Source organism: Plutella xylostella, chromosome 18 (genome assembly GCF_932276165.1).
Source record: "Plutella xylostella chromosome 18, ilPluXylo3.1, whole genome shotgun sequence".
Taxonomy (NCBI): Eukaryota; Metazoa; Arthropoda; class Insecta; order Lepidoptera; family Plutellidae; genus Plutella; species Plutella xylostella.
In genome coordinates this window covers 10,064,455-10,136,543 of record NC_063998.1, presented here as the reverse complement: position 1 = coordinate 10,136,543, position 72,089 = coordinate 10,064,455, and the positions used below count along the sequence as shown (strand labels likewise).

The following is a 72,089-nucleotide window of genomic DNA, read 5'->3' as shown; positions in this document are numbered from 1 at the left end:
ATAATAAAATCGTTTTTGTATCATTCTTAGCTACGGCTTAAGAAACTATGCACTTTACTAAGTTCCTACTAATTTAATTGAAATAGTACATAGTATATTAGATAATCAAGGGTTTAAATGCTGTTTTTTTTTGTAACTAAGTCTAAAATATCAAATATTGTTCTAAAAGTGAGATTTCTCGTTTTTAAAATTCGTGTTTAATCAATAAAAGGACCGATTTTCCATAGAAAAAAATATATCAAACGCTTTGTATTATTTAATTTTCCCTAAAAGAAGATAAACCGTATGTATTATCTCGACATATTACAAATTACCAGCAAGTATGTAAGCAAAAAAACGGGCTATACAGTCATAAATATGAAAATCGAAAATTTTGACAGGCAAGACCGTATTATCTTTGGACCGCCTCAGAAAAACACTTGTAGATATAAAATTAAATGACTTAGGCTCAATTGAACTACATGTTTTTATTGGCAAAGAGTTAATCTACCAATCACAAAAGAAATGTATTTATTTTATTTATTATTCTTTGAATTATGAGACACCAAACTTTCAAAACGCGATATCTCGAAACTACGTTTTTCAAGATATGACGGTTCGGATTGTCATGTGCGACGTGTGAATAGTGTGACAGCGGCTTTTTGCAGTTGCGTTGTGGCAGCGACAAAATGTCGATGTGGTTGTGTTGTCGCTGTCGCTGCGATGTGGTAACCACGTGGTCGTATGCAGGGATAATAGGGAGAGGAGGTGGTCGTATTACACAGGTGGTCGATAACAACAGGTAAATGTGGCACGTGTGAATTGGATTATTCATTTTCAATACACAATATACGCCCGACCACACGGCGTGGTTGTGGTGTGGTTGTGGATGTGGTGTGGTTGTGGTACGTCTGAATTGACCCTAACACCCATATTCATAGTCACTTCCTTTCCTTATAATTTCCTTGACTTAAGGTTTCTTCCTTAATTCGGTAGCTATAGTCGTAAAAAGTCTCCTTCACTTAAGCATTTTCTTACTCAAGGTTTTGGAATGAACTGTCAAAGTGAAGGTACCTCTTGAGCTACCTTATAGATACTCAAAGGATAGAAATGGCGGAGTTTGACGAATTTATTGAATACGTTTTAGGAGAACCATATAATTTCTTGGCACGCCGATACATAAGGGATGCTGAAAACCCTTTCGAATTTTGCAATGATACGGAATTTCAGGGAAGGTTTCGATTTAGCAAAGCGAGTGTTATAAATCTGCTGATGGCTCTATTATTTGTAAATAATAATAGAAATCGCCGAGGCCTTCCACTACCGCTTTGCAAATTGTGTTGGCCTTAGCTGTTCCAGTAGCTGAAGTGCAGGATGCAGCGCGAGGTAGCATAATGATGATGATGATGATGAAATCCTCTTATCCCTCATCAGGGACATAGGGCTCGAAGAAAGAAAGCATAATAAGGAGTGCATTTATAACCAGGCATTTTAATTAGGTATGATATGAAAGTTTGATTTTTGTTAAATAATTAAGACAGTTTTTAGCTAAATAAACATTTTATCGTTTTTACTTTTTTTCATATGTATGATTTTGTAATAAAAAAAACAGGTACTTTAAAATGTTTTATTTAAGTATCACAATGTTTTACATAATAATCAACGAATCAGTCTTCCTCATCCAGCTTCTACCTGACTAAAAACTTTAGAAATAACATAGGAAATGTAGAACAACAAATAATCAAATATTTATTAAATAATTAAAGATAAAAAAAAATTATGTAATTAGTCAATTCTTCCACTTCCACTCATTTTCACCTATTGATTAGATATCACAGGAAATTTCTATAGATTACGATTTTAATAGGTACGCTGTTAAAACTGCATGAGTAAAGAAATTGTTTTCATAGATGTTAATGTTGATTGTTAATTTAATATTGTTATTAATATTGTTTTTGAATATTACTAAATTTAATGTCTAATTACGTATAAAACTAGTGTTAACTTAAAGAATATAGTGTTATACAGCTGTGCAAATGAAGACAAGCCTTCAAACCCTGAAATAAAACACTTACGGGACTCGGATATTTGAAGCAGCGGCACCTGTCAAAGTTCGAATTTGCCAACGGATATCTATCAGGGGAGTATTGTTAAAATTACATATTTTTACTAGTATTACTCATTTAAAATCATAATCACTAAATTATTTAATCATAATTCATTAGTTTGCTGCATACGTGAAATGTTTTTCACACTTCCTTAACCCACTTTTAGACTTTGTCATTTTCAAACTTTGTTGTTTTCATTTCTAATTTTCAAACTTTCTATTAGCTTTTGTATCCCTTATTCCCTATTCTTACTATATCATAGTCTCCACCTACTTAATTGCTATTAGTACTTCATTGAATAATGATCAAGTGATTGTGTTTTGGCTTAAAGTTTACATAATTCTAAGTCAATAATACCACTGAGTACCTATTCATTAAAGTAACATATTATGCATATTACTCCCTCCCCACCTATAGTTTGTGTTCATGACTACATTGTTTATGATAACTAACAAATAAGTTACCTTTTGATCATTTTTACATAGACTTACAATATACTTACTTAATAATTATTATAACCTATTGGTATCTGGTTTGATCAAGTTATACCTAAAGAGGGTTATTTTGTGTCTTGGATAATCATCTTCTCGGTTCTACCTATCAAGATACTAACGGGTAACCCCGGGTGGTTTCAGATATGTCGAGGATGACAACCCGGAAGGTGCAGAGCCGTGACCTGGAGATCCAGCTGAGGACAGCTTTGGAGGATCTCAAGGCGTCTCGTGACCTCTCAAGCCAACTGATGGCAGAGCGGGAGGACAATGAAAAGGAATTTGATTCCCTTTTGAAAAAGAACACCGACTTAAAGAATGTCATCGCTGAAATGGACATCCAATACCAAGACTTACAAGGCAAATGTGATGAGCTGGAGATTGTACTGAGATCAAACACAGAGTGTCAGGATTTATATGAAGCTGCCTTGACAAAGATCTGCAGCCTGGAGCATCAACTGGCTGAAGCACACACAGAAATCCAGCAAATAAATGAAGCACATGCAAGCGAAGAAACAAATAAGACAATGGCATTGTACGATGAATTAGTCACCCTACATCACACCCCTATGCCAACAATAGACCTCACCACTCCAAGAAAATCAATCAATATCAAAGGTGCAAACAGGCTTAAAAAATATATTAAAATAAATAAATATATTAGGAAGTCTGAGCGAGCATTGAAAAAGCATAAGACGTACCTTCCATTGAAAAAGGATAGAGTGAGACTACAACTACTGGTGAATAAATATGAAGAAGAGATGTCGGACTACAACCAGAAACTCGCAGACAACAACCAAGAGTGCGAGTTCAACATGGCTATGCTACAGTCTAGGCTGGCCACATTGAAGTCTGCCCTAGACCAGAGAACTGTGGAGTATGAAAACCAGCTGCTGGTGCTGAGAAGTGTGGGCTTAGTTCGGGTTGAGATGCTGCCGGAGAAGTCTTCACCTGCTGAAGCCTCCACCGCATCTCCGGAGGCCACCACCACCACCTCGGAGGCCACAAATAGCATCCCGTTGGCCACCACTGAACTCACCACTGGTCTCTCGAGGACCACCACCGGACTCTCGGGGACCACCACCATCCTCCCGGGGGCCACCACCAGACTCCTGGCGGCCACCACCTGCATCCCGTTGGCCACCACTGGACTCACCACTGGTCTCTCGAGGACCACCACCGGACTCTCGGGGACCACCACCATCCTCCCGGGGGCCACCACCAGACTCCTGGCGGCCACCACCTGCATCCCGTTGGCCACCACTGGACTCACCACTGGTCTCTCGAGGACCACCACCGGACTCTCGGGGACAACCACCATTCTCCCGAGGGCCACCACCAGACTCCTGGCGGCCACCACCAGCCTCCCGACGGCCGCGCCATCCTCAGAGGTCATCCAGAGCGGATCGGCGGCAGCAGATGTTTTTCAGGCCTCCACTAAGAAATTTCATAGGAAACCCACCTATGCTCAGGCAGCTAGTAGAATAGTAGGTAATAAGCAGTTACCTAAGATGTCACCCACTTCCTTGACAAGGCTTACTACAAGTAGTAGCAATTCAAGCGAGGATTACAGCACAGTTATATATTCCGATAGGCTTGGCAAGGATTTCGGGCACATGTTGGGTAATCATGTAAATGGAAAAGTTGTTAATTATTGTTACCCAGAACTTACATTCGGACAAATAGTTGAATTGATTTCAGAGAGGTCACACACTGACAAAACAACTATATTTATTATGGTGGGAAATAGTTTAGGGGTGTCAAAGTCTGACATACATAGAAGTTTTGCTATATTAGAAGGCCTTCCTACAAAACATGTATTTGTTTGTGCATTTCCTTACTCATGCACACTGCCTGACAAATGCAATTATATGACATGTAGCCTAAATAAAACAATGTACAATGCATGTTGTAAATCTGATTGTATCAATTTCTTTGATACTAATTTGTACGTAGATAATTTTAAGTTGACTTGGAACAGTTTATTTTTGTCCTCAAATCAGAAACGACGTCTAGCTACAGAAGTAGCTCATCTTATTAACTCAGTTATAAGCATTATAACGAAGAAAACTTGTGTCCCTATTGACACCGTCAGTAGTAATACTGATAATAGTACAGTAGATTTAAATTAGATTCTCAGACAACGGGAGAGCATCATAGCGTTGATATAAAGATTGATTCAGTTCACTGCTCTCTCGGCTCAAAACTATTAAAGGACAAGACATTTAAGAATGAATTTAAATTGGTACATCAGAATATTCAGAGTCTTTCTTCTAAATTGTTAGAAATAGAACTATTTTCGGAAAAATTTAACATTGATTGTTTATGTATCACAGAACATTGGTTAGACGAGAATAAAATGATGTTCCAATTGAAAAATTACAAACTTATAAGCTGTTTTAACAGAAAGTGCAACGAGCATGGCGGGTCACTTATATTTCTTAAAGAAAATTGTAAATGTAAAGAACGAAAGGACATAGTTGCTCTTTCTGTTAAACACCATATAGAAATTTCATGTGCAGAGCTAAACAAGTATATAATAGTATGTACCTACAGGCCACCTACTGGTGATTTCATTACCTTTGAGACTGTCATGGAGGATGTTCTAAGGTTAGCTTCCAATAGTAAAAAGGAAGTAATAGTGTGTGGTGACTTTAATGTTGACCTATTAGGTGACTCTCCTAATAGGTCGAAATTACTGTTACTTTTTAAATCATTTAATCTTTTTAATGTCTTTCTGGAACCAACTAGAATTACATCCACGTCGGCCACTTGTCTAGATAACATATTCTGTAACTGTGAGTTTAAAGACAGTACCTAGTGTGATAAATTGTCTGAGGTCAGACTACAGTGGGCAGACCATTACCTTAGTAAACACTGACAAGACAAATAAAACTAAGGTGAGATGCAGACCGATTACTACAAAGAAAATTGACAATTACTTGAAGAAACTAGACGAAAAACTTCCGAAGGTTAAAGTAGATTGCAATTCTAATGAGATGTATACTAACTTATTTAAGATAATAGCTGATGAGTTTGAGAGTAATTTTGAAACGAAGGAAGTTTTGTTAGACAATAAAATTAAATTCTGTGACTGGGCTACAGATGGTATTCGCAAAAGCAGGGCGACATTATATGATCTGTATGAGATGAAAACATTCATACTCCGCCCTGACTTTCAATCTTATGTGAAGAAATATAGCAAAATGTACAAATGTGTCTGTCACTGTGCGAAGACAATTTTTATTAATAACAAGATTAAAGACTCGGCTAACAAATCTAAGGCCATTTGGAATATTATTAATAACGAAACGGGGAAGAATCGAAAACGCGAGACTAATTTATCTTTAAAGGTAGGCAATGACATAATAACATCAAATGACGAGGTGGCGAGAGTCTTTGAAGAGTTTTTTACGAACATTCCTTTAGAGACTACTTGCAACCTAGATTCTTCAGCTACATTAGCTGAAACCCTGATGAAGGAGAACGCACCTTCAACCGATAAGGAATTTAAATTCAGATATATTAATACATTAACTATTATAAAAACATTTAAGTCCTTAAATATGAAGAAAACTGAAGACTTGTGGGGAATGTCAGTTAAATTTGTTCTTTCTATTATTAATAAAATCGCCCCAATTTTGGCTAACATTTTTAATAAATGTATCGCTGAAGGTGTGTTCCCAGATCTTATGAAATTGAGTAAAATTATACCTCTGTTCAAGGGTGGGGATATGGAGGACCCTGCAAATTTCAGACCTGTGTCGGTTCTTCCAGTTTTGAATAAAATATTTGAGAGGGTCATACTCAATCAGATGCTTTTGCATTTCAATGAAGCTCGATTGTTTCATAGCCAGCAGTATGGTTTTACAAAAGGCAAATCAACAACCGATGCCGGTACTGCGTTAATTAAGCACATATTTGACGCCTGGGAAGACCATCACGATGCTATTGGAGTCTTCTGTGATCTGTCGAAGGCGTTTGATTGTGTAGACCATCAGACTTTAATTTCGAAACTGAGATACTATGGAATAGGAGGAAAGGCTTTAGATTTGATAGCTTCATATTTAGACAAGAGGCAACAAAGGGTCGATATTAACAATACTAAATCACAGGGGGCTCATGTAAAGATAGGCGTCCCTCAAGGATCTATTCTAGGACCATTTTTATTCCTCATTTATATTAATGACTTGCCTTTTTAACCGACTTCGAAAAAGGAGGAGGTTCTCAATTCGTCTGTATGTATGTTTTTTTTTTTTTTTTATGTATGTTCATCGATTACTCAGCCATTTATGGACCGATTTTGAAAATTCTTTTTTTGATGTATTGGGTTGAGCTCAGGGGTGGTCCCATTTTTTTTTCAGAATTTTATTCCACCCCCAAGGGTGGGTAAAGGGGTAAAAACAGGGGTATAAATTTCCATTTTGGGCACTTATCAACCGATTCTTATGAAATTTATAACGTAAATATTGTTATTATAACAAAAAGATATGATGGTGACCTTGAGCTGATCTGATGATGGAAACGGAAGGCAGTCAAGGGAACTCCTCAACGGTATATAGCAACTACCTCGTGTTTGGGCTCGAATGATTCGTATTAACGAGTAGGACATATTGGTATCATTTGCATCTTACTTTTGATTGATAATTATTGCAAATAAACTAAAAATAACAAAATAAAATAATAATTTTAAAAAAATTAAAAACCGACTTCAAAAAACCACTAAAACGTAAGAAATAATTTAAGGTTTAGACCAATCCTAGGTCACAGTATAAATATACCTAAGCAGGTACTGTTCTTTTTTGAAGTTGGTGCCATATTTCTTCAGATTAACTACTTTGTCACTGCACCAACATCAAAAAAGAACAGTACCTGCTTAGGTATATTTATACTGTGACCTAGGATTGGTCTAAACCTTAAATTATTTCTTACGTTTTAGTGGTTTTTTGAAGTCGGTTTTTAATTTTTTTTATGGTTGAAAAATTGACTAATATAGTTTTATTTGCTGACGATACTTCTTTGCTTTTTAAAGTTAAAAGAAGTGAAAATATTTTTTATGAAATTAATTCTATTCTATCTGACATACACGATTGGTTTACCGTAAATAATCTTTTATTGAATTCTAAGAAAACGAAATGTATTAAATTTACACTGCCGAATGTTAGACAATGCGATACTAACATTATTCTAGATGGGAATAAATTGGACCTAGTTAATGATACTGTCTTTCTTGGTATGACTATGGATTCAAAGTTGCAGTGGGGACCTCACATTGCCAAATTGGCTGGAAGGTTGAGCTCGGCAGCTTTTGCTGTACGGAAAATTAGACAACTGACCGACGTTGAAACCGCCAGATTAGTTTACTTTAGTTATTTCCACAGCTTATTGTCGTATGGCATTTTGCTTTGGGGTAGAGCCGCTGATATTGAAACTATATTTGTATTACAGAAAAGAGCCATCCGCTCTATATACAAACTTGGTTCCAGGGATTCATTGAGAGAACTATTTAAAGAAATTAACATCCTTACAGTTCCATGTCAGTTCATTTTTGCCAATTTAATGTATGTACGAAAGAATATTTCAACTTTTGATACAATTGGCAGTAATCATGACATTAATACTAGGAACAAGCATAAGCTGGCTTTTCCAGCGATGCGTCTGGCGAAAATTAATAAATCGTTTTTAGGGTACTGTATTAGATTTTATAATAAGCTTCCAACAGAAGTTGCTCAAATGCCAGAGAATAAGTTTAAGTGTTACATTAAAGAGAAACTCAGTAAAAAAGCTTATTATAAAATTGATGATTACTTAGAGGACGTTAATGCATGGCTGTGATAAGTAGTTAGCTCTGCTCATATTATTATAATAATAATTATTAAGCTTATAAGTATTGTATACCAACTAGTTTTAAGTATTTTTTTGAAAAGATGGCTCAGGAGTTTCTTGCCTCCGTTCTTCTCCTTAGACAGAAAGAGCCCCCCCTTATCCGAACGGAGAGTAATTTGTAAAAGTTGACGTTCATCAGAAAATTTTATATTTGTACTGATTTGTACGATGAATAAAAAATTTTGACTTTGACTTTGACTTATTCTTTTTTATACAATGACACTAAACACGTTTCGTTACTGCAATTTTTTTTGGCATTGTTTGAAGATTTGAAGTTATTTATTCCGTGTCATAGATTGTAGCATCTGCGTAGAACGAAATGTGTTGATAAATCTCAAGAAAAGGAGTCGTATTTCTACCATAGACAAAAGAAAATGAGACCGGAAATGATTTAATTAGCTATAGAACGTAAAAAAATCCTAAGCGAAATGTTTCTAGCTTCCTTTTTGAAGGAATGTCAAAATACCGACTTAGAATACCGATTTGAAGTGTTCTGTGAGAGATCCCTTATGGCATCCTTCAACAAGTGAAGTAGAATCTTAAGTGAAGGAAATGACTTAGAATATGGGTGTAAGTGAAGCGGACTAACAAGTGTTGGCTCAAAAGGACATGTTTCCAGGGCCGTTAAACCTAATATTTAAAAAAATCATTGGCACAGAGTAGCACAGAGTAGGTAATATAGGTTATTGGTTTTACTGATTTATTTACAAATTTGCTTACTTTTATACTTTTATATTACTTTTATATTTAAGTTATTAAGCAAGAAACTGTTTGTTTTACCTACAGCAAAAAAAACGTTTAAAATCTACTCAATAAAAGGGGACTCAACCAACACTTTTATAACAAAATGAAAATATTGAAATATATGTTATTCCGTACACGCACTAGGGGTCGTACTTCTAATAGATCAATTAGTTTTGGCTTAGCGCCTGTACAAGCCGTAAGTACGTATAAGATTACGATTATACCGGAGCCCCGAAACTTGTCTAAATTCGCAACGTCACAGTCACATTGTAGGTAAGCGTCCACCTACATCGGTATCGTACTATTGGAAGAAACTGATGTCATAAACATATACAGAAACGGCGTCGAAGTGGACGGACTTGTGTGAATTTCTATACAAAAAGTACTGAATGGGATGCGTAAGATGCCGAAAGTTGGACGCTTACCTTTAGCACTTCCTTCACATCGACGCTACTCAAATGCCACGCGACTGCGACCCGATCCATACATTCACGGGCGCACCAATCTGCGAATTTGTCGGCGACAAGTCCGCGGACAAATCAACGTGTGAATGGGTAGGTGGGTGCGGCGCTCGCCGACTGGGTACGCGAGCGCCCCGCCTGACAAATAGGTTATGTGCCTTGTGCAAGGCTCAATAACATTCACAATCGACTGTACTGCAACTCGGGGCTCGTGTAGTGCATGGGCGATGACGGATTTGGCGGAATGGCACGGCTCGGGGCTCGGGTGCGGTGCGTGAAGTGAATGGGCTGCTTAACGCTTCATCAGGCTTTAAGTAACTAATCTCACTTTTTAATATTTTAGATATTATCCGTTCTCACTTGTTTATTTTTTATACCGTTAATAAAGGTATATCAAATACTAGAATATACCGATGAAGATGTTGTTATATATGCTGCTATCGTTGTTAACGTGTTGCTAATTATTATGATGATTGTTATCATTGTAGCACTATATCGGGTAAGTTTTTTTTAAAGATTTCTCTGTCCGTCTGTTTGTCCGATGTCTTTGTGTCACCCACTTTGTTCTAAACTATGAAAACATAATTAATAACAATAATTATATGTTATAATATAAAAGAGGACATCACACACACGGCCATTCAATTTACTTAATTTGGGTATCAGACAGCTACCTACCTGCATATCTACACATATACATAGATATTATATATTCGTGTTAACATCCAAGACCCGAGTACAAATATCTGTTTATAAACAAATAACTGCCCCAGCCGTGAATCGAACCCGGGACATTCGAACTAATAAATTCTCATATTTTTTTCAGAAAATTGTAATATTACTTAAATTTTGTGTATATTTCTTACTATTTAGTATAATTTTATTGTTTGTGAATATTATTACTGTTATAATGACCGGTCATAACCTGAGAGTCATACTTATGGTATTTAGTATTGGTGAGTAATAATACTATTATTTATATATAGGCCAAATATTCATCATCTGACCCATCACGTCCCCACTACTGGGGCACGGGTCTCCTTCCATTGAAGGAAGGGTTTAGGCCTAGTCCACCACGCTGGCCTAGTGCGGGTTGGTGGTCGAATATAACTAGGGGTTTATTAAAAGTAAAATTTTAATAAACCCCTGACCACCATTTCTATGTTCAAATATGTTTATATTCAAAGAATATATTTTCCAAGAATATGTTTATTTTCCAAGAATATTATTATATGTTTATTTTCCGAAGTTGCTGATTGTGTTTTTTTTGCTATTTGCAACTAGGTACTTACAGTTCTCCAAATTTAATAACGCACATGTCGATCTTCGCAAACTGTCGTATTCCCGGAAACACCCGAATCATTGAATGAACGTGACGACCACGCTTGGAAAAGAAACATATTTTTATGTTCTAGGTATTATTAGTTAAATTATTATTTTTTCTTTTTAAAGTATACCCACACCATAAGTTATAAAGTTAAAGTAACACGGTACCATATTTTGAATCGAAAGGACGAATGGTAGGTACGGTTAGGTGCAAAGAAACCTGACCCCCCTCTCATACTAACAATGCTTCTGGGGGAGGTCAGGTTTACCTGCCCCTTACTGTACCTGGTTAGATCCCCTCAAGAGCTAATAATGTTGAACAGGTCACGATTACTTTACCATAAACGTACATATTTTCAATATCATCGAAACAAATCGCTACGAAATTTGGAATCAATCGCACATCCTGACTATCCTAACTTCCTAACTAATATTATAAATGCGAAAGTAACTGTATCTGTCTGTCTGTCTATTACTCTTTCACGCCAAAACTACTGAACAGATTTGAATGTAATTTTGTATACATATGGTCTAGACCCTGAGAAAGAACATAGGCTACTTTTTATCCCGGAATTTCCACGGGAAAACTTTTTAAGGCAAAACGAAGCTCGCGTGAACTGCTAGTAATTTTATAAATCAAATCCCCTCATCCACAAGAAAAGAGATAATAATTTGAATCCTATCATCTCTTTTCTAACCGATTATCATGAAACATGGCTAACAACAATCATGGTAACATTACTAACATTGCGCGCCGTTATTCAGCTAGTCTTTCCCGTTTAGCCTCCTGACACCTGGCGTGCTATGAGTAGGACATTGAAAAAAAATATAATATATACTTTAAAAATACCTATATTAAAAGTTTTATGGAGTATCCCTGTTATTCCTTTAAAGTTTTATGAAGTACCTATCCCTTAAACAATTTGTTCTTTGACAAAGTGACAAAACAGTTCAGTAGTTATTTTTTTTTTATTGAATAACAGTGTATACATTTATACCTCTCGGGGTCAGGAGGTTAGGAGTAATTTCTATTGTCACTGGAACGTTTTCATTGCTCGTGTATGTACTTAGGCCCTGTCCGCACAGCAAATATTTCGCCGCGCGAAATCAATTCGCGAGGATTATATTCCGCGATCGAAGTTCGCCTGTTCACAGTGCGAATAAAATTTCGCGCGAATTTTGTCACTTCTGTGCAGATCCAGCTGAGACAAATCCGCACTTGCGGAAAAAAATTCGCGCGAATTTTATTCGCGGATACTTCTATAGTATTCAATGTGTTACAGAATTGCGGAAAATTATTCGCGGTGCGGACACGGCCTTATAACTCACTATTTTTGTTTCAGTTACTGTCTATATCCTTGCGTGTTTGACAAGGAGCGCTTATTTGGATATAGAAGAAGCCGGACAACTAAATACAAACAGTTCACAATCTATTCAATAAAACTATACCTATATAATTAACCCTTAAATATAATCTACACATAATTATATGCACTCACGACCTTAATCCCCGAAGGGGTAGTTAGAGGTGGCTCACAAAGCGAGCCACCCACTTTTCGCAGCACATTTGTACTCACGTGATAAGTTGCGAACCATATCGCCGTTTTGGGATAAGTAGAATGCACTTAGAATACACATCTAGAATCTAGATGTGCAGGTTTCCTCACGATGTTTTCCATCACCGTAAGAGTACGTGGTATTATTGTACTTAATTGAAAACACAGTTGAAAGAATTCATTAATACGTGCCAGGATTTGAACCCACGGCCTATCGATTGATAGGTCGAGGCCTTATCCATTACGCCACCACCGCTCTCTAATATATCTATATAAGGGAAAGGTCAAAGGTCACATACATCGGTGGTAGCTCAGTCGGGTAAGCGCTCGCTTCTCTCGGGTTCGAATCCCGGTGCTGACATGTTCCAATGAGTTCTTTGAATTTAAGTACAATGTATACCATCGCTCTTACGGTGAAGGAAAACATCGTGAGGAAACCTGCATATCTAGATTTAGCACCCACCAATGTGAAAACCCAATATGTGAACCCACCAACCAGCAGTGGACCAGCGGTAGCGTGGTGGGAAATGGTCCAAGCTTAGGAAGGCAGTTTAGACCTTGGGGATATGCATAAAGGTTCCATTCGAGAGAGCCAGGTGCAGGTACTTACACCCTCACAGAGAATAGAATAGAACAGAATAGTGGTTAGTCTGTGGAGGCCAAGGATTTAGAGGAAATATGCATCTATAGTGCCACAAACTTATCTGTTCCGGTGAGAGCGAACTAAATTGGTCCATACCTCATTACTTACTGTACTAATGAATTTCATATTGACATAGATTATATGGACCAATTTAGTTCGCTCTCACCGGAACAGATAAGTTTGTGGCACTATACATGATATTATCAAATGCATTAAAAGGCGACAGAGCCCGCCGTCACAAGTTTCGTACCTACAGCAAAATAATAATAATAATAAACATTTATTTTCAGGCATTTAGGTCCATAGCGTATTAGTAACAATTTTTACACTAACAAAAGCGCGAACTAAACTACTTAAGGGCCCTACTCACACTCCTGCCGCAGGGGCAAGCTAGGGTACACGACGCTTGTGGCGATATCGGGAGTTCTCTACACACTTGCCTGCCGTGCAGTGTTCCAGAGTAAATTTTGTATGTGCACTCCGTGTGCCAGCTTCTGACAAACTGAGTGAAAAATTACCCCAATAGAAGCCCAATAGGCTACTTGACTCTTTTAAATTATAAATTATAAGCTCTATTAGACCAAAAAAATACTCTATAATTTTTTTGGACCTTGCAAATCGCAAAACTTTAAATTAAAAGTTCTACTTTTCATAAACAGGTAAAAACGGTGTCAGCCAAATTTGTTTAAAAATTATCATTTCTGTGACGTCACACGGGTAGAAAACAATCATTTGACATTTAACTAATGACAACAAATCTACGTGAATAGATAAAATATGTCAGAGTGACATTAGTTATTTTCAACCTTTCTGACATCACATCCTGTAATTTCGTGACTAAAGAGCAAGTAACACTACGTTTTATCACTTTTATCACGACCGTAATGGCGGATAGTGTTTTCAGCATTCATTTTTGTTTATGTATTTTTTTGGTTTTGTAATTCAATTTGGTTTTCCACTGTTGGGCAATGGCCTCCCCTTTTTCCTTCCACACCCTTCGATCCTGTGCACTCTCAGCCCAGTTATTATCAAACTTATACAGGTTGTCCCGCCATCTCCGTCTCGGCCTGCCTCTCCGTGGGAAATAATTCAAATAATCTAACTAAAAAAAATTAAAATTCAATTTATGAAACCATCTTAATTAGACATTAAATTTATTTAATAGGACTAGGCCTAAACCCTTCCTTCATTGGAAGGAGACCCGTGCCCCAGCAGTGGGGACGTGATGGGTCGTGATGAAATTTATTTCGTGAAATTGATATATTTCGGTTTTGTAAGGTAAATACTACAGCAAATAGTCATTTATGGCGCCAAATTTGATATAAGTCAAGTAACCTATTCCGCTACACACACGCCGACGGCAGGGACGGCTGAGGGATGAAGGATACTCTCGCGCACCTTCTTCTTCTTCTTCTTCTTCTTGTCGTGTCGATGGCAACTGTCACACTTCCGCGCCCTTGTTGCCCTGCCATGGGGCCATTCTCCCCAATATTGAATATGCATGTATTTTTTTATATTCTTGTTGGATGGTTTTACATCGCTTTATAATAGTAAAAAAATCAAAGACAAAAAACTAATTTAATGTAGATATTTGAAAGAAAATTATAATCAACACGACCACTTTGATCGCCCAAAACTTTGTATTACGTCACACTCTCGTTTCACGGCTCAGAATAATGACTCTCGCCAGTCGCGCTTGCGCTCAGTTCTATGGGCATGGATTATTCTGAGATTGACATATACTTACGTACAGTGAAACTATTAATTCATGAAATTAATGTTTCAGGAACTAAAATTTTCAGGAGCCTGGCACCATTAGAAAAGAAACATAAAAGTCATAACAATTGTTTATGGCAGTTGGCGGTTGGTTGTTTTTTCAATTTTCTTAATAAATATTAGGATAATCTGGATAAAAACAACTATTTACGCTTGTTTGCAATTAGGAAGAAGAAAAATATTCGTAGTCAAGCTAGGGAAGTTATTAATCGAGTTTATATACAATGTTTAGCGGAACATGAAGCTGGACACATTTTGTCGAATTTGGAGGATGTTTACGCTCGTACAGCGTCTATGACGGGTATGTAACATTGTACAAATTGTAATAATTCATATTTTATTAGTACCAACGCTTCATTTATCAATAAACCTAGGTTTAGAGCCCAAGTCGAACATTGTTTACATACCGCTGGTTGTAGGTTTGAGCTGGTTTACGTTGAGTCAAACCATAACATTTTGATACTTGAAGTTATATTTTTTGTTTACTTACTAAATTCTCATTCTTTAACTCTGTTTTTCTTAACTTAAGGGTAGTTTGAAACTACCTATCTAAATAACCAACCATAAAATAAATAAGCATTTTTTATTTTATTTTATAGGAGTATCGGACAGTACCGTCCGTCTGGCATATTGCAAAAGAGGGCTCTTTAATGGAATATTTTTCTAACTCCTGGAAGAATCAATCAGGCCGTCTAAAAAGAGAAATTGATGATTTTACTATGTGTGCCTTTCGTCAACAAATCCGGATATTTTATACAGTTGTAATAACGTTATCCAAATAAATATTTATTGGTTTCACTATTAGCCTTCATAATTATTAACACCTTCTAGCTTGAATAATGAGCTTTTTTGTGGATGGTAAGTTGTTTTAAAATACAGAAATAGGGTAGGTAGTCACAGGCAAAATTTCAAGTATCAAAGTCAGTTTTGTTTCGCTATATAGGGTTGCTACATGAAAGATAGCTGTGCCCTCATTTAATTTCAGGACTTTATAGTTTCACTGTATTACGTCACATCCGCCTTAAGAAAATGCGTGAAGTTTCTAAAGTTTGAATTTACCGCAGTTTTTTCTACTTTTCAACAATTAGGTATTTACTTGCTCATAAATAAATATTATAGCCAGAAATATTGATGGATGCATAATTTTGAAATAAAACAAAGTTTATTAAAAATAATATTTGACCTTTATTTGAATCACATGCATATTCCCTATTGCCCCGGCATGCCTACACACATTACAATCAAGGATGCAATTAAGGGTCATCCCCGCTCCAACACGCTAGATTGCCCTGCGGAAAGTTTGTGAGTAGGGCCCTTTATACAAAGATCTGACCCCTTAGCAGGAATTTTCTAATTACACGATGAATTTTGTAGAGAAATTTTAGTTCTGCTACCGACCGCCAGGGGCGCTGTTAATATTGTCATAAAAAATGACTCGATGAAATCTACTTCACGTTCACGATGAAAATTCATGCTGCAAGGGGTCTGATACTGAGTCCCGTGAGTGCTGCGCCGCTCTATCGGACATCGGTGGTGGCTTGGAGTTTCGTTTCTAGAATGAAGTGGCCACGGTATGGCGTGCCGCTCAGAATAATAACGGCTTCGCGCTTTTTCTATAGAATTAAATAGAATAGAATAAATCTTTATTCAAAGAAAACAACTTATGTTATTACATACATAAGTTTGTACATCCCACAAAACCAAATGTTAATATGGTTTGACTGTGGGTAAGGAGTCTGAGAGTGGTACTCTGAGTTTGAGTATGGTTTGGTGTTTTTTTCTCTGTGTGTTTATTTTTACTGCCTTGTTCCTTCTATCAAGCTTCTATCTATTGATCTATATTGATATGAGGATATGAGTGATATAGTGTTCATTGAGGTGTTGATAGAGAAAAAACATTAACGTTTTAGAGAAAATAACACTAACGTTTTAATTTACCTACTCTGTGATAGTGTTATTGTCATAGACTTATAAATACTTATAGTGCCACAATCTTATCTGTTCCGGTGGTCAAAATGTGTACTAACGAGACGTCATTGTCAAACGTCATTTCATACTCTGTGCGTTATTCGAGTTGTCAATTTCTGCGAAGAGGCTGACGCTACGTTATTTAATTTGTTTTGTGATTTTCTGGATGTAATACTGCCAAAAGCGCTGAAAAGTGATGCAAGAAAAGTAATACTAGATATATTGGCTTTTATGCAGGAAGAATAACGTATTCAGGCGCCTTTAATTCCGTTAGAAAAATTGGAAGAACGAGCTGCAGCGGCTACAGGTTAGTGTTGCCAAATATGACGAATAATTTTACCCATATACTCACATGTAATTTTATTAATATTTTCCCGAGAGACCCGTACCCCAGCAGTGGGGACGGGATGGGTCGTGATGAAAGTATATAATCTTTATTTTTCTTTGATTACAGGTGTGAGTGAAGCTGCGTACCTAATTACCTATACCTTAGTTAGGCAGTATACTAAGAAGAATTTCTCGCACCTGCAGCGATTTTAGACGAAATAATGATGATTAATGACATCTTCTTCTTCCACTACGAGTATCAAGGGTTGGCTGGAAGAAATGGATTTTTGGCAATTAGCCTTTGTACATTGTCTGAATTTCTTTTAATTTTATGCTCTTGTTTCTTGTTACTTAAGAAAATGAAAAAAATAAAGTGTTCATAAATAAATCAATAATAATCAAGTACAATAGTTTTCTATCTCGTTATTCCCACGACCCACAGATATTACCTATACTTATCATTGTAAAATCTAGATTTAATGTCTTATATCAGAAGTCAGAACATAATCAGAACTAATTTTGTTTGGGACAAATTTTTCGTGGACAATTTTTTTATACAACAATTGTCGTTTGATATATTATATCCTATTTCATTTACTATCGACCCTATATTTTGATTTATCTATACTTATGAAATCGTTTAAACCAGAAATAGGCAAAATTTAATCGATGGCATCACTGGATTCAATCACAGCGACGTCGCCACCGGAACAGATAAGATTGTGGCACTATACGCTCTTACGCTAGTATATACTAAGTCTATGGTTATTGTTTATTGTAGTGTTATTTTAATTAAACAATAATTTACATCTCCTTTTATAATTCATAGCATTTGGATTACAGCGCAAAAGACGGTCTTATTTTATTGAAGGCTAAAACGATCGACCAAGTTAATTAAAAGAGACAAAACGATACGTTATTGTGAAATTCAGGGTTAAAATGTTGAAATATATATTAATCAGTGTACCCACTTGTGGGATGCCGCATTTATTATTTTGCCTTGCACTTTCTTACTCGTCTCTCGTAAGTGTTAATGTTTGTATAATAATTATGTTAATAACCGATGACCGGTGGAACTAGCATAGACATAGTAGGTGGATGGCCCGATAGCCCGCAGTGGATGAATGAAGAAGGCCGAGGACAGTGTTGAGGATAATGTTCAGCAGTGGACAAGTGCGGGCTGATGGTGTAAAGTCAAAAACATAGTCAAATGCTTCTAAATTCATCGTATAAATATGAAATTTTTTGATGAACGTTAATTTTTTACAAACTACTCTCCGTTCGAAAAAGGGCTGTTTGACAAGAACGGAGGCAAGAGTATCTATTCTATATAATACGTCTCGAGGTCGTGGCAGGATCCTGGCCTGGCCCTGGGCAATCAGGCCCGGGACTGCCGCGCACTGCCTGATGAAAATGCACCTTAAGAGAAGAGTATAGCACTTGCTCGTCCATACAAAAAGAGAAAACGTTTTACTACCTCTAAATATTATCCAATATCCATGATTTTTTAGTATGTTATTGACACAAGGAATAACTAGGTTTATAGCTTTTTCTTTTTTCGATTTTTTTATAGATTCAAACTTATAGGCACCTCAAATAACGTAATTTTTGTGCCGCTTTCAAGCCGTTGGTTGAACAATAACAATGTATTAAAAAAAAAAGCGAAACCTATAAACCTATTATGTATTATGCTGAAGCGATTGACACCAAAATCTCAAAGATTGGTTGATATTTAGTTAGTGTAAAACGTTTTCTCCCGAAACCAGAATTTCATTAAGAAAAGTACCTATTGTCAGTCGCGTGCTGCAGTGCATCTCTGTCGCACCCGTGCCCGGGGCATGAGAGCGCAAGCGATAACAAATCTTTTCCTAAATACCTATTTAGCTAGAATCGCGACGGTATACTCTCCTCTTAAGGTAAGCGTCCACCTTTTGGCACCGAGAGCAATGGACGTATTGTATTCAGTATTCTTTGTACAGAAAGAAGGGCGTTCACCTATTCGAACCTACATTTAAGAAAATCCGTTTGGTCCGATTATGACCGAATGATACCGAAACGTGGACGCTTACCTTTACAAACAGCGATCTATTTATCTTGTATTTAGTTTACCTGATTTGGTTACACAAAGCACCGGCATGTGCCTACACCTAACAATAATCCATTTTTAATGTTTTAGATTGTAAATAGTGTTCTTCTATTGGCAGCAGCCCTAGACCGAGAATTATTTAAATGGAGGAAAAAAGACGAGAATAGTTTAAGATACTATTTTTTAATTGTTTATCATTCGACATTATTGACTATATATCTTATAGCTGTCATAGCACTCCATCTGGTAAGTATATTATTATGTAAAGTCTTTAGGGTTCTGTAGCTGAAAGGTAAAAAATTATAATAAAAAAATCTACTCCAAAAAACCACATAAAAGTAAGATTTTTTTTTCATTCTATGTGATAGTACAAAAATATGTAAGCAGGTACCTATTAAGGTCTTCGCACATTATAACAACTCACCGCGACTCGACTCTATGCTAGACATTGATATTTAAGCCCAGTGTCATATGTTCAAGGTTTAATTTCATAAAATGATTATAAAGTAGTGTACAACGAGTGGCCTACGCTCGTACACTAAATGTCTAGAAAAACTAAAGGAGTGTGAGTAGAGTCGCTGCCGCGTTGGCGTAAAGTGGTGAAAAAGTAATCCGAAAATAAGTAGGTCCGATATCCGCAAATAGTAGGTACCACTAAGGACAGAAACATGACAGAACAGTACCCGTGCTTAGGTAGATATAAGAAATCAATAAATTTTTCTGAATTTTTGTTTTTTTTTTAATTTTAACGAATTTTACTTTTTCTTAATTTTTTGTGGTTTTTGGAAAGTGTTTTTTTTATTATTTTATTTTACAGTTTTTGTTTAATTGCGATAATTGATAATTATATGTAAGGTGCAAAATGATACCAATAAGTCCTACCAGTCAATACGAATCATTCAAGTCTACACGAGGTAGATGCTGTGTTCCGTTGAGGCGTTCCCTTGGCTGCCTTCCGTTTCCATCATCATATTTTTTGATATAATAATAATAATAATTTATTTATTCATAAAGCCTTATAACAATCATAACATAAATTTACCTTTACATCACTAATAATTCAGTTTAAATAACAAAAATTTCCAAAACTTACTATAATAATTAGTAATGGTATAAAATAAATTAGGCTAGAACAATTTTGTATTTTGTATAATAAGACCCCTGACTTCTAAACTAGGGTAACATGTATCTTAGGAGCCAGTGTTCTTTTGATGTACGTCGCGTAGCCTGAGCAACAATGACAAAATAGCAAGCAGACGGACGAAATTTTTGGGAAAGACAAAAGTAATCTAAAAGTTAAAATATGTTTACAATAATAATAGATAAATATTAAAGTAATAGTAAAAATAAAAATACAAGATATTTACAATTAATAATTTAAAAAAATATATATAATATATAGATAATAATATAAGAACTATATTTAAAGTTAAAAGGTGCCCAAAATCAAAATTCATACCCTGTTTTTACCTCTTGGGGTTGGCGCGTAGAGTTCCCAAATGGCTGAACTTATTTTCGTTTTTTTATGGTTCTGTACCTCAAAAGGAAAAAAAAGGAACCCTTATAAGATCACTTTGTTGTCCGTTTGTCTGTCTGTCTGTCTGTCACCACCCCTTTCTCAGAAACGGGTTAAGATTGATGTCTTGATATTTCTCATAAATATATAAATTTACAGCCCTGACAAATACCTAAGTAAAATTAAATATTGAAAAAAAATATGGTTTGGGGTAGGTACCTACACGTAAAGTGGGATGATTTTTTTTCGCGTTGTTTCGATAGTGTGGACTGTGGAGTATCGTTGAATAGGTCTTTCAATACTATTATGGTATGCTCAAACCATTTTTGATTCACTGATTGGTTTACAAAATATTAAGCTTCAAAGTGCTAATTTTATTTAGACTCCCCCCTCCCCTGCTGGCTAAATGGTCGGTCCAAAAAATATGAAAAAATTCAAGGATGTAGGTACCTAGTATATATATGACGAAATTAAAAGGAAAATTATCTCAGGATAGTAGACTTGTACAGAACCCTCAGTGCGCGAGTCCAACTCGCACTTGGTCGGTTTTTTTATCATAGGTTATGTGAACCTATGATAAAAAAACCGGTAAGTATATTATGGTTTATATGTAATGACAATAATATTATAGAATAACGTTGTGAACTATAAATGATTGTTTTATGATAAAAAACATGGATTGTATCACTCATGTCGACTTCATAGTCACTCGTGTCTATTGAATAAAACTAAAAGTTCATATTTTTTCTTAAACTACTGCCGTGTAATCCCTGATTTTTTTATTTAATGTTCCCATCATGGGCGTACCCAGGTAGGGGCAGGGGGGGGCAGCTGCCCCCCCCTAGCCCTTTCGAACCTGAGTTTTTTTTTCTATCATATGTTTAAAAAAAATGCATAATATCGCCTTATATGCCTAAAAGTGCTAGGGAAAAATAATAAAAAAACATAAGTACATTTCCCGTTTTCCCGGAAAAGTCATAATATCACATTCGTGCTATCTGGGTTTCAAAACCACTAACATACATTTTGTGCATTACGATAATTTGCTTAGGATACCTACTTAATTGACTGAAATAAATACCTAACAGAAAATATGAATTAATCACTTTCTTAAATCAATCATTGCAACTATATCATAAAAACAAAAAACTAATTCAGAAAACTTAGCTTTTGGCTTATTTTTTTATTCTAATGATATACTTAGTTTTGACTTCCATCAGATAAATGACAACTTTCAGGGGTGAAATATAAAATTAACATTATTTGCTCAAATCCTCAGTTTCAGTCTCTATTATTAGGTATTCTATTCTATTATATTCTATTCGCTGTGGGGGTGTAAGCACCTGCACCTGGCTCTCTCGATTGGACCTTTGTGCATATCCCCAAGGTCTAAACTGCCTTCCTAAGCTTGGACCATTTCCCACTACGGTGGGTTCACATATCTAGATGTGCTAAATCTAGATATGCAGGTTTCCTCACGATGTTTTCCTTCACCTTAAGAGCCATGGTATACATTGTACTTCAATTCAAAGAACTCATTGGTACATGTCAGCGCCGGGATTCGAACCCGCATCTCTGGCGTGAGAAGCGGGCGCTTACCCGACTGAGCTACCACCGCTCCTCCGGTATATACCTATTGAAAATTATAGTAAAGATAATCATAAAGGGGCAGGGCAGCTTCTGGCCAGCTGTTGGGCAGTAGGGACATCAGATTCCAGAGGGAGGACCCCTATTCCTCATCTCTGGCTTGCCTTTATTTTGGTGTCCAGATCACTGAAGAGGAACAGGATTTCCCACCTTTTGCTTGGCTAGCTTGAGTGGTATTTCACTAGAACAAAAATGCTCGTAGATGGATGTGTTACCCAGTAAGGTAAATAAGGATCTTGACCGATAACTCGATTATCCTCAGAGCTGTGGAATACCTCTCCATCCATAGTACCTACCTTATGACATGTTTCCGACTTTGTGCGTAGCTGTTTTTTCGAACAAATATCATAGAATCATTGTCTTTTGCAAACATTACTATGCTTACAACAAAAATAAGAATGTACCTAAAGAAAATTAGCTAAAACTGCAAAATAACATTAATTTTTTAACTGGCCCGGTGTCAGGATCAATGTACCTTCTACGCATTTTCGTCGCCTGTCACAGGCAAACTGACTTCAGATATAAACCAGAATTTTTTTAGGCATTAACAACAATATGTAAAACCGGCCAAGTGCGAGTCGGGCTCGCGCACAAAGGGTTCCGTAGCAGCAATTACAGTTAAATCAACCTATCTCAAAAACTATAAGAGATACTTTGATCAAACCAAAAATCGTTGAAAGAGTTAATTAGCATGCATCACCTCTATTTTTTTTAGAATTTTATACCCCGTAGTTATAAAAATAGAGGGGGGGGGGACATACTTTTTACGACTTTGAGAGCTGATATCTCAAAAACCGTTCACTTTAAGAAAAATGTTTTTTAGAAAACTTTATATCATTTTAAAAGACCTTTCCATTGATACCCCACACGGGTATGTACATCGAAAAAAAAAATTTCATCCCTCAGTTACATGTATGGGGGGCCCCACCCCCAATTCTTTTTTTTACTATTTAGTGTCATATTTTTGTAGCGGTTCATACAACACATATTCCCATCAAATTTCATCACTGTAGTACTTATAGTTTCCGAGTAAATCGGCTGTGACAGACGGACAGACGGACAGACGGACATGACGAAACTATAAGGGTTCCGTTTTTGCCATTTTGGCTACGGAACCCTAAAAACGATGCATTTCGGTTCGAAGCGGCAAAATAAGTTTAACACTTAAAAAAATTACAAAATCGAGCGCACATTCGTCACCAGTTTCGAAAGGGCTTGAAGATAAAACAAACGTAAATTTTCCTGCCAAGTGGGAATTAAAAACGCGTTACCTACTCTGCGCAAAATGAAACATGTATGAGCTGCCCCTCCCTAGCTGAAATCCTGGGTACGCCCTTGGTTCCCATCATTATATAAAAGTTTAAAATCTACTTCATTATGTGTAAATGTGATTTCGTTTTTATTTATTTTTTAATCCGTATACGGTAGAATTACCCATAAAAGAAAACTCAAGTGTTTTTAGCCTTATTTTATCAAAATCACGTTAGATTTTTTAAAAGTTATGCCATTTTAAGTGTTGCATGTCCAGGTTTTCTTAAGGTAGGTTAGGTTATCATTATTTATTTTTAATTTTTATTTAAGGTAGGTGAATTATAATAAAATCTACCTATTTTTATTTTCAGAAAATCGTAATTTTAATTAAAATTTACGCTTATTACCATCTCATTTCGATAATTTATTTTTTTATCGCAATGATTTACTTTTTAATAATCGGGTGGTATCTATACGGCTTCCTTTCAATCATTGCAATAGGTAAGCACTTAAACTATATTTTAACTTATATTTTATTCTACATAATTATATGACTTCAATAAAAGCTAGGACCATCTCATGTGTGGGTCAGTATTTTCCTTGCCCTTCCCGTTGGCAGAAAGTAACTCTGAAGTCGGAAAAAAACAAAATTTTTCCCAGCTGCCAGCAAGTACCTTGACATAAAAAAGCCAAAGTCCTACTGGTAGGTACTACGCCAACTTTTTATAATCCCCCTCTTTTTGAAATAACACTCACAGGCAATGAAATAGTTCCACTCAAAAAATTCCGACACCAAACGACCACAACTTTTTCAAAGTTTTAATTTAAATTTTTAACAAACTATTACCGTTTTAAGTTGGTAATATCCTTATGCTCGGTTAAATGTACTTCAATGTTGCAGAAGCAGTCATTAAGCTAGCCTTTTCCGCTTAGGAGTAATTTGATGATTTTCTCAGTTTAACCTTTTCATTGCCCATGAGTGTAATATGTGTGTGCGAAATAGTATTTTGTAGTAATCTGCTACGAATAAAAGATAACATATTAATGGACTACCTTTGTTGCAGTTGGTTTCTATTTATTAGCATGTCGTGTAAGAGGTGCTTATTTGGAGATAGAAGAAGAGAAAAAATAATTTTATTATTGTTGTATTATAAAATTTATTTTTTTAGGCACTCACTATATAGTCAACCATTTATTTATTGAATAAAATATTTAAAAACGTTCATATACCTACACTAAGAACCTCTTTATTTAAACCTTTATTAATACTTTTATTGCTATTGACAATAACAATGATTGCTAGTTGCATTTATAAAACCAAGCTTCTGGATACAGATCAAACTGTACCTTGTACCTATATCGTTTTACCACAGTTCTCATCGTGTGAATGCGTGTCTGAACGTGGCTTCCACGGAGTAAGTGGATCTCCACAGACGAGGCAAACGCGACAAAACTCTAGTCGAGCCACGCATTCTATATACCTACTGGCGTACTGACGAACTGGACGTATCCCTCGATCGTGGACCAATGAACGGCTAGCACTCGGCCACTCTACTCGGCAGGGAGACTGGTGAGACAGTATCCCCCGACCGTCGACCAATGAACGGCTAGCACCCGGCCGGTCTACTCGGCAGGTGTAATCAGGGTATTACCGCTGGAAGCTCGTCGTGAGCTCACGGTAAAAAGTCGCGCTGTCTAAGCATGTTCATTAGTTGGTCATTCTTCTTAGTACACCCGAGTTCGCGTTGTTCTATGTTCTTACTCTTTCATTTGAATGTAGGCGCTTCTTGTGTACATTATCACTCCAAAATTATACACTGCAATGAAGGAAACAATATTAAAATAATTATAAGTACTTACCTAAAACATAATCTGTACTACCACAAAAAACTTTAAACACTGTGTTTAAGCGTCAATTCACACGTACCACAATCACACCACGTCGCAGCGACATAATGTGGTCAAGCTGTGGTTACGTGTGAATTGTTTCGCAGCGGCTTTTTGCAGTTGCGTTGTGGCAGCGACAAAATGTCGATGAGGTTGCGTTGCCGTTGTCGTTGCGATGTGGTTGCGATGTGGTCGTATTACACAGGTGGTCGATGACAACGGCAAAATGTGGCACGTGTGAATTGGATTATTCATTTTCAATACAAAATATACGCCCGACCTCACGGCGTGGTTGTGGTGTGGTTGTGTCTGTGGTGTGGTTGTGGTACGTCTGAATTGACCCTAAATGACAAGTGTTTAAAATTCAAACAAAATCTGTCAAATTACGATTTAAACTTTAAATCGTAATTTGACAGATTTTGTAAGCGTTTGACAGCGCTAAACACCTGTTAAATACGGTCTAAGTTTTTGTGGTAAGTAAGGCCCAATATGACTGTTTTTGTTCGACATGGCGGGGACACTACCGTACCCGGAGATTTTACATACTGCCATAGCTACTGGAAGGTTGCACAGAAACATAGGTACCTACAACATACAGACGAATTGAGAAAATCCTCCTTTTTTCGAAATTGGTTAAAGTATTTTTGACTGTTGATAAAATTTGATGACTGTCCATTGTGCAGTTATGAATGAAATTAAATGAGTGATGGTGCACGAATCCATTAACCAGGGCCTCAAGTCTGCTAATGAATGGCGGCTCAATGCTGTGTCGTCTGAATGGTTTTCCGACTTTAGGTATCTGTTTTCTTTTGGTTAGTGAGTCTCAGTAGTGCAATATGAAACACTTAACACTTATTACAGTTTTTAACGTTAGTTCTTTAAAAAAATATGCAATAAATATTTACTAAAACGCAGATAATGAATACCTACAGAGCGAAACCCATGCTGCCGACACACAACTGTGCCGCCATTCCTTAGCAGACTTGGGGCCCTGATTATGTAAGTATGTGCGTCATGACTGTGTGATGTTAGAAATTACAATTCTTAATATTTATCTACTTTCCTTTTATGATTTAAAGTTACAAAATATAAGTTACATTTAGAACTGACCTGTAAATAAGAAGAAAATCCCCAAATATAGAAGTATTAGCCAATAGAGATGCTGTAGCACAGCTCTGAACACTAGGGCGAACGTGAGAACAGCGAACATCACTTGCAGTACAACGAGTAGCCAACAGTACGCCTTGATCAATGCCGCCACTTCCTGTAATAATACGTATATAATAATTTACTTGTAGAGTGTCGCGAAAAGAGGCTGTTTTACAATGTCTGGATAATCGCTACCTGTAGGATAAAAGACACGGTGTTACTCTCTGTAATAAAACTATCTACTTATATCAAAACAAGAGCTTCAAAGCTCTAAGATCAAAATTTCAAAATCAAAAAATCAAATCAAAATTATTTATTTGTGAAACATAGGTAAGATATGATGTTAGGGTTTTAAAATTAGCGCTATGTTCTGTCCTAGTTGGATGTACAAATTAAGTGTAGGTATACTATAATTATAACATGCAATGTCCTGTTTCAAATAATTACATGCAAAATTAATATTACATTAATATAATTTGATCTACAACTTTAAATAAAAACCTAATCCATAGAAATTTTTTTGCTGGTCACTCTACTTTTTACTAGCATTTATTTATATCGTCAAGTATCTTACCCTATGTAGACCGACGACCAGAACAATATTCAATGCTATCAAAACACTGTTCACACTGAGCGATATCGTCAAATCCTTCGCACTCAGCTTCTCACTATCAATAAACGGACTGAACTTTATACATATAAATACAAGCATTGATGATGCGCATATTACCTGAAAAATAAGACAATACAATTGTGATTGTAAAAGAGACTTGAAAGATACAGGGTGATTCTTTCGTAGGTGTATATCCGGAAGTATGTTACAGAGCTCTTCATTCTGAACAACTTTTGTTATAATGACCTTGGGATATAACGAAAAAAGAAAAAGATGCTTCCCCATACAAAAAATGGTTGTTTACGTAACACTGTGTATGGAGAGTAGATATTTTTTTTTTCGAGAATATCCCAAGGTCATTATAACAAAAGTTGTTCAGAATGAAGAGCTCTGTAACATACTTCCGCATATGCACCTACGAAAGACTCACCCTGTATATTGCACGGGGGTGGACGATCATTTGGCTGATGATCTTCTTCTCCACAGGCGAGTGAATCGCGACGATACTTAACTATCGTCGTGCCACGCGTTGCTTGCTTGCAAAAAAGTATACTCTTCTATGAGAAGGTGTCTCCATATGGCCATTTTATCGAAACACTAGGTAGGTATATAGCTTCTACCTTTCTATTCTATTCTATTCTATTCTATTCTCTGTGGGGGTGTAAGTACCTGCATCTGGCTCTCTCGAGTGGAACCTTTGTGCATATCCCCAAGGTCTAAACTGCCTTCCTAAGCTTGGACCATTTCCCACCACGCTGGTCCACTGCGGGTTGGTGGGTTCACATATCTAGATGTGCTAAACCTAGATATGCAGGTTTCCTCACGATGTTTTCCTTCACCGTAAGAGCGATGGTATACATTGTACTTAAGTTAAAAGAACTCATTGGTACATGTCAGCGCCGGGATTCGAACCCGCACCTCTTGCGTGAGAAGCGGGCGCTTACCCGACAGAGCTACCACCGCTCAATACACAGCTGCTACCTTTAGACTATTATTAATTACTAGCTGTTCCCGCGCGCTTCGCTTCGCCTTAAAAAGTTTTCCCGTGGGAATTCCGGGATAAAAAGTAGCCTATGTTCTTTCCCAGGGTCTAGACCGTATGTATACCAAATTTCATTCAAATCCGTTCAGTATTTTTGGCGTGAAAGCGTAACAGACAGACAGACAGACAGGCAGACAGACAGACAGACAGACACAGTTACTTTCGCATTTATAATATTAGTTAGGATTAGGATGTGTAACCATCTCTGGGTGCGCCGGACGTAAGTAAGTTTATACACTCAATACCCTATTTTTTTTAAAACATTTAATTGAAGTTACCATAATATTTACGTTTTAGTTGGTAATTTCAATATTGCAGAGTGCAGAAGATGGAATCAGTAAGATAGCTTTTCCGTGAAGGATTTTCTCATTGCTTTACTGAAACTTTTTCATTGCTCGTGTCGTGAGTGTATAAAATGAGGAACAAGTACCTAGTGATCCGTCACTAAAGGGGGCTTTTTTGATGCACACCATAATTACAAAGATTTCTCATGTATTGTATTGTATGAACTTACAATAACCAAATATCCATAAATAAGACACCCTGTGCGCAGCTGGCAACAGCAGCAGGCTGGTAGGACGGGCAGCGTACACTTGGAACCCATGGTCTGTTTCCCTGAATTCCTAAATAAGATATTACCTTTAATTTCATAATTCACCTCAAATAACCTAAAAAAGAGACATAATAAACATTGAAAAATAACTTTTTAACACAGATCTACCACAAACTTCCTAAGTATCATCTGTGCAACAACCGCGTTGTTCTATGTCCATGCATCCTGGACTAAAGCACCCCATTCACTTCACGCACCGCGAGCCGAGCCGCGAGCCGTACCATTCCGTGGACAAATCCGTCATCGCCCACACACTACACTTCATTCGATTGTGAACTTTGTTAAGCCTAGCACAAGGAACTTAATCTACTTCTGTCGCGATCGCCGCGCCGAGCCTCGAGTCGCGCGAATGGGAGCCTTAGTTCATAGACTATTTATCAAGAACATAGAGAAAATAACACAATAACACTATAGTCGTTTGCAATAGAATCCAACAATCATGTAAACAAATATGGCGGACTGACATTGACAGCGTATTGTTTATGCCCATAGTGATGTCATAGTGTTCTAATTAGATTAAATATATAAGCCATAGACTATAAAATAAAACTGATTATATATAAAAAAAAGTGTTTATTAAAACAAATTTAAATCTTCGTCTTCGTCATCATCACTATCAGAAGTGTCGCCGGTGACCGTAATTATAAATGGAACCACTGTGTCATCGCTTGCCGTGTCTAAAATGCCGTCGACCTTTTTCATTTCTTCCTCTTCCTTTTTTCGTTTTGGTTAATTATATTAAGCTCTTGTAATTTTTTTTATTGTATTCAAATAATATTAAATTAAAATAATTTATTAAATTAAAAATAAAAGATAACTTCAGATTACGAACAACACTAACTTTTCAATGACTTATAGAGTTCGATGAGTAAAAAACTAAGATGACAGCTTGTCAAATACTTCGAAATTTTTACGTTGCAAATGTTTTAACAAATTTAACTTATAAATACAAGTTAAATCGTGTTGAAGATAATGTGAAAACAATGGTGCGTTCGTTGAAATTAGACTATGTTCATAATTGATCGTCAAATGTATGTGATTACGGAGTAATCGTGACAATTTGGTTTGTTTACATGATTGTTGGATTCTATTGCAAACGACTATACGTTTATCAACGTTTATCAATAACATCTCGGGAATGTGCTCGGGAAAGTTTATTTTGTATTTCTATTGAATTTTATTTTATCACTACTCAAGTTAAACAGCAAATTTAATAGACAAACCTGCCACCGAAACCGAGCATGTAAACCTCAGAAAGCTATGTATTTCTTTACTGAGAGCCACGATGTGCGACGACTATTCTGAGAGACAAGATGTGCGACGACCGCCTGCCCCTGCCGCGGATGCAGCGCTGTCTCTGCACCGAGCTGAAGACAGGCTGCCTGATATGGGGCTGGACTCAATTGGTAGGCAAGATCTTCGATCCTCTTAGCGAATCGGTGACAAATTGTGGAGCTAAAGTTTGAACCCGTGGTCTGAGTAGCGTAAGTCCTAACTGCCCGGGGTGCGCTGGACTAATTTGAAAGATTATGGGATACGTAACCCGATAGAACTCCGTTCTCACCCTTCCTTTACTTTTGCATCCTTACATTATATTATCATATTTATATTAAATTTTATGATCTTGCCATTCTTAGACCATAATTATAACCATATTTAGCCAATCTAACAGCTGATAATATCCTACTTATGAACCTACCTTCAGTAAGATTATTTATCAAATGCCACTATGTTGTACTTGAATAATATTAAGCGCTAATTTCATCCCAGGTGCTAGCAATACTGGGTATCTCCACTCTGAGAAGTTACAGTGACAACGCATACCACCACTCCATAGTGTATCCCACTCTGGGAGTCGGAATAGTACTGAGTATCCTACTGCTGGTTGGACTGCATTCGGTAAGAAAACAAAACAGTTAAGAAGCAAAGATTGTTTTACGTTTTAACACCCGTAGGAAAGATGGGTGTTATAAGTTTAACGTGTCTTTGTCTGTATCTATGTGTGTATCTATCTGTGGTAGCGTAGCTCTCAAAGGGCTGAACTGATTTTCATTTTGCTTTTTAGGGTCATGTGTTAAAAACTCCCGATATTCAAATCTAAAAGTAGCGAAACTTGTAAACGGCTAAACCGATTTTGGTAAAATATGGGTAACATAACCTATGGCCCAAAAAAAACAAATCGAAAATAAATTTAGCCGTTTCGGAACTATGCTACCACAGATACACAGGCACGTTAAACATATAACACCCCTCTTTATCTCATCATCAAGACCCATCACGTCCCCACGTCTGGGCCACGGGTCTCCTTCCAATGAAGGAAGGGTTTTAGGCCTAGTCCACCACGCTGGCCTAGTGCGGGTTGGTGGTGAAAAGATTATACTTGTACCTAAACTTTTGTTTTCAGCACACAGCTCTGCTCGTACAAATATACTATTTCGTGTTCTTGTTCTTCGTTCTGCTATGCGTGATATCGTTTGTTCTGTTCGTGATTGATCGTGATGTTATCGCATCCATGTCCGTCGTGGTTACTGGTGGTACGTTAAATTATTCTACATAGTTCCTTTAACATCTGAAAAGACTTCTCTTTGCATAATATCAATATATAGGTAGTAGGTACCTAGCAATAGGTATAAAATATGTAGCACGTAACCTATTTTTTAATATTTTAATTACAGCTTATAACTTCATAGTGGTGGTGTATACTAGGAGTTGCTTCTACACCATGTATTATTAGTTATTTACCGAGAGATATAATATTTTTTTTTACTATACTGGTTTTTAAGTTGCCTTCTTCAATGTATTGACGCATTTTTTTGTGAAATATACTTTATATTTTTAATTATTTTTATAATTATTATTTTCTAATCTTTCCCAATCATGGGTAGGGTGACGAAGCTAAGTTTACATATTCTACATTTAATCTGAATCAAACACTTTGCCCACTGTTTAGTAATTGGCAATATATAGCGGGGTATGTGCTTCGATTATTTATATACCCGTAGGTGTGATAGATAGATGTGAAAGTGATGCAAATAATACATGTTCGAAACAGCACGGCTGTCCCATTTTAAAACACAGTAACAGCCATGAGACAAAATGTTCAGGAGAGCCAAAAAACGTTTTTGTACCTTCATTTCAATGCCCTGGTAAAACTATGATAGATATCTGAACAAATGTAAGCTTAAAAGAAGCGGCAGAACCTAGGCTTTATATACGTACAATACTATTTCATTTAAATATGACTAAAATTGTTGCTGTAATGCACAAAAGAAAACACTTACTAGGTTTTATATGGTTTTCTCACCCTAAAACCGCCCTCACTGACCATTTCATAACCTAGTAAGGGCCATTATTGTGTCATTTAAGACAAGTTAAGTATATTGAAATTGCAATAATTGCGTAATAATTTCATTTTTTATATGTTTGGGATCCTTCACATATTATAAATCCAATTTTGCAGCACTTTTACACGACGGCACTATAAGTAATAGCTGAAATACGGGCATATTTTTATGTTTGTTTTTTTGTTTTATGTAAATGAATTAAATAGCCATATTCAGAAGGCTCTAACATGAAAATTATTTATGGCTGCCTTCAATTAGACAATATTTCCTAAATTTCTATCTAAAAATCAGTTTTATAACTTGTTTTTTTTTTGTTTATGCAGGTCTCCTTTCTCGTTAGAACCTTTCTACTAGCCCTATTTGAAACTTTCTATAGCTTTTATAAAGAAGACAAAATTTACTTATGTTCTACTTTTAATTCAACTCTCTAGGTTTCATTGGTGCAAAGATACAGGTTCTGAAATGTCTGATATTTTGTTCGAAAAAAGTGTTAGTAATAATGTATGCCATTTGTGACTTACTAAAATTAACGGACGAAAATTGTCCTTTGCTGACCATTTCAAAACCTAGTAAGCGCCATTGACCATTTTAAAACCTAGTAAGTCATTTTCACTTACTGTGTTTTAAAATGGTTGGTGGCTCTTACTATGTTTTGAAATGGTTTTCGTGGCATTTTTGATTTCGCAGGGTGGAGTTACTAGGTTTTTAGAAATTTTATTTTCGTTTCTAAGCGGTTTTTTGATATTCTGACAATGCAGTTTTGTGCGGTATCGCCTAAAATAATGTATAAATCAAAGACCCGTTTTTTTTTAAAGTTGGCGGTTACTGTGTTTTGAAATGGGACAGCCGAGCATTACACAGTTTTATAATCAGCCTTTACTGGTGGATCAATGTCGTCGGGTGGATCATTAAAAGTAAGTGTAAGAGTAAATAATCCTGCTAGTAAGCACCTTCACAATCAAATCATCACAATCCTCATCATCATTATGCATCATCAGCCTACTGCTCTGGACAAAGGCCTTCTGAAGGAGTGTTACATTATAATTCAGCCATAAATATTGCCTAAAGCTCAGAATAAAACCTCTCTTAACCCATAAATTTAGCCCTGTCATTCTTCTTAGGTCTAATGCAGTTACCAAAGATAAATACAGTTTTTTTTCTTTTAAAATATGATAATTTATCAAAGACTACTATAATCAAACTATAATACATATTTATTTTGATAACGGACGTATAAATAGAAAATAAAATAGTTATTTTATCCAATCAGGTAATAAATTTGTATAAGTTCCTACTTATTAGCTTAAGCTATGTGCAAATGGATTACTCATAATGTGATATTTTATCTCGTGTTCATCTTCCATCATCTCCTTAAAAAATCCCGTGGGAATTATTTGAACCCCAATATTTGGATTCAAAAACCCATCCAAAAGCCAATTACTCTATAATTTTATGTAAATACATAATTTTTGTCGATTTTCCGCGATACAGAATCATGTTGCTTATCTCACAAACTTTCTCATCAATAGACCTACATTAATTTTGTTTCTATTTAAGATTTTTAATTAAAATATTTTAGCCCATAACCATCGCCGATACACCTACCCATACCTATTGTTGAGCTGACACTGTAGTGTGAGAAGCAGTCATCATGTGTGACGACCACCTGCCCTTACCCCGTGTTAGCGACTGCATATGCACGGACCTCAAAATGGGCTGCATCATCTTCGGCTGGATCAGCCTGGTGAGTACAGATGACCTACCAGCGACTGTCACCGGAGTACAATTTCTCCCTTTATAAGCCAGTCGCTAAGCCTAGTCAGAGGCCTTCGGGCAGCTTGAAAACATCGGACAGTCGGGTTGCCCACTTACCCGACAACTCTCTCAACAGTCTCAACACCAGCTTGCTTGTGTTGGTATCCACCGACCCGCACTATACCAGCGTGGTGAGCTAGACCTAAAACCCTTCCTTCATTGGAAGGAGACCCGTGCCCCAGCAGTGGGCACGTGATAGGTCGTGATGAAGCCAGCCATGGAAGTGACGGTCGTTGACGGTCGTTGACGGTCGAATGGCGTAGTGGTTAGTGACCCTGACTGCTATGCCGAAGGTCCCGGGTTCGATTCCCGGCTGTGGCAGATATTTGTTTAAATACAGATATTTGTACTCGGGTCTTGGGTGTTGATATTTATAATTAATATGTATCTATCTATGTATTTGTGTAGATATATCAGCTGTCCGATACCCATAACACAGGTTCTGCCTAGCTTGGGGTCGGATGGCCGTGTGTAAGATTGTCCCCACATATTATTATTATAAGTAAGTTTCTAACATTATTTCTAGATATGTTCCATCATTGGCGTGGGAACACTGAACTTGTACCACCATGACGAACACTACGACGGCGTGATATACCCCACCCTGGGCACGGGGATAGTGTTGTCAATAATACTCTTGATTGGGCTTCATGCTGTAAGTATACGTAACAGTCAACCAATAGCGAAGCGTCCGTAGTCGAGCTAGCTTCAGTGATCGTAACTGATCAGTTTCAGCCAGATCGGTTCAGCCGTTCTTGAGTGACTTTCTTTAATAAAATACCTACATGTACATAATTATATTATATATACGTATAAATTGTTTTAGTTCTTGTCTAATGCGGGTCTGTTATTTTCAGGACATTCCAATATTAGTACAAATATATTATTTCATTATCCTCATCAGTATCATATTGATGATCATATCGTTTATCGTGTATCTGATACGCGGCCGGATCTGGGGTGCAGTATCTTTCATCATTGCGTGTAGTGAGTATTTTTCTTACATTTACTAAATTAAATAGGTAAGTATTTATTGTGATAGATGAATGAGCTGAATCACTAATTGCAAAAAGCGCACATTTAGTACTTTGGTACTCAAATAGCTTTTTTACATAAATGTGGTCTGCAAGGTTATGCCTACATTTTCTGCAAATCGGGCGCCTGCAGAAAAAAAAACGTTTTCCTTAGTAAAAAAATCACGTGACAACAAAGTTTCTATGGAAAATATTTTTTTATTTTCATGAATTTTCAAAACTCGTAGATACAGAATATAAGACACATGGTGTCATGAAACCCGTGTTTAACCTAACTTTTACCTACCTTTTGTTTCAGTTTTTTACTTCGTGGTAGTGATATATACGAGGAGCTGTTTTTACTCAATGATGTAAAATTGAACGCGAAATGCGAGCCTTGGACTTCAAAATTTACTTAATATCAAAATGTTTTTTAGTTATTGTTTTTAATTTATGATTGCGTTTGTAGAGTTATACCTAATATGAATAAATTGTATTTTTTTTTATTGTGTGTTATCATTTGGTGGCTGCTGCTCATAATAATATGTGAGTCGAAATACCTAAGGTGCTCCGCCCACTACACGAGAGTCGAGGCGGCGGCGGCGGCGGCGCGGCGGCGGCGGCGACAAAGAAGCGCGCCTTCCCTATCTATTCTATATGCGAGCCCAGTTCCAGTTCCACGCTCACAGAAGTCGAAAGGAAAAGAAAACTTCTTGATTAAAAAATCTTACAAATTAAAAATGCTGAATCCCTCTCAGTTTATTCCTCTTCCTCCGCCATTTTGTTGTTGCTGGAGAGCATCTCGTAACAACAGCAATACAGCGACGCAGTACACTGTGAAATCAAATCAAATCAAATCAAATCAAAATCATTTATTGCAAAGAATGTGGTCACAATAAGCTGGTTTACAATAATCAGTGAAAATCATTGAGACATAATAATCATAGTGTAACGAGCCGTTACCAAACCATCCACCGCACCTACTCACATTCCGAAGCCGCAAGAGCGCCCGCAAGACGAGGTGGGGCACCACACAGACGACTCCGGAGAATACAAGGGGCGCGGGGCGACCCGCCTATAAATAGCCGTCAGACTGCCGCCCGGGCACCATTCGTCACCTCCTGCTCCGGCGAGTGATCAGTCCGTTCCCGATATCCTTCCCTGCACCTCTATCTATCTAAGTATCTATTCACGCACACTGTTCTCACTACACCGTCCTCCCTACGCTGTGGGTCGCCTACTAGCGGATCGAGGTTCCCCGGAATACACGGACGCCTGGGTCGCCTAGTTTAAAGCGGCCGTGTACCGAACTATACAATCGCTGAACACACACCGGCCCTCAGCCACACGTTCTTATCAACACAACTACACTCCACAAATCCTGGAACAAATCCACACGTACCACCGGTATTCGCCCGACCTCCTGTACCCTGTATTCCTTCCCTTTATTAAGATAGGAACATCCGCGTTGGCCCCTTCAGGGCCCGATCAATATAAATATCGATAACTGTGATAAGTATTTGTGCATTTGTGTAGTGTGGTTAATATTAAGTACATAAGCTGTAAGTACCCTAGATACATAAGTTAACCTGGTTGTAAATAAAGCGGGTCCAGTGCCGCCTGAATTGTGTTACACTAATTAATCGGCATTATTAATTCTCACCCCGTACACCTACCGAGGTTATTTCCCTCCAGGGGCCTCAGGATCAAGATCAGGATAGCTAGGACCGCTTCACGGTCATTGTAGATCCCCCAGGTGACCAGGCATTCCTTCAGAGGCCCGGCACCAAGTTGAGCTAGCCCAAGACCGCTTCCCGGTACATATTAATTGAGAGTTATTAGGTAGGTACCAGCCCTAAGCACTAGGAACATTAGTCATAAGGGTAAGTATCACATTACAATATAGCACCCAACCCCTACTCTCGGGGGAGGCCAGGCAGGTCGATTCGCCCAGGGGTCGCTCCCCGGTGATCCAGACCAGCTCCTGCTGAGCTGCTACATTACATTTGGCGCCCAACGTAAAATCCACTAATTCTCATCAATATTTAATATTATTTAGCCCCCCGTAATAAATCATAAATCACTAGAAATAACCAACCGACCGACTAACCGTTCAACTTAACTATCTACCCGCGTAATTGTTCTAAAAATAGACCGACAACCGACCGACCGACCCCGTTTAACAAAAATTACAATTCAAAAGTAAAGAACAGATAATTTTTTGTTGGTCATTTTTATTTAAGTTATAGTAACCGATTACAAACTGGCCCCGTTTTATAGTAGGTAAATATACAGCATCAAATGCCAACTTCTTGGATTTATAACCTTAGTAAAGAGGAATTAATAAGGGAAAGTAGGGAGAGGAAACTACCGACCGTAAATTTAACCGTAGACAAGCTGAGGAAGCAGCTGTCCGACCACATCAGAGAAGAAGAGGAGGAGACCTTCGAGATGACATCCGAAGACCAGACCAGAACCGCGAGCCAGCTGAACCTGTCGTCCATCGTGAGGGAATGGAATATATCGTTCGACACCGCATGCGACCCGGTTGAGTTCATCGAGCGTTTGGATGAACTGACGTCGTCAGGTGACGTCCCGCAGGACCGATTACTCCAGGTACTACCTAAAGTACTAAGAGGTAAACCGCTGTTATGGTACAGGAACAACTCTGACAACTGGAAAAAGTGGGAGGACTTCCTAGAAGAATTCAAACTCTTTTTCTACCCGGCGGGATACGAGAAGAACCTGCTCGAAATGATCATCGCACGAAAACAACACCACCGTGAATCTTTCGTCAATTACCTGACCGACATACAAACCCTGATGAGAAGGTACGGAAAAATGACCAAAACCGAAAAAGAAGAAAGAGTGTACGAAAACATGAACGCGAGTTACAAGTACTACATCAAGAAGCAAGACTTCACCAGCCTCGGGGAATTAATCAAACAGGCAGCCGAGTACGAACAGATCACAGAAGAATCTTCATCTCAACAGTGGAATCACCGACCAGACCGACACCAGCAGACACCAAAAACTAATCCTGAAAGATCACCAGAACCGCGTAGAATTCACGAAAAATACGACAAGACCACATGCTGTTGGAACTGCGGCAAAGCAGGCCACTCACACAAGGAATGCCGGGGCAGGCAAGTACTGTTCTGTAGCCAATGCGGAGTCCTCGGGAGACTAACGCGCAACTGCTGCAGAAGAGAAAGCAAGTTCGGAGACACGAACATAACCGCCGAAGAAACCCAACCGGAATATCGAATCTTCGAAAACGTAAAAATAGGGAACATCACATACCGAGCTCTAATCGACACAGGCTCCACCAGATCTTACATCAGTAGAAACATTTATGAAGAGAACTCGAAAAACGCCGACACTGAAAAAGTCACAGGGATGCGAGTAACCGCCGCTGATGGCAGAGTCATGGACGTGAAACTCAAAATAGACCCAGAAATCGAGATACGGCAGAGAAAATTAACACACGAACTCTTCGTACTACCAGCTTATTCACCACCAAACCTAGTTATCATAGGGATAGACCTACTAAGAAAAGCAGGAGCCACAATAGTCTGGCACAACAACACCGAAAATACACCGAAAGTCACCGAAGTCGTCGCACCAGAATCAACGCCACCAGACAATAATATAATCAAAATCCCAAGAAAGTCAAAATCCTGCAAGCAAAAGAAAAAACATAACCAACAACATCCACCAAGATATCCCGACACAGCTCCAATCCAGGAACGAAAAGGATGGTTCGAGAGGAAAATGACCGAAACCCGAAAATCACCTGAAAATGACCCAACATTCACAATCAAAAACGGCTCACTCCATAAACGAATTGTAAATCCGAGGTACGGGGTCAAGATCAATGCACAATCGCAGTGGAAATTATGCGTTCCGACATTGAAGAGAAGGTCGATTATCGAACAACACCTTAACGAACCGACAACAACAGGTTACCGAAGCACGGGAAAAATCCTAAAAAGCATTGCCGAAACATATTACTGGCCCGGGATGTACAAAGATGTTCTTCATCATATGAATAAGTACAAAGAACGACTAAAATCATCGTCATCAAACTCGCCGCAACCAAATTCCACCGAACCGAAGCAGTAATAACCTACCGACGACGTCATCACCCATCGCCAGATGTGCCTAGCCGCAGTACTCATGCGATGCCGAACGAACCGATTATTCCAAACCTACCCTCAATCATCAACATAATGAAGATTGAAGACAAATAGCCGTAAAAAGTTAAAACATTTGTATATTCATCCCGTACCGTACCGTATAAACCTTATTATGTACAATTTGTAATTTAATTATAAATATACAACCGAAAAACCCCAACCTATATTGAAAATATAGAAATAGGTAAAAATGTAAACGCAAATGCACACATTTTACACCGTCCGTCCGTAGTATAATATAATACTAGTAAATAATAGACACACAGACATGTTAAACTTATAACATCCACCTTTTTGCATCCAAGTCACAAGCAAAATGTAGCTCAGACTTAGAATAAGGATTGTAATGTTTTTGAACGCAGCCCAATACGTTACTCTGTGAACGTACACAGGTTAGAATTTTAGTTGTCAAGTGTCAAACCGACCGAGTAAATTTCAGCGCAAGGGCACATGCCGTATAAATATTAAATTTTAATTTATTTGTAATGAAAATACCGAAAAGCTGAAACCGTATACCTAATGTAATTACCAGGAAAATGCATATCAGTACTCAATAAGTTGTACATACATAGCCTACAATGTAAGTAAATCCAACCATGCATTTTATCATTGCTCATGTCTTGTAAAAACAAAATATTCACATCTTTTATGGAGAAAAGAATCCCGAATATAATATACCGTTTCCGTCCGAATTTACCGGCACCAAGCAGGGATGAAATGCTCATGGACAATACCGTGTAATCTTTTTTCCAACGTTAATAATATTATAAATATAAATTAACCTGAAACAAATGTCTTAGTAAATAAAATGTATCCTGAATCCAGATGATAAAGTAGGAACCTGTTGTAAACAAATGCACCAGTACATGCACCTTTCTCTTGATTTTTTCTTGTATGTATCTACATAACCTGTGAATTTTTACCAGGTAAAAATTCTCCTGCTGAGGGGGGAGAATGTAACGAGCCGTTACCAAACCATCCACCGCACCTACTCACATTCCGAAGCCGCAAGAGCGCCCGCAAGACGAGGTGGGGCACCACACAGACGACTCCGGAGAATACAAGGGGCGCGGGGCGACCCGCCTATAAATAGCCGTCAGACTGCCGCCCGGGCACCATTCGTCACCTCCTGCTCCGGCGAGTGATCAGTCCGTTCCCGATATCCTTCCCTGCACCTCTATCTATCTAAGTATCTATTCACGCACACTGTTCTCACTACACCGTCCTCCCTACGCTGTGGGTCGCCTACTAGCGGATCGAGGTTCCCCGGAATACACGGACGCCTGGGTCGCCTAGTTTAAAGCGGCCGTGTACCGAACTATACAATCGCTGAACACACACCGGCCCTCAGCCACACGTTCTTATCAACACAACTACACTCCACAAATCCTGGAACAAATCCACACGTACCACCGGTATTCGCCCGACCTCCTGTACCCTGTATTCCTTCCCTTTATTAAGATAGGAACATCCGCGTTGGCCCCTTCAGGGCCCGATCAATATAAATATCGATAACTGTGATAAGTATTTGTGCATTTGTGTAGTGTGGTTAATATTAAGTACATAAGCTGTAAGTACCCTAGATACATAAGTTAACCTGGTTGTAAATAAAGCGGGTCCAGTGCCGCCTGAATTGTGTTACACTAATTAATCGGCATTATTAATTCTCACCCCGTACACCTACCGAGGTTATTTCCCTCCAGGGGCCTCAGGATCAAGATCAGGATAGCTAGGACCGCTTCACGGTCATTGTAGATCCCCCAGGTGACCAGGCATTCCTTCAGAGGCCCGGCACCAAGTTGAGCTAGCCCAAGACCGCTTCCCGGTACATATTAATTGAGAGTTATTAGGTAGGTACCAGCCCTAAGCACTAGGAACATTAGTCATAAGGGTAAGTATCACATTACAATATAGCACCCAACCCCTACTCTCGGGGGAGGCCAGGCAGGTCGATTCGCCCAGGGGTCGCTCCCCGGTGATCCAGACCAGCTCCTGCTGAGCTGCTACATTACAATAGTGAAAGTACAGCACATTCTGTCAAATTTAGACATGCAACATTACAAATTAAAATATTAGTATAGTAGAATAAGCACTTTTACAGATACGACCCTTTTTACGCAGTTCCTTTTCGGTTTTGAAAACATGTTCAGTTTGTGCGGCGCGGAGGCTTCGAGGCCAAAAGCAATATCCTTAGAATATACCTATAACTTACTCACGTAAATATAGTTAGCCCTCAAAATATTAAGGAGGCCTATACCTACATAATTACATTTTAGGTATTGAGTCGTATGGCCCATTTTGTTTGTATTCATGATACCTCGGGATACCTACCTCTGTCAGTCTTGGAGTTCCATGGAGTATCTTCGGATTCCATCACCAGGTCACCCAAATTCAACAGCATGTAAGTAATTACGTAAGACACCTTTTCCAACTGTTGCTCCCAGCTCAGGTACTCATCGATAGTCAGACCTAGGTCAGTAACAGTTGGAGAGAATGGAACCACTCCACCGTCAAATGTAAAAAACTGGTGGTACAGACAGGATAAAAGTCTTGAACTACCTATAATTATGGACTGGCACTTTTTGGGGTTGACGGAAATGTCGAAGTTCTATGACCACCTTAGTATCTCGTCAAGATCACCATGCACCCCAGTAATGCCAGCATCTAGTTCGACAATATTAACAGGGCTCTAAATCTGTAAAGTCTTCAGCATACAATACAAGTGATAGGAGCAGTGAAGATTAGACGTGACGGTGTTTATAAAAGTAGAAAAATGCAAAGGAGAGAGTATACCACCTTGAGGAACACCAGTATATGACTTCGGAAATATAGCTGTACTACTGTACCTTCGTAAACTGAATAAAATGCTGCGTTAGGGTTAATCGCATCTAATTTATTTTTTTACTTTTATATCAGTCAATATGTAAATATACTCGTATATTTTCGGGAACGTTCTAACTGTTCCCTTTAATTCAATTCATTTTCTTTGTTCACAGATGTCGCCTCCAATATGCAGAATGTTAGTAAATGTAAGTAGAATACAAATCTACACCACGGTCCACGACACTACCTTCACTTGGATCGAAAACACACAATACAAAAAGAGAACTTGACTATTCTTATTTTTACAATCTTCTAGCAGGCTACGGCTTAATTTTGTAACGCGTGTATTTGGTACAGATCGTCGTCACACAGCAGACTCTTGGGGTCTTTCTCGCAGATGAAATAGAACCTGCGGTCGCACCAGACGTCGTTGAGCTTTCCATTTCTGAACATGGATCCACAATACTCCCCGGGCGGCGCGTTGTCCGGGCCGGCCCACACTTCGTACGTTGTGTTCTGTATCGTCTCTCCTGGAAAGGAATTTCATCATGGATTTAATGTGTCGTCGTCATCAGACGGTAGTTTGACTACTGCGGCGTCTTATAAAAAACCAGACCACTTTGTCCTCGGCAGTTGGCCATTAAATAAGCCGCTATTTATCATTTAATTCTTTCCACTTCTAACTGAGTACATAGCATTAGATACTTGGCAAAACCTCACTATCCAGAGACACCCTCTGACTTCAAGAACCACAACGTACCATGAATAGTTCTCCAGACGCCGCGCTCGCCGTAATCCTGGAACCCCAAGTGAGCCAGGTCCAGCTCCAAGGTACCTCCTTCAGGGGGGAACAGGGTGGTCAAGTACTTCGCCTCGGCGTCGCTGTTGATGATGGCCAGGTGCGCCCCCTCCGCGGCGCAGGTCATGAAGGCACGTGTCCAGTTGCGCCGCACCTGGTGGAACTTGTAGCAGCTGCCGGTGCGACGGTTCAGCTTGTATTCTGAAATGAAACAATTATAAGTGTATTAATCAAGTTTTGACTGTGTGGGATAGGTGAATCTAAGGATTTTGGTCAGCAGATGTCTGAGTAGGAACCGTTTCATTCTTGGGCTTTTCAGCCAACCCTAGAGGGCACCCTTAACTCATCCTTTCCATGTTCGCAATCTTAATTGAGCTATGCCGTCTGCCAATTTCATTTTTGATTTCCCTCACTCATGGCCTGTTATCTAGGTACATTATTATAAATTGTTATTTGTGTTATTTTTAGTCAATAAAGTAGTATTCTATTCTATTCTATTCTATTCTATTATCAGCCCGTAATATTCAACTGCTGAACTTATAGGCCTCTTCCACAGAGCGCCACAAATGTCCGTTTACCGAGCAAGATTGTCTGATGCGATTGATGACCAAAGTTTCACTAACGTCATAATTAGTACCTTCAGCCTCAGTTTCATCATACTCGGTTAGATCATAACAAGGGATTAGTTCATCAATTATACATTCATATTAAATTCTTGACAGATGTGTCAAAAGTCAACAACCAATCCCTGGTTATGGTCTGACCGAGTATGATGAAACTGGGCCTCAGTCTTCTCATCCAGCCAGCCACAAAAAGCCTTCAACCTCACCATGATCGACAGTCCCGCACTCATTGAGCAGCATGCGCTGGTCGTACTGCTTGTAGCAGACGTAGGGGAAGTGGTCCCAGCAGGGCACGTCGGCCAGCCGTCCGTCGGCGTAGAGGACGGTGCACTGCTCGCTGCCCCCCGCGTTGTCCGGCTCGTTGCATGCCCACTCGTGTTGCAGCTTCCAGAGAGGCACGCCTTTAGAGAGGGTAATAAGATATTTATATTTATTGATAAATAACAACAAGACAATCTAGTAAAGTGTAAATGGATAGAATAATATTTAGTCGTACACAACAGGAAAATAAGTTGCATAACTTATCCTAATCCTAACTAATATTATAAATGCGAAAGTAACTGTGTCTGTCTGTCTGTCTGTCTGTCTGTCTGTTACTCTTTCACGCCAAAACTACTGAACGGATTTGAATGAAATTTGGTATACATATGGTCTAGACCCTGGGAAAGAACATAGGCTACTTTTTATCCCGGAATTCCCACGGGAAAACTTTTTAAGGCGAAGCGAAGCGCGCGGGAACAGCTAGTAAACTATAACACTTAGGTATAAAAATGGCGGTCTTATCGCTTGTAAGTGTAAGTGAAATTAAACCCGCGGAGCGAATAGTTTAGAATGACCCCCTAAAGTCACCCCCTTTCGGCATACCTAGTATACCACTTTTGCAACTAATAGGTACCTCTATAGGTACATATTAAAATTTTACATATATGCCTTGATTATTGAGCAGTAAGATTTAATGACCATAAAGAAGTAACTAAAGCCGATATCTCACCCTCGATAGTGTAGAAGTCTCCCTTGGAGAAGGTGGCATGGATGCCGGTGAATACGGGCCGGCCGCCGAACGAGCTCAGAGTTGATGTGAAATCTTTGTTGATTGGAGACGCTAAAGTGCCACCTGAAAATCATTGAAAAAAAAAAATGATAACAGTCAAACGAACTGATACAAAATCTACATCGTGTCACGAACCTAAAATACTTCTTTCGCTTCCTCTACATTCATAAGTCTACTCGTACACAGTCAGGTTTCGGAAACTCTATATAATATGGATTTTCTTGAGTATATCGCTTAGTTGGTCGACATACTTTCGCCTAGGACGTCCTAGGGGACGTCACCATTCAGGACACAACCATTCATCTATGAGGAATGACTTTTCAATAGCCACACATCCTCGGTTTGTGTGGTCATCACCGAGGGTACAAACCGAGCATTGGATTGCGTTCTAGCAAACCCGAGGCATGCCACAGTCACATGAGACAGGTGGATATTAATCAGTAAAGGTACCTTCAAGATGGCAGCGCAGCCGGGCCTCGGGCCAGGCGGCGGGCACGCGGTGGTACTTCAGCCAGCCCTCCACGGCGGGGTGGTACTGGTAGTCGCAGCGGAAACTTGCTGAAACATGTCGTGCGGAATATTTTGTAATACACTCCACGGGCAATGAAAAGGTTCCACTGAGAAAAACACCAAATTACTCCTAAACGGAAAATGCTAGCTTAATGAAATACATAGCATCAGGATATTACCAACTAAAAACAATAATATTTTGTTCAAACTCTTAATGAAATGTTTGAAAAAATTGGGGTCGTTTGGTGTCGGCATTTTGTGAGTGGAACTTTTACATTGCCCGTGAGTGTATTAATATTATTATGATGATCCTTATCCTTCCTGAGTCTCGTAGTGTTCGGTCAACGTGACTGCGGGCTTCTCTCGTATGACTAAAATAGCCTAAGTTATTTGAGAAGTACCGAAAAAGTGTAGCTTGTTCTAAGTTATTCAAGACCACCATTAATAACACCAATATTTTGGAATGATTCCTACAAAAACTCATGTACCTACCACAACACAAGTCAAGGAAAATGAACTAAAATTGGCAGCAAAAAAGTTCTGTAATTTACCTCCTACCGGCTTTGCGTTTTCATAAACTTCGATCCTTAAATTGTGGCTTTGGAGGTAGGCCCAGGCCTCGGCACAATGTTTCTCTATGGAGACTGCGCTCTCATAGGAGTATGTGAACATCCTGTACCATGCTTTGAACTCTGAAATATGCATCACCATTGCTATAGCCATATTGAATGCTTGTTCAAAAATTATCGCTGTATCATTATGACATCAGCCAATACACATCCCCTGTTGGTCATATTGTATATTACAGAGATCCAGATTTGGTCCAGACAGATTTTATCTTATGGATTTGTAAGTTTACTTTAAGTTTCCATATGTTGGAAATAAAATAAAATATATATTTTCAGTAAGTAAATACTTACTTAATAACTTTACACTATGATAAAAGGGTGGTCTTGAATATTATTGCAGCTTTTTCAGGTATCTATAGGTACATAACTTCAATTTAACTTATATTTTTGACAAAACAAAAAGATAAACATCAACAATTTACTCACGAGTAGCCGAATCACTGTACACTAGGACACACGACAACATGCACAGGCACAACAGTGTTTGAGTCCCCATCACTTGCGTCTCAATGTATCTCTGTTCTTATTCACTATGTTTAAATCTAAAGATCGCTTAGGAAGAGGCCTACGTCCAGCAGTGGACTGCTATAGGCCGATGATGTTGATGATGATGACTGGTTTTGAACACAGTATCGTGTGTTGTCGGTCAAGTTTGATATGATACTGACGAGCAGGATCGCGTAGTGCGAGTATCATTGACTCACTTCATTTACGACTGGTCAAGAGCAAGTCAGATGAAAATTAATTTAAATAATTATTCTTTTATCCCAAACTTCATGTTCATTTAATAAAAAATAGGTGAACCATAAACTTGTCTTGAATTGTGTTGTAATAAAATTTGTAGGTATTACGTAGATACTTGATTTAATTAGTTGAATAAACTTTGTTTACAAGTCACTGTTTGCTATGGAGAGTACTTTATTTTCACGAGTATCAAAAGTCGAGTCATTTAAAAAGTGGTTCAGAATGACAAACTATGCATAAAGGCTAGTTAAAATTAAAACAATAAACACTTTTTCACTGTCACATCTGTATTCTGTATATTCATAAGTATAACTCGGTATCTGAACAATGTATGGTGTATGGTATAATATGGGTGTTATTCTGGTATCACAATCAAAGCTCATATATCAGAACGGGACGGCAGACACAAAGCTGCGTTGAAAGCGTTTTCCGTTTCCCTCACTCCCGGCGGAACACTAAAGCGATAAATTAAATAATATTCCGGTTTTCCCGGTGGCAGCAGGAGGATAAAATTCCAAAATATTTTGTACGATCTGCTTTTAAGGAAGCCACTCTGCATGATTCGTTCGATTTGAGAAATGTAATATTTCTAGTCGAATTCTTCATCAGTACTTATTTTGAATTTAGTGATCTGTAATTTATGCTAAGTACCTACTTGCTAGTAAGCTTATTTTACGGAAGGTTAACGATAAATATTGTGCATTTTTTATTGTCTGTAACTATAATTATTTTGTAAGTACGTTAAACTTAAGCAAAGTTGAAAAAAATATACTCCATTTTAGATAGGTACAACTTACTACATACAGCAATGAGCATAAAATAATAATAATTTATTTAGATCTATCATATTATTTGTATTAATTAAGTCGGTTTGTCGATTGCGAGCACGCAGGGAAACCCCTGCCGATGTTGATCTTAGGTCACTAACCTACACCAGAGTTTAATAATGTATAAATAATTATTTTACCGTCAGTATACAAGTCACAGCTTAATCACTATGGTAAAATCCGAATAGGAAATACCTAGATTAGGCGAAAAAATCAGTAGCGATCACAAAATAATTTGCACACGAGCTTGTACTCATAGTTGGTAAATTTACAGAAGCTTTTGTAGGTATTTATCTAGAGATATAAAGATTGAAAAAGGCCCGAGTATTCAATTCATAGATCGAATTGTAAACATTGGTCGGGAGAGCCCACTCCCGCTATCTCCACTGTTATTAAAAACTATATTTTATCCGATAAATGTAGTTATTGCATGCACCGAAGCTACGTACCTATGTATGTTAGTTAGTGTGTAGTATATTAAATAATCTACATTCCTTTTTAACATGTACACTGCACCCAATCTTAATCTCTGTTTCCCTCCATCCAAAGGTTGTCTGGCAGAGATCGCTTTTGATAAGACCGCCTTTTGTACCCTAATTAAGTTACATTTTGTTAATTTTATTATTCTGTTTTGATGTACAAATAAAGTGTATTCTATCTATCTATCTATCTATCTATGTGCAAATTAATTCATTTCAAGATTTAAATCTTCTGAAATAATGAGTTTTTAAATATTTGAAACAAAAATATAAATATTTTCGCCATGGAACATCAGTCTACGTATGACATTATGATCACGACTGTAATGTCTAAAGGAGAAGTCCTTGATATTTCTCTTCAACATAGGGACTTCTTTATACTATAAATGTACCGTACTATAAAGGTTACGATAAAGAATAAAGCATACCGGACGCGACCTACGGCGCGGCGTTTGTTTCAGGCCGCGCCCTAAAAGCATTATTTTAGAGTTAATTCTTCCATTGAAAATAAAATCTGTGGTACTAAAACGAAACGCAAAAAGCGCACCAGTCACATGCGCCTAACCGTAGATAAATAGTAAATAAATAAATAAATAAACTACATTCAGTACATTGTACGTTGAATGCCGCTCCGGATTCGCCGTATATTTCCCGAGGGGCGGAGAGAATGGTACTTCTGGAGGGTTACTCTATACTACAATAATAATAATAATAATAATAATAATATGTGGGGACATCTCACACACGGCCATCTGACCCCATGCTAGGCAGAGCCTGTGTTATGGGTATCGGGCAGCTGATAAATCTACACAAATAAATAGATAGATACATATTAAATATAAAAATATCAACACCCAAGACCCGAGTACAAATACTGACGAAAAACTAACGAACGGGAGCTTTCGTGCAATCGGCACTTTTAATACAACGACATAGAGTCGTGGTTCCTGCAGCAGCGCTCCTAAAGTTAAGATAAGATAATATTAAGATATTCTTTATTTGTACACAAAAAATATGGACAACATTACAAAACTTAATTTAACACATATGTACAAATGGCGGTCTTATCGCTTAAAACAATTTCTTCCATTCAACCTTTGGGTGGAAGGATATTTAGATGTAAAGGGTTAAGTGTACCGGAATAAAGAATATACAATATATTTACATACATACTAGTTAAAGTTAGTTTTTCGTCATATAGAATGACCCCCCAGGATACGGGAACCCTTGTCATTTAAACGTAGGTGGCATTAAACAACTTTCCTATTAAAATCGGACCAAAATAGCCCATTTTCGGGCCCGGCCTTTTCAATGGTTGATTTAGGCTCTTTTGTGAATAGTGGAGTTTTTATTGCTGCACGTTATTAAGGTATTTTTATTTACGTATTTCTGTTTAATCTCCCATATCGATTGTGTAAGATGACGGTAAAAAGATAATATACCATTTACCCGATAAACTGACAATTTTATCTTGAAACTTGTCAACAAATAAAGAGTGCATTATGTACCCAGCAGCCAGGAGTCTTCCTACACTGGTGCACGCTAATTAGGATACAAGCTACGGAGAAAAGTCAAACTTCAAGATATTCTTTACAGAAAATCTGATACAAAGTTTCAGCCTGAAAGTCGTTAACAAGCAGTCAATATTGTTTTATAGGCAGACCTAATCCTTGTGATTTAAAAACTATTTCATCAAACGTGGCATGATTCTTCTATCATGTTATCATTATCATCATAAGTTGAAATCTTCTCCTAAGACAGTCAGCTGCATAAGTACCTGTACACTTTGGTACCTTGTCAAACTCACAAACTACCTATTCAAACATTGACGGTTCGTTATGTAGGTAGTTTGACAAGGTACAAAAGTTTATAGCTACTTATGCACATCATAAAATTTTATATTAATACGATGAATAAAAACATTTGACTTTGACTTTGTTTTCTACTGGACATAGATTTGTCACGCATCACACTGCATGTGCAAGTACCTATCTCCGTTTGTATAGAAAACACGCACAGTCCATCAAATAGAAAACGTATCTACTAAGTGTAAATACGTAACATGTAGCGTGATGTGGGGAAGAATGAGAACTTAAATCAGTTTTCTCTCTCTGTCTCTCTCTCTTTTTATGGTGCCCTCAACAAAATGAATATTTTCAGCAGAGGAAAAATTCACAGTTCCATATCACAGTCAGTGTACGGATTGACATAATCCCATAACCTATATCTTACCTTACTGGATTTGTAGCTGATAGGGCAAAGAAGACCCTATTATGAAACCGTGACACTTTTAATATAACCCTCCTTTATTGTAAGGGACGGAAATTAATATTCTGCCGGCATATTTACCATATAATTGTGTAGCAGGAACCAGCCGAGCCCCCTACAGAGCCTTATTCTGGAAATTTCAAAACGTTACCAACTACCGCTCAAAAGATATTTTTTTTGAATTAAGCTAATACTGTTTATTTTTTTTATTAATATTGGTATAGGATGAGAAAAAAAACTAGAGACAACTATTTTTTAAACTTAGTAATTATAATGAATACACAAATAAATCTAATGAAAATGCAGGATATAGCTTGTATTTTAATACACTCACGGGCAATGAAAAAGTTCCACTCACAAAATGCGGACACCAAACGACCCAAATTTTCTCAAACATTAAATTCAAAATTTGAACAAAATATTATTGCTTTTAGTTGGTAATATCCTGTACCCGTATCATGAAAATTCGAGCTAACGAATAGAATCGAATGCGAGTGCGACTATTGTCAACTTGACAGCACTTTCGAACACTTTTTACCTTTCGAATGAGTTTCGAAAAGAATAACCACAGAGTACATAATATTATTCTGACAATGACCTATGGAATGATAGCTGTCAAACTTTCGCAAATCTATACACCGCCATTTTGTTGTTGACAGGTTGACAGCACTTTCGAATAGACTATCGAATAGAATGTGCTGCGGTTTTTCGTGATACGGGTACTGATGCTCTATAAAATGTACTTCAATGTTACAGTTTAAAAATGAAAAATAAAGTATTCAGGATTATTACAGAACATCAAATAATTTATTTCTCTATGGCAACATAAGTTACAGAATAGGGAACTTTGTGTTTTTCCCCTATTGCGGAGCAAAGCGTATGATCATTAACCCACCGAGATAAAATAATACGGGTTAATAGGTTAGAATTAAAAATAGCATCGTGGGTTGGATATAAAGATAAAAGGGGCACAGGGAAAAAAGTTGGTTTATAGGATAAAACATACCGTAGTACGGCGGTAGTCAATCGAATATAATGCTTGTTTTTCTTCTTAGAGTGTTGGTAACTAACTAACTCTACACCCGGAATAGGGCGTCCATTCATGTTAAAATGCAAAACAGTAATCATTTTTCAGTGTCTATGGTAATGGTAGTGCAGTTATTATGTTTATATTCTAGTATATTATGTAACTACGAGTATAAAGGATGCAGATTTACCTCTTATAAATCTTACAATTTGAGTTGAGTAGCGTAGTGTATTGTTTGTCTGGAACAGTTTCTTTACTAGAAATAAGTTATTTCTATAACCAGTTATTTCTATTCTAGTTATTTCTATTTTCAAATAACCAACGGTTGAGTTTACTAGGGATCAAAAAACCGGCAGCTAAGAAGAAGAATATTTAAAATATTACCTGAAGCAAAATTCACAGGCCAGGAGTTCTCATATTTCTTTACAGAAAACCTCTGCGGGAAATGAAGTGGAAAAGTTTGCAGCTGACAGATTTCAATCGTGGTCAGGATTTTTAAGTTATATTTTAAAACAGCCTTTAATAATAGAGTTTAAAATTTAACACCTAAAAATAATCACAAAATAAATACAGGATGGAAAAGATATATTATATCAGCAACCTTACCATCGTCACTGTAACTGAAATTTTAAATTTTACAAATATTTTTCGTGCATTGAAAAGAAGCCTAACTTGTACAATAATTATTATTTCTCTTTTTTGCATCAATCAACATGTATGTATGTTGATTGATGCATTGCATTCATAGTTTTAGGTTATGAGTAACTTTATCCAGCGTTTCAATATCTCACTATCGACTACGACCGACCCCCAGAATGAATACTTTCCTTATCTTCCCGCTTTTATCCGACGGCGGCAAATTCGATGGAGAGTTATTCGCTTTTCTCTCTCCCTATAGAGCGCCTTCACATGAGGTCGCCAGCAGCGCCGCAGCAGCGCCGCAGCAGCGCGGTAGCAACGCGATGCATTCTCGTTACAAATACATCCGCGGGACTTGCAACACTGACTCAAAGCCAACTAACTACCAGTTTCAACAACTCTATCTACCGAAGACTGTTGGTTACTTTGATACGATTTTAACAGATTGTAACTTTTAATGTGTCAAAATAGTATAAAAGTAACCACCAGTCATCGGTAGATATTGAAACTAGCAGTAAGCGTGTCGTCACGTTCATTCGTTCGTCGATTTAGAGAGTGTCCTCCCTTGGCTGCCGCTCTGCTGTTTGTTATGAAAAGTCACGTGACCCGCGACTGTTGCGCAGACTGTTGCTACTTACATTGGAGACCGAATAGTGGTCCCGGGTTCGATCCCCGACTGGGGTAGATATTTGTTATATATTTTGTTCTCGGGTCTTGGGTGTTGAATATAAAGTTTGTGTTATATTTCTGTTATATGTAGGTATCTATCCATGTATGTATGTAGATAATATATCAGCACCCATATTACAGTCTCGGCCTAGCTTGTGGTCGGATGGCTTTGTATATTGTGTAGTAGTCCGCATATTTCCGTCCCCGGATATTTACTTTATTTAATTTATAAACAAAAAACAGTAGCGGGAAATCCGCGTGTGCTGTGCTGCAGCGCGCTGCTGGCGACCTAATGTGAAGGCGCCCTTACTCGCAAACCACTCAGAGCGGAAGAGAAATGCACCGGAATTCTTTGATTTACTGGAACTAATAACTTTCGACGTGGCCGCTAAGAAAAAGGTTTAATAAATAAATGTAATTGAAGTATTCATTTCAAATCTCCGTTTTTATAACCAGCCACTATTCGTTTTCTTCAGCTCGCCGGAAGAACCGATATTACTTGGCGGACTTGAGGTTTTTTTTCTTCGGTAACTATCTCGATATTGATGATCCGATGGAATGAATAAGGGTGCTGCAAAAGTAGCTGTATTGTATGTTTTGTTATAATTTTGTATGACTTTTGGAAAGTCACAAACATAAATGTGGCCAAGTACTCCATACAAACTTTGTTGCTCACATAGTATGTAAAATCGGCTATAAACTGTTTGAATTATTTGAAATAGATGGCTTAAAATAATGAGTAAAATAATTTAAAAAAATACTGTTCATGTAAAAATAGACACGTCTCAGCCGAGATCGAAATTTGTTCAACCAATAATTTGTCCTCTAGGAATACCATTATTTTTTATTGAACAGCTGACTTAGCTGATGTTTTATGAAAATAATTTACAACTCGAATAATTTTCTTACAACAATACCCATCTGATAGACAGAATGGTCTACAAACAGTTGTTTATTCCACTTTGTTTATTTCCTGCAATCATCGATCTTGCGCCGACGCATAGCTTCATTGAGATCGTAGTACAGTCAGCTGCATAAGTAGCTGTACACTTTTGAACCTTGTCAAACTCAACAACTTCCTATCCTAGTTTGACAAGGTTCAAAGATGTATCTCTAGCTACTTATGCAGCTGACTGTACGAAGTAGTCCGAATGATACTATGATGTACTTTGTACAAGTGGGGCCTCGGCTTGCTTTTGACTTCGTAGTGGGTACGTTCTTCTTTCTAGAACTATAAGAGTTAATTCAGGCTGCAAAGTGTCACATTTAGGCTACGACTACTGTACACTAATAAAGCACCTCGTTGCTTATGTTTCTGTTTCTGTTGAATATAGTTTGACCAATATTTTGCTTGTGTAATCTTTATGTCAAAATTGAAATCTTTTCAATGGCTGGAGTACAATTCTTGTAGTTACGCAGACAATATCTATGTTTTACATATTTTTGTAAGTTTTCTGCGTTTCTGTTTCATAAGAAACATGAGAAGTCAATAATGAGAGCCTAAGTCGTCTAGGGTTTGTTACTGACACACTAAGATAAACAAATATGTAATATATTATTTTCTAAAGATTTTATATAAGATACAAAGCTCTCTAAAACTGTACATGGATCTTATATCATTAAACAAAAATACAAGTTATATATATCTGTGTCGGTTTCAGAAAACATCCAACCGGCTTGAATTAATCACGCCAAATTACATTTCCTTGGAAAGCACAAGGCATATTAAATACCTCGGCTTAAATATATATTTAATTACAACAGACAAAATGTCACGATAGATCTCACACGCACAGTGAGTCTAATTTCAACCCTTGTCGAGAAACAAATATTAACTACTAGCTGTTCCCGCGAGCTTCGCTTCGCCTTAAAAAGTTTTCCCGTGGGAATCCCGAGATAAAAAGTAGCCTATGTTCTTTCTCAGGGTCTACACCATATGTATACCAAATTTCATCCAAATCCGTTCAGCAGTTTTGGCGTGAAAGAGTAACAGACAGACAGACAGACAGACAGACACAGTTACTTTCGCATTTATAATATTAGTTAGGATAGTTAGGATTCCACTACGTGCTCTATGTTCCAAACTAACAACACTTTGAGAAGGGCACGAATACTAATATACGAGAGTGACACTAAAAGTTTTTAGAATAGACCAATTAAAAACTATTTGAAAAAGGCTTTCGTTTTCGTTTATGTAATAAATCATTGTGTGATGCATTTTAACTATTCTTTCAATAAATTTCACTCCTTCTATTCTGAACTTCTTTCAACATTTACCAGCAATTGCATTCACGCGTGTCTAGTGTCCGAATCCTTCCTCAAGCCCTCTCTACCAACAACTTCTTTCTCTCTGCCTGGGTATATTCTCATCAGAAATGACCGAATTGAGAAGGGTTGTGGTGGGGTCGCCATATATCTTCGTGCCGATATTAAGTACCGAATATTGGCCACCTCTCCCCCGAAGTACCACAAAGGCATGGAGTTTATTCTTCTGGAACTTGACTTCAATACGGTGAAGTTTATGTTGGGTGTTGTGTATGCTCCTCCCAACTCCGACTACTTTGACGCGCTTGAACAATTGCTGGACACACATCTGCCTGAATACGAACATGCAGTGCTGATGGGTGATTTTAACACCTGCCTCCTGCAACATAATGTCCGTTCCCGTAAGCTCCTCTCATTGACTACTTCTTTCAATCTCCATATCCCTAAATTAGATCCCACTCACCATGTCAATGACTCCCATACCCTCATAGATCACATAATCACCACAAACAAGGAACGAATTGCATCCCACGGTCAGTTTACTGCCTCTGGATTTTCTCACCATGATCTGATCTTTGCTTCATATAAGCTTAAAGTCCCCAAACCCAAACCTTAAATTATATTTCAGCGTAGCTTTGCGAGAATGGACCAGGATAAGTTGGCTATCGACGCTGCTAATACGGACTGGTCACAAATAGAGGGCATGGATAGTATCGATGATATGATCAAGTGCTTTAATAGCCTCGTCACCGACCTACTTGATCGTCATGCGCCTCTCCATCCAGTCCGCATGAAGCGGCCCCCAGCCCCTTGGCTGACAGCTGATATACGCAGACAGATGGCACATCGAGATGCTCTGCGCCGCAAACATAAAAAAGATCCATCGGAGACTAACTGGAACCACTTCAAACGTGCACGTAACCGATGCAATCAAATGATACGCAATGCAAAGCGTCGTCATATACACTCGTGTGTCGAAAATTGTTCTTCTAAAAACCTTTGGCAATTTCTCCATTCTTTGGGTTTCGGTAAGTGCAGGAGTGACGTACCACTATCTGTAGACAAGGATGGCCTAAATCACCATTTCTCATCCCCTCCCCATACCCTTGATCCTTGCACCAAAGCCCTGACGATAAACCGCATTCAAGCTCTTCCTATAGCAGAATCAAGTGCATTCTACTTCTCACCGGCTACTGAATCAGATATAAAAAGGATTATTCTCTCCATCCCAAGCAAGGCGGTAGGTAATGACGGCATTGGTCGTGATATGCTGCTCCCCATTCTCCAATCCATCCTATCTCCTATTACCTACATCATTAACTTCTCCTTATCCTCAGGCACGTTTCCTGTCCTTTGGAAATATGCCTTCATGGTTCCCGTTCCCAAAATCTCAAAACCTGTAGAGTTCAAGCACTACCGGCCTATTTCCATCCTACCATTTCTTTCTAAGGTCCTTGAACGGGTGGTGATGAGACAGTTCTCAAATTTCCTTTCACGTAATAATCTCCTAAATCCTTATCAGTCGGGATTTCGTCCATCCCATAGTACCTGCTCTGCCCTAATTAAAATAACAGACGACTTTCGTAAGGCCGTGATGACATTTCGTATGACATCCTCTTGTCCATACTCCGATCTCTCAATATATCTGGTTTAGTAGCCGAGTGGTTCACTTCGTATCTGTGTGGTCGCTGACAACGCATCCGCACGGATAACGTTGAATCGGATTGGTGTGATTTAACAGCCGGCGTTCCGCAGGGTGGTGTCCTTTCCCCTATCCTATTTTCTGTATTCATCAACACCCTTGTATCCGTTCTTAACTATAGCTCTTACCACCTGTACGCTGACGACCTTCAGTTGTATGTTTCATGTGGTCCCGATGATGTCCTAGAGGCTATTAACAAGATGAGTGCCGATCTCGAAGCAGTCAAAACTTGGACAGCTCATTATGGTCTCCTTGTTAATCCCTCAAAGACGCAAGTTATGTTTGTGGGCAGCAGGTTTCACCTGGCCAGACTTGGTCCATTACCACCGGTCGTGTTCGATGGAATTAGCTTGTCATATTGTGACAATGTGAAAAATCTTGGTCTCCACATACAGAGCAATTTGTCTTGGGAGCTGCAGGTTTCTGAGGTCAGCCGTAAGATCTATGCATCCATGCATGGACTTAAACGCCTACAGAACTTCCTGCCGTACTCTACCAAAGTTACGCTAGTCAACTCATTGTTGCTCCCAATTATTGATTATGCAGATGTGTGCTACCCTGATCTCACCGAAGAGCTACTTGATAAACTCGACCGTCTGCTCAACTTATGCATTCGCTATATTTTTGGCCCGCGTAAGTATGATCATGTCTCTGATTTTCGTAACAAACTCAAGTGGCTCAATATCCGTCACCGAAGGAATGCTCATATTTTATCCCTCGTTCATAGTATAGTCTATAATTCTTGTGCCCCATCCTACCTAACAGAACGCTTCACGTTCTTCGACTTTTCTGACCGTCCTCAACGGTCAAGTCGCAATCTTCTCTTTCGTACCCCAGAGCATAATGCGGCAGGGTATTCTGATTCTTTCACTGTGACAGCGGTTCGCTTGTGGAACAAGTTACCACTGGATATAAGGCAAACTAAGTCTATAGATCTTTTTAAATCTAAAGTTCGTCTCCACTACCTCCAAGAGCAGAACATTCAGCTTAACTGATCCCTATCTATGTGATGATGATGATAGTAATTTTAAGTTTATGTATGTATATGTGTATGTATGTAATATATGTATGTATGTATCATGTATATAATTATTTACTTATATTGTATAGGTATAGTTATATTAATATTTTGGTTAGGTACTCAATTTAGACCATCTTCTATCGTAAGCACTACCAATCACTTTTTCAACATCACTAAAGGTTAACTGGTAGAAAATGCTGCTAGCATTAAGTTCGCCTTTGTAACAATTTATTTTGTTCAATAAAGAGTTTAATAATAATAATAATATTAACCCTAGACGATCAATTATATTGCTCAATTTTCAATATTGCGCAATATGATTGATCGTCTAGGGTGCGCCTTACAGTAACATGGCCATGCATGAAAGCTTACGTTGCAGTTAAAGTTAAAGGGGCTACATCTTGGTTACATTCAAACTTTTACTCGTAGTCATACAAGGTGTAATTTCCCCAGTGAACTGAATACATTTTGATTCTGGTTTTCAACATCAACATTTTGTACTTTAAGACACATTTTGTTTCAGTAGGTTTATAACAACCGCATTTGTATTTTTAGACCCATATATAAATATGTAGGATATGTTGTCCTCAAAGTTCGGGGAGGAACGTAGGTATAAAATTTACTCGACCGGTTGTAAATTAAAAATAGTACCCAAAGTGCCAATTTCGCCACAGTGGGTTAGAGCATAACCAGGGATTATTGGTTGACTTTTGACACATCTGTCAAGAATTTAATATGGAGATGACGTATAATTGATCAACCTTTCCCTGGTTACGATCTAACCGACTATGGAGAAATTGGAGCTATGATTATGTCGGTTACTTTAGCGACACTGGCGCCCCCACGCACGCCGCTCAGACCTCGGCCGGCCTACACCCAGTCTCTGACCCATATCGGCCATTAAAGGCGGGTGTCAAGACTTAATTCAATTCTGGACGAAGACTGTATAGAACAGGCCTTCTACCAACCTGTTGCGAAGAGCAAAGCTCAACGGACTCTATGACAAAGTGGCAAGGTGGAGATTGCAGTGCGAAGAGGAATTGTGTTTTATCGGATTGGAGTTTTCTTTTTAAATGTGCCGGTACGTATTGCGGCGGTTCCATTTTTAAAAAGATTGGAGTGCTCTGTTGCTGCGTGCAAAAAGGTTTTCTGATGGAAATAGGTACTTTTTGATTATGAGTACCATGATTACTATCATGAGTTCATGCATGACTCATCAACAAATGTGTTTTTAGGATTATCTTAAGCCGTAAACAGAAAGAAAACTGGAAAATTTATCAGCGCTTACAGTCAAACTATAAAGTCCTGACATCAAAGAGTGCGTTTTATTTTTTTAAGTACGCACTTATAAGTTTTCAGCTTTCTTTCTGTATACGGATTTATGATCTATCATTACAGACTACATCGCAGTTATTATCATTGTAGCAGACTACTTTATAACTTTAGCATGTTCGTAAAAAAAACCATTAACAGCTATAACATGGCGTAACCTCAATCCCATACAATATACAACTGATTAAAAGCTTCATTAAAAGCTCAGTTTATCCAAAATAAATAATAATATAATATATTATGAAAGGACTTGCTACACTTGCTTGGATTCTTATTATACGGTGGTGGCGTAATGGATAAGGCCTCGTCCTCTCAATCGAGAGGGTGTGGGTTCAAATCCTGGCCTGTACCAATGAATTCTTTCAATTGTGTTCTCAATTAAGGGTTTTAAGTACAATAATACCACGTGCTGATGGAAAACATCGTGAGGAAACCTGCACATCTAGATTCTAAGGGCATTGTACTTATTAAAAAATGGCGATATGGTTCGCAACCTATCACGTGAGTACAAATGTGCTGCGAAAAGTGGGTGGCTCGCTTGTGAGCCACCTCTGACTACCCCTTCGGGGATTACAGTCGTGAGTGCATATGTATATGTATGTATTACACTGCAGATGCCTTCCGAAATGAAGTACGCTGAACAGGATGTAATTTTATCCATGTACTTCCCTTTGACATGACCATGTACAAGACATACAGAACCGACAGAGGTACCCAACTACCTCTAGAACATAGAGGATGAAAACAACAGTCCAGCCTGAACAGGTGCCGCTACATGGGTTCTTTATCGACGTAGATAAACGTCACTCGCGATTCACCATAAATACGGCGATGGGATTGGTGGATCGCGCATTTAAACAGTTTATCGACGTCGATAACGAACCCGTGTAGTGGCCGCAGGTAACGCAAGTGTGTGAATACCTTGGCAGTGCAATTTGACGGTCCAATGGAAATTATGTCAGACGATTAAACAAATTGGTCTCTTTCAAAGAGATTTAAATTTCCAGTGGCTAATTTCCTTACTCACTCATTTCACAGCGGGCGCACTCCAAAGCGAAATTGACTCTTGAGCTGTTGGTAAATAGATTTAAAATCACTTAAACTTTAATAATATTCCCGAAATGTTATTAGCGTGAAACAGTAGAAAGAGCCTCTGTACTATAAATAAAGTGACAGCTACTGTGTCTGTCAACATCGAATATTAGCAATCAACAATCCATAAGCAGTACTGTAATCTGACATAACTTGTATGGATCCGACAGATGTTTGACAGATTTTCAACGCTGGATGATAGATCGTAGATTGCTAACGAATCGTAATGTAATTATTACAATACATTATGTGCCTACTTGCACAGCATAGCATTGTGATTTGCTGTTCAAAAATGTTGTTTTTGATTTGTTTCTAAGTTATTTAGTACTTAATTGTTATACGTTGGATGAATGTCACTGAGTTGTTTTGGCAGTAAGCGTGGTGTAGTTATGGATTCTATAAATAATAAAGGTTTGATTTTTTTATGAATATAAGGGCAATAAAATCAAAAATAGTGGAGCTTGAATCGCTAATACTCCAAACGTCATATTTTTGAGTTGTGTCCCTATATTACTGAGGATGCGGTAGATATGACCAGGGTGGTCACTTTATATGACAAAAAAACTAAGTTCCACAACGCTTTGGCGCGAGCCACGACTCTCCTTTTTCGTGGTGTTTAATGTGCCGATTGCACGAAATCCCTCGTCCGTTCGTTTTTCGTCAGTATATAGAGTAAACCTCCGGTTTAACAGTTTGCCATTATTATGCAATCCTTGGGGCAAACTGCTCGCTTGCAGGCAACTTCCACGTCGCTAACTTCCTTTATTAAATATTTACCACTCATCTCGGTGTAATTATGCATATTACAATATTCATGGTTCTTAACAAGTTCTTAACGCCTGGGCTGCAGCGAGGATGGCAAAGGAATTTTTGAGTACGGTCAGGTGCAAAGAAACCTGACCCCCCTCTCATACTAACAATGCTTCTGAGGGGGGTCAGGTTTATCTGCCCCATACTGTACCAGTTAGTCATTAGTTGTTAATGGATTGTAATGAACAATACATAATAACTACTATTATTTATGCATAGTTTATATTATTATGATGTTAATTGTATTGCAAACTCATGAAGAAACGAACTTCTTATTATCAACTTCACAATAAAATGTTGAATTTGATCACATCGTTCGTTCGTATAAACCGCTTTCTTTCTCTACAAGGCGTAATATACCAAAGTGTCCACTGCCTTAACTGTAATAGCCGTTGTCCCTTGTAACCATAGCAAACACCTTATCCTCTATCATCCCTTAAGGCATTGCTAGACTCCGCTTTGTATAGTGCCGTCAACAGTTATACAGGGTGGTAACAGCCCCCTCGGGGCCCGATGTGTTAACACTCAAAGGCAGAACAGCCTGTATTTACTGGCTTCCTTCCCGAGATTTGTACAGCCTCCCTTATCGGTTACGTAGAACTGAACTAATTTGTGGTGCGGAGGTCTAGGAATTATGTACCTGCTAGTGTCAGATTTGACTATATTTTTATTTGAAATATATGGAAATACCTATATCATTGTGAATATTAAAATTAAAACCGTAAAATAATGTCGTATACCTAAAAATAAAATTCTGGTCTGGAAGCCAGCTGCATTGATGTTTATACAATAATATAAAACATTTTAAAAAGTAAGTACTTAGGTATATGTTTTTTGCCACTGAAAAAAGCTTTTAAATGTCCTAACATTGTTGGTACGAGATGAAAAATCCATTTTATAAATTGAATATGCGTATCCGATTGAGCTGCAAGCTGTGTGGGTCCCAGATGTTCATTAAAAGGTTTTTTATTTACTTACATATTTTAACTCCACAATACTATAAATTGCATGTAGTGAAACTTACATAATATATTTATTTTCGTAATTATACAATCATAGTGTTTGATTCGCAATCAAGAATAAACGGTTAGATACGTTCTGATGATGATCACCATTCATTCAATAATACCCGAAGACCAAGTTAAACATTGCCAAATTGAATCCTTCATAATAAAATAACACTTAGGAAAGGAATGGGATTACCGTCTGTATAATGAGAAAGCTTAATCCAACACTGGGTGTGAAGTGTGTTTGTAAACACTCGAACACTTTTGCTAAATCGATTCTCGCGTCGAGAGCTCGTCAAACGAAAAATCGAATATTTGAATATGAAATTTCGCATTTTGTCAAGCGCTCGCTGCGTGCGAGTTTCGCTTAAATTATTTTCTGTCTGTGAAATATTGATTTGCACGGGTTGCACTTGAAACAACAACCACTGGGTTTACAAAACTTACAGTATAGCTGTAAAATGCTTTAAAAATGTGCCAAGTCCTGTTTCATATAGTGCCACAAACTTATCTGTTCCGATGAGAGCGCACGTAAATGTCTAATATATCTTCATTCTTTAAAATGTTGAATTTTCCCGTAATGCTAATTTACCCTTGCGGTTTTAATAAACCCATCTAATTTATATCAATATATAATTTATTAGTAAATAATGAGATATGGACTAATTTAGTTAGCTCTCAGCGGAACAGATAAGTTTGTCGCGCTGTACACCCGTTAAACATGTTTTTTTTTTTTAATTTCTGTTGGCACTTGGGCCCTTTTCCACTAGTCTAAGAAATCAGTAATGTAATGTTATGAGCCGTTTTCCTTGACAGCTGTCAGTTGAGCTTTTGGGTATGCCGATAGATGGCGTGAAAACGCAGTGTACCAACTGTCAAAAATTACATAGAGAGCAAATAGTACTAAACTCAGAATAAGAACTCACTAGTTGTGATTAAATGTCGGGTGGTAGCGCGAGCCATCCTTCCGAGGCTCAGACTGCATGTGGCTTGGGATAGTGCTAAGTATTCTGTGAATAGTTCTACCCGCGCCGTTTGAACGGGTGCTGCGTGCGAGAACTGATTTTCTATTTTTATTTATTGTATGATCCTAAATAAGATCCCAAAGAAATACTTACAAGACAAGATGAGAATGTGTGCCGTCGCAACTTGTAAAATTAAAGGACATCATAAATTTCCAAATGATGAAAGCCAGGCGCAACAATGGATTAAGGCGACTCGGATAAATGTGAGAAAAATTGATTGGAAACTGCGAAAACATTCATGGTTGTGTTCGGATCATTTCATACCAAGTGATTTTCATTCACGTAAGTAAGTTAAATCATTCGCGGTAATGTAAATTAACCATTGTTACATAACATGATATCGACGGTGGAAAGGCAGAATGTTTTATCCGCCACTTTTGGCGAATATGAGTTATATACACCGTTGGAATCGCCTGATTTTTCTCTTTCGAATGGTGCGGGTCTCGTTTCGATCTGAGAACTTTTTTGGCGCTTAAGACATCGGTGATTTTGGAAATCTTAATATTTTTTTCTTGTATTAAGAGCCACTTTTTTAATCATTTGTATGTTCAAACATACATGATCAATAATAAAGTTATATAAAACATTTTACCCTTACTAAAACAGTAAAACACTGTGACTTAATTCATTTTGGATGAATGCGAATTTGTATCATTAGTTACTTAAGCGACCTATCTGATTGCGAAATAAAACATAATGGATATAAAACTAAATGCCTTCTTGTCAAAAATAACATAAAAGCACTTAATATATTTTACGTAATTGTAATTTAAGCCTCACTGGCACTTAAACCATTTTACCGTTCAGTCTTACTCGCGGCGTTTGGCGGTTAATACAACTTTACCTAAATCTGGTTAATGGTACGATTGGCATTTAAGCGGTGTTTTGCGATTTGTAGATAATTGATATAAGTGATATAAAACAATTCAAAAGAATCGCAATGAAGCGGTTTATGGTGTTTAAGCTGTTATATTAATATTATATTCAGAAGGATATTGCGTGAAAACGCCAATATATAAATAGGACCGGTTAGTAAGGTGTCGCTTCAGTACCCCGCCGGGACGTTCATTGTGAGAGGACGTGCGTCTATGCGACAGTAATTGGTGCCGCGTGCGCAGCGCAATTACGTAGGTACAAACTCAGATTCGTTCGCCAGTATAAAACTATAAATATTTTTTATTATATCACCAGATAACTACATTAAATTATAATATCTAGGTATTATATTACGGTTCTAAATAATAGTGTTGCTATAATTAATATTTATTGAGTTATTAATAAAAATATGCACTTGGATCCTTTCCCCTAAATTGCTGTTTCTATGCAAGTAGAGAATTTTAACGTTTCTCTAAAGGATCAAACCAAATATTTATTATTTATAAAATATTTTTTCTATGACAATATGATTCTTAATGTAAAATATTTTTAATGTATTAACATGACATTACTTTTTATACAAAATCAAAAAAAAAATTAAAAATAAACTTATTCTTAAATAATTTACCTACATCGAAATCTAGTCAGAAACAGAATTTCTTATCTATATAAAAATCTAACCGAAAATGTGTTCCCAAGCGCAAAACTCTGGATGAACTTAACCGATTTTGATAATTGTTAGGTAATTATACGAAATAGAAGACCAAGTTTTAAGTGAGTGACCAAGAGTACCACGACCTGTTTGTATCCCATACTTTTCAGAATAAAGTATTTTAACGAAAAGCAAACCTTATAGGAAAAAGTTGTACATGAATTAAATTAACTTTTACTCTAACTTCACTTCATCATTCTCCATCGCTGAAGAGTGCAATATCTGGTATATTGCATCTATCCTGCTTTTTATGCCTTCGTAGGAAAACCATCGTTCCCTGGTACTTTGCCACTCTTTCGCGATCGTATGGTTCGTATCAATTCGTCTTATTTGGGGGTTGGATATTTAAATTTCTGTCAAGATGCAGGATAGTCATAAATCTCATCATTAATCATCATCACGACCCATTACATCCCCACTGCTGGGGCACGGGTCTCCTTCCAATGAAGTAATGGTTTAGGCCTAGTCTACCACGCTGGCCTAGCGCGGGTTGGTGGGCTCGAACACAAGCAATCTTGTGCCGAGAGAGGTGTCGGGTAAGTGGGCAACCTAACTGTCAGACGTTTTCAAGCCGCCCGAAGGCCTCTGACTAGCCTTAGCGACCTGCCGATTTTATTAATCATAATGATTACGATTATGCATCAAGATACAAGATGATCTTGGTATATTTGCATCTGCATCCAACTCCTCAGATGGTGGTTAGGATCATTAAAAACTTCGGCAATGTGGCCATACCATCTTGAAAGTCAATCTTCCATAGTAACAAGGAGATATCCTGGGTTTTGTTGCAATGTTCTTCAAGATGCTTTGTATAGATCGTTCATGTTTTCTATGGCAGCCGATGGTTGTGTTCTCATTTCTGGACATAGAGTCACCCCTAGCAGCGTTTGTCTTTTTAAATTTCGTTTGATATTAAGTTCACAAAGAAAATACTCGTACGCAAGTGCTTCTTTAGAATGGTCGTCTAGTTCGACGTTAAGTCTTCCTTGATGGTTGATCATATCCCATGTTTCTTTAGACATACAATTCATTCTTTAAGTGTTCCTTGTGCCTTATTATTTCTTCGCAAATTTTTAGCAACACGTCTTTGATGCCAGACCTTTGATTTGAATGCGACCTCGTCCAGGCTTAGTAGATGGTATTTGTTGTCGATCTGGATACTAAGTTATCTTCTAACTTGTGGGTCCTGCAGCTTATTTACACGACACGACACCTTTGGCAGATCTTGTGGTCTGCTCCTAAACTCCCACTATCTTCAAGCAGATTTTTCCATCGACTAAGTGGTGATCACTATTGACATCAGCAACCCTCTTATTCCTAACATCTAGAAGTGTCTCCATTTTTGACTAATCGTCGGTCGATTTGGTTCTCGGTCCGGCTGTCGGGTGAGACCTAACTCACATTGTGATAGTCCTTTGGGGTTACCACCACTAAACATTAGCCATTAACAATCCTATAGCATCGTCGCTTGCTTATCAAATCTAGCGTATCTTGTATGAATCTGACAGATAGTTTAAAGCGAGCGACGCTGCTTATGAATTGATAATTGCTAACGTGTCTTGCCTACACTAACATAGGTGCCGATACATGGACGCTGACCAAGGAAACTGTGCACCGAATCAGAGTTGCACAGAGAGCTATGGAGCGATCCATGTTGAGCATTTTGCTTACAGACCGTATTCCCAGCGTGGTAATTCGCCAAAAGACAAAAGTCTTCGACGTCGGTATGCAGCAGGGTGATCACGAAAAATATAGAATCGAATGCGAGTGCGACTAGTGTCAACTTGACAGCACTTTCGAACACTTTTTACCTATCGAATTGACAGTTGTCGCACTCGCATTCGATTCTATACGTTAGCTCTGTTTTTCGTGATCGCCCTGCAGGTCACTGAACTGAAATGGGAGTCGGCAGGACACTAGGCTCGAAGGCAGGACGGAAGGTGGACAAAGGTGGTGACAGAATGGTGGCATAGAGACGGACGAAGAAATGTCGGTTGGATTATGATTATTAATTGATGAATAAGTAAACCTGATCACTTGGATCTCAATCTCAAAGTGATTTCGCGGTGAACAATATGTTAATAAAGTTTATAGTAAAATAATGCTTCGAGATGGCACTGCCGTGCCCCCAGATATTATGAATTTTTTGTTTTCAATCTAGCTGACCCTTCTTACCTTTTATACCTTCCCTGGACTTCCACAAATGTTTCTAGACCAAAATCGGTTCAACCGTTCTCGAGTTCTGAGGTCCAATTATAAGTTCATTTATTCTTTAAGTCATTCATCTTAGATATAAATTGCCTTAGTTTGGCGGTTAATTCATTCTTATGGAATGTTTAAAGTAACATAAATTATTATAAAACATTATGCTGGTGTGATGGTTAAATCTCCTTGGTCTTTAAATTGTTTTTACTTGTATTTTATTAAAATGTTAATGTCGTTTAAGCCAATTTTACCTGACTGAGATTTCAGATGCCTATGTCTTATGTCCCTTATTACAGTAAATAGAATATGTACATTCATTTTATAAACAGAATTACATAGAAAACTATTTATATTTTACGTATTTTAATTTTCAAAGCCATAGCTAGAATAATTACAGAGATATTATTTTTTTTCGAAAATTTCAAACTTTAAATCGCTCTGGTGAACATTTTATATCATGGCGCTTCAAACATTCTGCCTTTCCACCGTCGATATATTATCATCATAGAGAAAATAATACTACAATACTACCTACCTACGTCACTTTCACATTTCGTTAGCCTCACAGAATAACATGTGATCTGAGTGTGTTCTGAGGGTTTGACAGTTGGAACAACCCTAGACAATGCCATCTATTTCTCCAAAAAGGAACTTTTTTTTTTTTTAACAAACGCCTCATTGTTGTCCTGACAATATATTTTGGTGTTGCCAATTGTTTCTATTGCATAGTAAGTGTTGTCGGACTCTACAGTATATCAATTATTATTAATAAATTCTTTATTGTATGTACAAAGTAAATTGGTACAAAGGCGAACTTAACGCTAGTAGCATTCTCTACCAGTTAACCTTTGGTAATGTTTAAAAAGTGATTGGTAGTGCGATAAGCTCAGACGATAGAAGATGGTCTATATGGACTACTACCTGTTCCCGCGAGTTTCGCTTCGTCTTAAAAAGTTTTCCCGTGGGAATTCCGGGATAAAAAGTAGCCTATGTTCTCAGGGTCCACACCATAATTATGTATACCAAATTTCATTAAAATCCGTTCAGTAGGCGTGAAAGAGTAACAGACAGACAGACACAGTTTTTTTTTTTTTTTAATCTAAGTATTTTTATTTAGGGACTTTGTTTTCTGTAGAAAACATGTCAGTCCCACCATCCCAGACACAGTTACTTTCGCATTTATAATATTAGTTAGGATTAGGATATGGAGTACTTAACTGAAATATGAATACTCGACAACACTGGTCCAAGGTCGGAAGGAACTCGCAGCCCCAAATCTGATGAATCTGTCAAACAGGACCCTGCCAAAGGGTTTCGAATTTCCCTTTGAAATAATATCTAGCAAGCCAATCTATTCAAGTAATTAATCAATTACTTAGACCAGTTTTATCATTAAAGGGCAGTGTAAGTACCTACTCTTGGGATTTAAGTTTTTTTTTTGCCTGAATTATTCTGTGCTACGTTGCTATGCGTGTATAAACACTTATATACTCGTTCCATAGGTAAGGTAACTCAACTAGTCCGTTTTGTAGGACATGTAAGGAAGTAGATGAGACGGCTGAACATACAGGGTGTCCCAAAAGTCAACGTCATCCCTTAAAGGGCTGATAGGTCAGCTCATGAGAGACCAGAATATCACAATATGACCTTAGTAAAAACTCGATAAGTTTCGAGATATTGACACTTTTATAAATTTGCTGAAAATCGACACCTTGGATCAGTTTTTTGCGTGCTGCATCCACAAAAATCCATATTGTTAGAATTTGTTTGGTGTTGCATCACCCTGTATAGCCCTGCTATTGATCGCAGTCAAAAAAAATATCGAGTAATGCTGTATGTTTAAAAAAAACATGGTTTTCAAAGCCATAAAAGGTAATCTTATTTTTTATAAACAACTTTGACTCTATATACTGTAAAAAAAATATACCACGCAAACCTGGCACCTTATTTGAAAAGATTGCTCATTTAATGCAGTTTCCAAAATGGTATGAAACGTTGCTATAGTTTCAATTTAAAAAAAGTTATTGCTATTTTAGTACATAACGACCTCGATGTAAAATTGTTTGAAGGAAATTTATCTGACTGAATTTATTAAGGGTAAGTCATGTTGGAATGAGTAAAAGTAAAATAGGTGGTGTGGCCGGGAGTGGGAAAAGAGACAACGTTGTCACAATTAATATAATGTCGCATTTTGTGTATCTTCTCGAAAAAAGTGGACTATAGCAACTCCACATTCCCCATAAATGTAGCGCATGGTAACGTACATTCCTGAGTAGTGCTAATGTGTGATATTGTACAAGTAAAACGCTTACACATGTACATTGTACACCCACAGTATCCAAAAAAGGGACAGATCAGTTTGTCATTAACATTACCTCTAATTACTTGTTATTTATTTTAAAGTTATTGTTAAACAAAACCAAACTCTCAAAATTATGATTATGAACATTAATAAGTATTATTTTTTGCTGATTATGTACGTAATATAATAATGTGGTGTTATAATTTTGATAAATAAAAATAAAAGTCAATAAATGTTTTTTTTTTTAAATAAGGTGTAAAAATCTAAAAATATGTTTTATAAGAGTTTGGTAACTTTTTTCTTAGCTATTTTTGCGTCATCTATGTTGCCACGGCTGACCCCACCACCTATTTTACTTTTACTCGTTCCAACGTGACTTACCCTTAATAAATTCAGTCAGATAAATTTCCTTCAAACAATTTTACATCGAGGTCGTTTTGTACTAAAATAGCAATAACTTTTTTTTTTATTGAAACTATAGCAACGTTTCATACCATTTTGGAAACTGCATTAAATGAGCAATCTTTTCAAATAAGGTGCCAGGTTTGGGTGGTATATTTTTTTACAGTATGTAGAGTCAAAGTTGTTTATAAAAAAATACGATTACCTTTTAAGACTTTGAAAACCGTGTTTTTTTTAAACATTCAGCATTACTCGATATTTTTTTTGACTGCGATCAATAGCAGGGCTATACAGGGTGATGCAACACCAAACAAATTCTAAGAATATGGATTTTTGTACCGGCGGCACGCAAAAAACTGATCCAATGTGTCGATTTTCAGCAAATTTATAAAAGTGTCAATATCTCGAAAATTATCGAGTTTTCACTAAGGTCATATTGTGATATTCTGGCCTCTCATGAGCTGACCTATCAACCCTTTAAGGGATGACGTTGACTTTTGGGACACCCTGTATATTCTGTTAGCTCGTCCACCTACTACAGAAACAAGATTATCTATTCTTGGACCAACAGAGCGCCTATCTCAGCTATTGCAACACCCAGGCTTGCTACTCCAGTTAACTCGGGAGCTAGGCTGGCTGAGCTGAGATCAAGGGGATATGTACAAAGGTTCCACTAGAGAGAGCCACGTACAAGAACTTCGCCCCCTCTCATAATAGATAGAACAGTTGCTATGGATGCGTTTGATATCCATCAATCATATTCATTGGACCAAATAGTATGATTATTATAGCACTGGTGGAAATGTATTTCTTTCACATCATCACTGCATAGCACATCAATCGTGGAAGTGCACATCCTCGGCTACCTAGGTAGCCTAGGGTACCTAAACGTAAAATTATAAACACTAGGGACTTGTGCCTGAAATAAAATGATTTTATTTATTTTTCTTCCTTTGCTATATACATGCAAAATAAAATTCGTTATAACCAAATAAGAAAAATGTTCATATCTCTTTTTTTTTGTATGTTAAGTTCAAACTATATTGATGTTCATTTATAATGATATTATAACTAAATGCATTAAGTATAGATACTTTTATAATAACTTATCTTTCACTCACTCATATAATTATATTTAGAGTATATTTGGAGATATTATCTTGATCAGATGTCCGGATTACTGCCGCGCCGGCTCCACCAATCAATCACCGGGAAAATGTACGCTACATTTATTTATTTATTTATGTACAACTGATTACTTACTTGGCTTAGGTAGGTACTTCAGTACGCTTCGAAAACATTCGGATATCATAAAATAAAGTCCGAGAAAAGCGATTTTTTATACGCAGGCGAAAGTTTGGAGATTCTACGTGTAGCTATAACAATATTACTTGCGTATTTTTTGTTAAATAGGTTGATTAGTTATAAATAGATATAGTTATACGACTTTAGCAACACCCTGTATAACCTATAACTATTTAGACTAGAAAAGTTATGTTATGTTCATCCTAATACGATACTACTAACGAGTAAAATAAGAATATAACTGGAACTAGCAAGGGTTTACTTCTGGATAATAATGTGCGACTCATATCATACATAATACTCAATGGATGACTTTGCAGATATTTATTTTCTCTCTTTTGTACGCTCATAATAGAGCTAATGGAATGTTACCTAAGTAAAATATTATTATGTTCGTAAGCAGTAAAGGCTTTGCAGGACTCATTACGGTCTTTACAAACAACTTTTGTGTTAAAGGTAAATAAAACTAATAATAAAAGAACTGTTTATCAGGAAACAAAAAACTAACGATTTTTAGAAGTCGCGTTGTTCGGTGTTCTCTATGCTCACTATCCTAATGTTATAAGTATAAATGATCCTGTATCTAAAACTAAGTAGGGGAGACCGGGGACAAAAGTAACAGCGGGTAGAAAGTAACAAAGACTCTGTGGACTTCCCCAATAGCCTTAACGTCCCAAGCGACAGCAGCTGGTAGTTAGCATGCGATGCCCCCCGCGCATGATATCATTTTCCGCGCCCGTGCCGCGGTGCAAGGTTGATTTAGTGAGCATTTCGTGATTTTACACACCCAAAGTAAGTTTTTTGGTGTTTATTCATTTAGTGTTTACGTAGAATTAAGATGCCAAAAACCATATGACTATTTGTTCATTGATTCATTATAAGATTGTCTGTAGCATGTCATAAATTGTTTTCGAATAACACGTGCTGTTTTAAAGTTATGTCGCCTGATATTTCAAAAATGGGGATGGGTACAAAAGTAACAGCTCGTGGCAGGACAAAAGTAACGAATTACTTACGTAAGTTTGCCATGTCACATTATAAATTTAAATTTTTTGTTGTTTTGATTAGATATTTGTGTCATAATATTGTATATTATGGCACAAATAAAACAACTTCTTATCAGTTAGTCAGTTTAAATGATGGTTCTCATTTACAGTTTATATTAAGAAGTTTTTTTTAGTTTTGTCAATAAGTCATAAGTTTTTTTTAGTTTCGATAGTTTTTTAAGAAGTTTTCTTAACTAAATAATTCGATTGTTTTTTTGATTCTTTCTTTTGAATCGTATTTATAACATTGGGCAGAATTTATGGGTTGTTACTTTCGACCCATGCCTTGTTACTTTCGTCCTGACCATGGGGTCGAAAGTAACGATTTCCCTTTTTTTTTTGAGGCTTTAGAAATGCTAAAATTCGAGATGTATTATGTAAAGTAATAATGGATATTTGTAGACTATATACGAAAGTTTTATGTGACTATATTTATTTTATCGTAAATGTTATTAATAA

General features: G+C 37.6%; 3 protein-coding genes and 3 long non-coding RNA genes across 12 annotated transcripts; 4 read left to right on the top strand and 2 right to left on the bottom strand.

The window, feature by feature from the left end:
• Positions 1-9,124: 9,124 nt before the first annotated feature.
• LOC119692737 lies at positions 9,125-12,534 on the top strand. Of its 2 annotated transcripts, none has more exons than XR_005254353.2 (4): positions 9,125-9,408; positions 10,013-10,168; positions 10,496-10,625; positions 12,339-12,534. It is a non-coding gene; the product is annotated as an uncharacterized LOC119692737 (long non-coding RNA). The 2 variants fall into 2 exon arrangements; XR_005254352.2 differs by having other exon boundaries at positions 9,127-9,404; positions 12,339-12,533.
• A 5,469-nt stretch (positions 12,535-18,003) lies between these two features.
• Positions 18,004-24,980, top strand: LOC119692732. The gene is made up of 4 exons (XR_005254350.2): positions 18,004-18,288; positions 19,442-19,597; positions 24,137-24,266; positions 24,830-24,980. It is a non-coding gene; the product is annotated as an uncharacterized LOC119692732 (long non-coding RNA).
• LOC119692731 lies at positions 24,700-29,165 on the bottom strand. Its single transcript, XM_038114207.2, has 4 exons — positions 28,971-29,165; positions 27,376-27,531; positions 26,763-26,916; positions 24,700-25,582 (listed from the first exon to the last, which is right to left on the bottom strand). The coding sequence occupies exons 1-4, from the start codon at positions 29,058-29,060 to the stop codon at positions 25,524-25,526; spliced, it is 459 nt and encodes a 152-aa protein (XP_037970135.1). The 5' UTR covers positions 29,061-29,165; the 3' UTR covers positions 24,700-25,523.
• A 1,014-nt stretch (positions 29,166-30,179) lies between these two features.
• LOC119692733 lies at positions 30,180-35,747 on the top strand. 5 transcript variants are annotated; one of them, XR_007267327.1, is made up of 7 exons: positions 30,181-30,553; positions 30,840-30,968; positions 31,474-31,603; positions 33,993-34,157; positions 34,755-34,883; positions 35,086-35,215; positions 35,561-35,747. XR_007267327.1 is itself a non-coding variant. In XM_038114209.2 (5 exons), the coding sequence occupies exons 1-5, from the start codon at positions 30,383-30,385 to the stop codon at positions 35,614-35,616; spliced, it is 537 nt and encodes a 178-aa protein (XP_037970137.1). In that variant the 5' UTR covers positions 30,180-30,382; the 3' UTR covers positions 35,617-35,747. The 5 variants fall into 5 exon arrangements, 2 of the variants coding, with proteins under 2 accessions (XP_037970137.1, XP_037970138.2); XR_007267326.1 differs by having other exon boundaries at positions 30,182-30,475; XR_007267328.1 differs by lacking the exon at positions 33,993-34,157 and having other exon boundaries at positions 30,180-30,475.
• Positions 35,748-39,701: 3,954 nt separating this feature from the next.
• LOC125489892 lies at positions 39,702-41,091 on the top strand. Its single transcript, XR_007267330.1, has 2 exons — positions 39,702-40,020; positions 40,367-41,091. It is a non-coding gene; the product is annotated as an uncharacterized LOC125489892 (long non-coding RNA).
• Positions 41,092-42,312: 1,221 nt separating this feature from the next.
• On the bottom strand, positions 42,313-46,555 carry LOC119692904. 2 transcript variants are annotated; one of them, XM_048627445.1, is made up of 7 exons: positions 46,302-46,555; positions 45,798-45,938; positions 45,187-45,294; positions 44,677-44,799; positions 43,892-44,086; positions 43,024-43,263; positions 42,313-42,793 (listed from the first exon to the last, which is right to left on the bottom strand). In XM_048627445.1, exons 1-7 carry the CDS (start codon positions 46,369-46,371, stop codon positions 42,591-42,593), a joined length of 1,080 nt encoding a protein of 359 aa, XP_048483402.1. In that variant the 5' UTR covers positions 46,372-46,555; the 3' UTR covers positions 42,313-42,590. The 2 variants fall into 2 exon arrangements, with proteins under 2 accessions (XP_048483402.1, XP_048483403.1); XM_048627446.1 differs by lacking the exon at positions 45,798-45,938 and having other exon boundaries at positions 46,302-46,545.
• Positions 46,556-72,089: the final 25,534 nt, after the last annotated feature.

Coding starts and splice junctions, on each gene's coding strand:
- LOC119692731 (XM_038114207.2), bottom strand. CDS start 29,060: ATGGGTTCCAAGTGTACGCTGCCCGTCCTACCAGCCTGCTGCTGTTGC. Junction 27,532..28,970: donor TTTATGGATATTTGGTTATT/GTAAGTTCATAC, acceptor CTTATTTTTCAG/GTAATATGCGCATCATCAAT. Junction 26,917..27,375: donor TGGTCGTCGGTCTACATAGG/GTAAGATACTTG, acceptor GTATTATTACAG/GAAGTGGCGGCATTGATCAA.
- LOC119692733 (XM_038114209.2), top strand. CDS start 30,383: ATGTGCGACGACCGCCTGCCCCTGCCGCGGATGCAGCGCTGTCTCTGC. Junction 30,476..30,839: donor TATGGGGCTGGACTCAATTG/GTAGGCAAGATC, acceptor ATTTCATCCCAG/GTGCTAGCAATACTGGGTAT. Junction 30,969..34,754: donor TGCTGGTTGGACTGCATTCG/GTAAGAAAACAA, acceptor CATTATTTCTAG/ATATGTTCCATCATTGGCGT.
- LOC119692904 (XM_048627445.1), bottom strand. CDS start 46,371: ATGGGGACTCAAACACTGTTGTGCCTGTGCATGTTGTCGTGTGTCCTA. Junction 45,295..45,797: donor AAACGCAAAGCCGGTAGGAG/GTAAATTACAGA, acceptor GACATGTTTCAG/CAAGTTTCCGCTGCGACTAC. Junction 42,794..43,023: donor CGTCTGGAGAACTATTCATG/GTACGTTGTGGT, acceptor ATTCCTTTCCAG/GAGAGACGATACAGAACACA.